This window comes from Nicotiana tabacum, chromosome 24 (assembly GCF_000715075.1).
Source record: "Nicotiana tabacum cultivar K326 chromosome 24, ASM71507v2, whole genome shotgun sequence".
Lineage (NCBI taxonomy): Eukaryota > Viridiplantae > Streptophyta > Magnoliopsida > Solanales > Solanaceae > Nicotiana > Nicotiana tabacum.
In genome coordinates this window covers 6,877,339-6,949,427 of record NC_134103.1, presented here as the reverse complement: position 1 = coordinate 6,949,427, position 72,089 = coordinate 6,877,339, and the positions used below count along the sequence as shown (strand labels likewise).

Below are 72,089 nucleotides of genomic sequence, written 5' to 3'. Positions count from 1 at the left end.
GAGAATGAGTTGAGGCGATGGATAGGACAATTATTTTATTTTATTCTTTTGTATCCACAAACTTTTGTTTTTCCTCCAAAAAGCAAAAAAAACTATGTGCTTGAGTGCTTCATTTTACCTTCTTCCACAAGGGCTTTGACACCGTTTTTTTCTTCTTTTTATTATCCTTTACTAACAGTATTAATTATGGGTCACATGTTAAGACTTTGGAGCAATTGTAAGTTATCTTCGTGTAATCTATAGTTCACGAGTCGTGAAAACAATCATTAATGCTTGCATTAGATTAAGTTGTTTACATTACATCTCTTGAGATGCGCCCTTTTTTCGGATCCTGTATGAAGGCGAAATGACTTGTGCACTGAGATTTTTTTTTTTTTATTTAAAAATATCATTAATTATTAAGTGTGTAACATGATTGATAGTTTTGGGCATTGTATTCTTTTTAAAAAAAAAAGTTATTTCTTTTATGGGTGCGCATAATTCTTTTGACCTAGAAAATGTGCTTACATGTCTGGAAAAGTGGGAATCCGGCATGATTCACAAGAATAAGGGCATTTAATTTGTTTATCTTTGGGTGGAATACGAAATATAAAAAAAGAAGTCAAAAACAAATCCGAAAGTGAAATAGTCCATTATTTCCTTTTGCTTTTTACTACGTGAAGCTACTGATTAGAAATTAATTTTGGCGCTCTTCTATAATGTACACTTTTAGTTAACTTCAAGCTGAAAAGAAAAAGATAACTTCAAGTTTAGTTGAGATCATCAAAATTTAAAAGATGTGATGTAACATATGTAAGTCATTTACGTTGATCTAAAGGTTTCGAATTCGAATTTTATAAATAAAAGAATTTCTGAGATACAACGTACGTTTTTAAGAAAATTGAATATCAAATACTGCATAATCATAAAACATAACAAAAAAAGTTCTAGATTAGCCGGCTAGAGGAGACAAATAAGTGTACTTTCTTGACAAAACTATTACCCCTCCAAGTTCCAACACGTGTAGTTAATCCTTTCCTATTTTCTAAGAGTCAAAACTTTTTAAAAAAAACTATAATTCTCAAATGTACTTCATTTTAATTTTTGTTAATGATTAAAATGAGAAAGAAAAAAAAAGGTGAGGGATGGTCGGCAATCAGTATAGTGATCTACAGCATCACTTGGGGCCACTCAAATAAAAGAGAGATTACTCAGATTTATGATTCCACATATCCTCAAATAGTAGGCCAATTGGCAAGGAAGAAGATAGAAAAAGGAAAAAGAAAAGAAACATGCATATACACATAAAAATAATATTTTATTATACGCAAGTCTTATCCTGTATTTTTGCAAGAGATTAATTTTACGGTTCGAACATATAATCTCCTGGTGATATAGCATCAACTGTATCAATTACGTCAAAACTCTCATTCTTAAAAGTTAAAATATAAATAAAACATTTTAGTTAATGCAAGCTCATTTCCTAACCTAAAAGCACATGAGAAAGTGAGAAACAAAGAGTCAAGGAGACAAAATAATTAAGAACAACTGCTTAAAAAAAAAGGCAACTCCTCAAATCTATCAGGTGAGTACAAGAAAGATCTCCATAGTCTTTTGACCATGACATAACTTACAAATATCTACACTACAATCTTTCAGATTTCAATTATAAATGATTGAACAGATATTTTTGTGGAGTGGAAAAAAGGAAATATAAATTGCACAATCATAAAATTAAATGGTTTGAATGCGAAAAAAGAACCTAATATATGGATTAAATATAGAATAAACTTTTGAGAATTCTAGTTTATGCTTGCCATGTTTTCTTCGCATGAAAATACAAAAAAGTTAAAAGGAAAAAAAGGAAAAAAAAAAATATATAAGAGGGAGGGAGGACAGGAAAAAAAGAAAGAAAGAAAAAGAGAAAAGCAAGAGGTAGAGATTATCCATTCTTAATTAGACGTATCGATTTTGAATTATATGATTCTAAGATAGAGAGAGTCCTACAAATTTTAATTTTTTTTGGCTTTTTGACATAGTTTTCAAGTTCTTCGAAATTGATGTGCTTTTCAGTCTCAAAATTCTGTCCCGTTATACTGTTTTAACCCATATTAACCCGTTATTTTGACGAATAATTTATGAGTTAAATTCTTATCTTAAGCCAACAAATAAATTATAACTTAAACCGTTTAATTCGTGAAATTCAAATATCGATACTTAAATTATAACTTAAACCGAAGCGAAAACATGGAACGTGGACCAGTGTGTCTAGTGGGTTCTGACTCAAATCCATGCACCGTGGTTCCTTCAAAATTAGAAAATTAATTTTAATGTTATTTTATGTCCAAACCGACACTCCAGAAAGCAATTTGTCGACTACCGTATGTATGGGGTGAAAAGTTCATCAACAAATACGACTTTATACTTGTGATTCGAACTCAACAATAACAACAATAACCCAGTAAAATTTCATAAGTGAGATTTGAATAGCATAATGTGTACGTAGACCTTAACTCTATCCGAGGGAGTAGAGATACTATTTTCGATAAACCTTCGGCTCAAGAAGACGAAAAGAAGACGCAAAGAGACAATATATAAATACTATCAACAAAAATCATAGAAATAAATGAAAAACAACAACAATAACCAGATAATATATGACTCGAACTCGAGACCTCTAATTAAAAATGAAAGTGTATAAGGTAAAATATGTTATGCTAAGTGGTTGCATAAGAGAGTGACACGTGGAGCTGAAGACGGAGGATAGTTAAAACTGAAGATAATTGTTCCATTTGTCACCGGAAAGAATGACGCTGATAAAGATGCAATAAATACCTGTCTCCCAATAGCATTTAATGAAAAATATTCCACAACATTTAGTACATTGTCTGTTACAAAGAATTTGTCATTTATGCTCACTGTTACACATTCTTCAATGACCCTCATAATTGACATTAAAGAATGGCATGATTCTAGGACTTTATTCTCTAGGTGCAACTATAAATAGTGAGCTTTATTATCATTGAAAATGACACGAATTTTCTCGCAAACTTATGTTATAATCGATTCAAAGCTTTATACAATTTTATCTTCTTATTCCTTGATTTCATTGTTGTTGTGCCCGGAAGCCCTGCTCCCCCAATTACTATTTCTGCTATTTTGTCTTCATTTCAAGGCTAAGCATCGCGTATTTCTTAAATTATTTTATTATTTCAGGATCGAATTGAATCACTTGTTTAGAACTGGTCCACGACAGGCGGTACCCGCGACATGTTCGGGAGGCGACTCTCGATGATGCTGAAGGGGAGAATGTTGTTGAAGCGGTAAGGGTCCTGCAAGATTAACAAACGGTCATTCTAGGCCATCTCACACGCTAGGATAAGGTTATGACGTAATTGAAGCAAGCGTTGTTGGGAGCTTCCAATAACGCAAATGGACGAGGTCTAGTTCCTCCCGGTGTTCCCGCAAATCAAACAACGCAAAGGGTCCGGCCCCAACAACGAGAACGGTCCCTTTAAGAGCGAACTCTTACGGTTTATGAGGGAAGTAAACGTCCTCATGGACCAAATCTCACGTGCGCCACCGCCCACCGGTGCTAAAAGGGCCGGACTCAAAGAAGTATACTAAGTTGTTGTACAAACTATGCGCGACCGAAATTAATCCTAAAGCGGTTTAAAATACCCAATGTGCCAAAGTATGATAGAACTTCAGACCCTCATGAGCATATTACTACCTATACAATGGTGATGAATGGGAATGATTTATCTCCCCACGAGATTGAATCTATTTTGCTGAAGAAACTCGGGGAGACCCTCACTAGGGGAGCCTTGACGTGGTATTCGCTGTTACCCAAGCATTCCATAGATTCCTTTGAGATGCTCGCTGACTCTTTTATTAAGATGCATCCCAAAGCTAGAAAAGTGCAGGCCCAAAAGGCTGACATGTGTAGAATTGTATAAGGAAAGTTTGAGTTGTTGTGGGGATTCGTCACCCGGTTCCAAAAAGATAGGATGTTTCTCCCGGCTGTTCCGGATAAATGAGCGGATGAAGCATTCACCAAGGATCTGAATCCAAGAAATTCTGACGCTTCCCGAAAATAGAAGGAAAGCTTGCTTGAGTTCCAAGCGACAACTTGGGTGGATGTCTACAACCGGTACGAGTCTAAGATAAGGATTAAATACAATCAGATTGGCTTCCCGTCGTCGGTGAAAGGACGAGAGAAGAATAAGGAAAAATCAAAAGAAGATTTCGACAAAGATAAATTGTCTTCGAGGGGCCGGTTTTGCCCTACGAACGGGCTGAAGGACGCGACAAAGGTTTTCGGTCGGCAGACAGGTTCGCTACAGACAAAAGAATTGATCGGGGTTGGAACAATAGGTCATTGCAAGACAAAGAAATGTCAGGTACACGAGATCCTTCTTACCAAGGCTATCAGAATACAACTTCAACGTTAATGTAGTAAAATTGGTGTCGGTTATGAGGAACATTTAAAAAAAACACAAATCCCGAAGCTGATGAGGTCCGATCCCAGCTAGAGGGATCTCAATTTGTAGTGCGAATACCATGGGACGAATGGCCATCGGACTGGGGACTTCCGACATCTGCGGGAAGAGGTGGCAACATTACTGAAAAATGGTCATCTAAGAGAGTTCTTAAGTGACCAGGACAAGAACAACTACGGTCGCAACCAAGATAACGCGGACTCGAAAGTAGGAGAAGATCCCCCGCGCTAGACGATCAACATGATCTTCGGGGAGAACGAGATCAACGGGGTCACATTCTAGGCAGCAAAAAAAGACGAAGATATTAATAACCCATAGCAAGAGACTCCTGGAAGTCGCTGAAGATGACATCACTTTTACGGAGGAGGACGCAGACGGACTGTTGCTACCGCACATTGACGACTGGCAATTTCTTTAAATGTAGTAGATTTCAAAATCAAACGTGTTCTGGTGGATCCAGGAAGTTCAGCCAACATCATACAATGAAGGGTAGTGGTACAAGCCAAACTCACGGGAAGTATCATTCCGTCCATAAAACTCCTCACCGAATTCAACCTCACTAGCGTGACAACCCGGGGAGAGATCCTGTTGCCTATGAATGCCGAAGAAGTGATGAAGACGACTCTATTTAAAGTGGTGGATGGTGATATGCGTTATAATATTATTTTGGGAAGATCGTGGTTGCACGAAATGAGAGTCGTACCCTCAATGAATCATTAGTTGCTGAATTTCCTAACACCGATGGAATCAAACAGATAAAAGGCGACCAACCGGCGGCAAGGGAGATGAATGCGATTTCAGTCTCCAGTAGCAAAGGGAAGGGTCATACGGCATAGCAATTACAGGAACCAGCGCCTGCTCTTGAATCGACTAAAGTTAGCCAGGATGGAGAGGCGTCAGAATCTTATTAGGTGTCGAGATATTTCCAGGTACGAGAAGAGACGATTGCGACAAAATCAACAATGGAAGAGCTCGAGCAAGTTGCATTGTTTGAAAAGTTTTTGGAGAGGAAATTCCACTTGGGGACAGGACTGTACCCCGAGCTCAGGTCTGACTTTATTGAATTAGAGGTCTTAAATATAACAACGGATATGACAGGTATCCCAACAGAAGTGGTCGTACACAAGCTAAGCTTGGATCCCAACATCTCTCCGGTAAGACAAAAGAAACGCCCTATTGCGTAGACCAGGAATAAATTCGTCAAAGAAGAGGTAACTCGCCTACTTGATATCGGTTCGATCCGAGAGGTAAAGTTTCCAAACTGGCTAGCTAATGTAGTAGTAGTTCCTAAGAAGAACAATAAATTTTTCATGTTTATAGATTATAAGGACTTGAATAAGACGTGCCCAAAAGACTCATTCCCACTGCCAAACATCGATCAAATAATTGATGCGACGTCCGGGTATGAGTTAATGAGTTTCTTCGATGCTTATTCCGGGTACAACCAAATTAATATAAACCAGGAGGATAAGGAAAAAACTTCATTCATAAAGAATTTCGGCACATATTGCTATAATGTGATGCCCTTCGGGCTAAAAAACGCTGGAGCCACTTACCATCGGTTCATAAACAAGATATTTGAAAAATAGATAGGGAAGACTATGGAAATTTATATAGATGATATGCTCGTTAAGTCTTTGAATATAAGTGATCATCTTAAGCATTTGCAAAAAATATTTGACATCCTAAGGAAGCATAACATGAACCTTAACCCCGAGAAGTGCCGCGTTCGGGGTCAACTCTAGCAAGTTCTTAGGATTTCTGGTATCATAAAGAAGGATTGAGGTAAACTCCGATAAGATCAAGGCCATCGAATACATCCCGCACTAGCCATTAAGCGTAAAAGAAGCTCACACAAAGATTGGTCATTTTGAGCAGGTTTATTTCCCGGTCATCAGAGAAAAGACATCGTTTCTTCGTGTTGCTCAAAGCGACCAATCTCCGTATGGACCCCGGAATGCCATCAGGCTTTGAGATATTTGAAAAGGTACTTGTCAAGTCCTCCGTTAGTATCAAAATCGAAGGAAGGTGAAACACTGTTAGTTTACCTCGCAGTCTCGGAGATAGCGTTAAGCGCTACCCGTATTTTAACGGGAGCAGAAACTCGCTACCTGCATTTGGAGAAGCTGACCTTAGCTCTCGTGGTCGTCGCTCGGAAGTTGAGGCCTTACTTCTAATGTCACCTGATAGCTATGATGACCACCTTTCCTCTGCGGAACATCCTCTATAGACCCGAAATCTCAGGTAGATTGGCCAAATGGGCCGTCAAAATGAGTGAATTCGACATAGAATATAAACCGAGGACTACAATTAAGTCATAAGTTTTGGCCGACTTTGTGGCCGATTTCAGTCCGGGATTGCTGCTTCTAGCGATCAAAGAAGTAGTGATGGTGTTAGAATCGACATCGAAAGTTTGTATCTTATTTACGGATAGAGCTTCCAACGTAAAGAGGTCCGGTCTTGGCATAGCATTTATCACGCCTTCGGGAGAAACCCTAAGGCAGGCCATCAGAATGATCCAATTGACTAACAATGAAGCAGAGTATGAGGCTTTGATTGCAGGACTCTAACTGGCCCATGGACTAGATTTCGAGGTCATATAAAGACAAATGCAACTCCCGACTAGTGGTAAATCAGGTCTACGAGATCTTCGAAACCAAGGAGGAACGCATGTAATAATACGTAGTGAAGGGTCCAGGCTTTACTGGCTCGATTTCGAGAGTGGTCGATTACTCACATCCAAAGGGAATAAAATGCAGAAGCAGATGCACTATCTAACCTCGGTTCATCAACGAAAATGAAGGGATCAGAATCCGGGACGGTAGTACAATTCATGTACTTTGTCCTGGATGCAGATAACTACTATGAGGTAAATACGGCTAATTTGGTCTTGGACTAGAGGAATGAGATCATCGATTATCTCGAGCACGGGAAGTTGCCCAAAGACTCCAAGGCGTCTTGGGCGTTGCGCGCCAAAGCAGCATGATATAGCTTCAAAGGAGGCCAATTATACAAGAAATCTTTCCAAGGCCCGTTGGCCCGATGCTTGGGAGCGTCCGAAGCTAATTATGTTATGCGAGAAGTCCACGAAGGGATATGTGGAAATCATCCGCGCGTAGATTCCTTAATGCTAAAACTGGTAAGGGCAGGATATTATTGGTCCCGAATGGAACAAGACGCCAAAGATTTTTGTGCAAACATGCGATAAGTGCCAACGCTATGCACCATTGGTACATCAAAAAATAGAACTATTACATTCACTTCTATCTTCGTGGTCGTTCATGAAGTGGGGAATGGATATCGTCGGACCACTGTCGCCGACCCTTGGTAAGGTAAGGTTTCTTTTAATTTTAACTGACCATTTTTTTAAGTGGATTGAAGCAGGTCCTTATCAGAAGATCGGCGAACGTGAAATTGTAGATTTCTTATTGGAGAACATAATGTACAGATTTGTAATACCAATAGAGATAGCATGCGATAACGAGCCACAATTTATAGGCGCAAAGATCACAATGTTCCTTAAAGATTTGAAAATCAAGAGAATCACATCTTCACCCTATCATCCAACCGCAAATGATCAAGAAGAATTAATGAACACAGTGATTATACAAAACCTCAAGAAATGGTTGGATGCGGCTAAAGGTATATGGCCCGAGGAACTACCTGGAGTGCTATGGGCATACCGAACAACGGCCAAATCTAGCACATGAGAAACTCCTTTTTCCCTTATGTGTGGAGTAGAAGCCTTAATCCCGATAGAAGTAGGAGAGCCTACCTTGAGATATTTCCATGCAAGCGAAGAAACGAACAACAAAGCGATGTTTTTCAACTTGGAGCTACTTGATGAGCGTAGGGACTTGGCACATATAAGAATGGCAGCCCAAAAGGAGAGAATGGAAAGATATTATAATCGAAGAACCAACCTTAGTTATTTTAAAGTGGGAGACTTGGTTCTTAGGAAAGTAACTCAAAACACCTGAAAACTCAATGCAGGGAAGCTAGGTCTAACCTGGGAAGGCCCCTACCGGGTTTAAGCTGTCACCGGGAAAGGCTCATACGAGTTGGAGAATCGGGATGGAGAAAAGTTGCCAACCAATTGGAATGTGGCACATCTCAAGAGATATTATTGATGACAAACATCACCTGTACTGAAAGTATGTGTTGCACTCTTTTTCCCTTCGTCCCGTTTTTTTTCTAATGGGTTTTTCTTGTAAGCTTTTTATCGAGGCAGCAACAGAAAGCATACTACAAAGAAATTTAAACAGTAGCAATAAGACCTTTAATAGCAAGGCACGCAAGCGAAAAATCACTCCTAGAAGATTAGATAATCTTCGGCTCGATAGCAAAATTCCCACCGGGAAAGTGAGTTTGCTATCAAACAAAGGTTACCCGACCATTCACAAGTGCAAACCACTAGAGGATTGTTAGATAGTATTTTCCTCGATAGCATAAATTCCTAAATGGAAGCGAACTTTGTTACCGATCTGAAGATTGTTTAGCAATTCATTAGTGGGGTCTTCGAAGGTGCAAGACTTCCAGTGTTCCAATTCGTATTCTTCGCATTTGAACATTGGGGAGGGGGGGAATGATACGAGGATATAATAACAATGATTGCCACGTCGACCGGAACACAAAAATTGGGAACATAGTTGTATCATCGGGACCGGGGACTGCGCGACTAGCCCTGTAAGAAACAAGTTGTATAAGTTAGCCGTAAGAAATGACAATTTCATTTTAGCATAACAAATGCATATGTATTTTTTGAAAAATGAAGGAATAATGTAAAGTCCTTTTATTTTCTATCTTGTTTCTTATTTGACCGATGAATTGTTTTTATCATTTGAAAGTTAAACAAGTACTTCAAATGCTAGTGTCGTAATGAACATGAGATGTCCTCTTCAAGATCACCGTAAACATAATGGGGCCCTCTCTTATAAAAATCCTCACGGTAAAGGGTTTATTTCGGAAGAACTTGCAACCAAAATCCAAATGCTTTCGGGGAAAAAAATACACACAAGGCCTTACATAATAAGACGCAAATAGTAAAATTTGCACAAAATACTTAAGCAAAAAAGAATGTAAAACTTGCATAAAAGTTTAAACGAAAGAAAGACTAATGCAATACTTGAGAAAAATGTCTTTATTCACAATAAACGTGCTGAAGCAGCACAGATACAAAAGTTGGAAAAGGAAAGGAAAAGCTAAACTGTTGCATCTCCGAAACCCGGAGGAAGAGAAATATCTGCGCCCCCAGGGGAAGTGGGTAGATCAGCCAATGGCTTAACGTCTTGGCCCTCATTAATTTGGCCTTCAACATCTTCGTCTTCCATTACCTCTTTAGTTCCAGAAGTTTCAGTACCGGAACTAGAAGAACCTGAAGCATCAGGCCCTGCCGGGAGACCCCTTTTAGCAGCTGACTCAAGCTCACGGGCCTTAGCGATTTCGGCATCAAAGTTAATGATACCCGCTTTAGCCTCTTCCAATACTTTTCTCCTCATGATGTACATAACATATGTTTTCTCAACAACGAGGGAAGTTGCTTGTCGCTTAAGTTCTTCTTTGAGTTGGGTAACCTCGGCAGATAGGTTTTCCCGGGCGGATCTAGTGGATTTGAGGCTAACATCGAGGTCACAGACAATTGAGCAAAAAATCCTATTATGCTCAATAGTTTTCCTATACTTCACCTCCAATTGGGCATGTTTCGCCCCCGCAGCAACAAGCTCTTCAGTTTTAGAATTCAAGGTTGCCTCTAAGTTGGTCAATCATTCAGCGGCCTCATGATCGGTTGCAGCAAGAACGATACTATGGACTTCAAGCCATTTGGCCTCATCAAATTGAACTCTTAGCGGACCAATCTCTTGGCTAATGGTTTCCATTTCTTACTCGCTTTGTTGCAAACGGGTCTCTAACACAACGACTTCAACACCTTTGGCTTCCAATTTTGAGAGTCGAGCAACAGTTTGCTCCCCCTCGGCCAAAAGTTGATCTCGTGCGGAGGTAAGTTCTTCATTTTTCCTAAATCAACCTCTGGAGGCCCTCGGAAGTAAGGAAATTGGCCTACAAAACAAGAAATACAAACTCAGGATATTTTCTGTCAAAGACAGAATAAACGACAAAAGAAGTGAAGAATGTATCGCTGCGACGTTGTGCTTGGCATTGTTCGGCAAGCACTCTCCCGGGAGAGCCTGTATATTTTGAGGATCCTCCGAGGGGGGAGCATAGTTTTGCCCTAAATTCCCATGAACTGAGGACTGGGGGAGAAAAATACCCTCTTCTCGGGCAAATGCGGCAGGTGGAGATGATTTAGCAGTTTCTAGTAGAAGAGTTGGTGAAGGTGGAGATGATGTAGCAGTTGCTGGTGTTGGTGAAGATGGAGATGAAGCTGATAGTGTTAAAGGGTGAGAAGCAGTTGCGACAAACGCAGTGCTGGTTGTTGGTTGCTCGTCAACCAAAGACGGAAGGGACCCTGTATTCAGCCCCAAAATACCGGGAACAACGACTGGGATCCGGAAGCGGGAGTTTCCATTTTCTACCATTTCATACTCCCCTAGAGCGTTGAGACATCGTCCTCGGTTGGTGTAACTAACTCAACAGATTGAGCAGTCTGATGAGTTGAGGAAGGTCGTCGTCTTCTATGTAGAGAATCTTCCTCCTCGCTAGCTTCTCCTTCATCGTGAATCATCACGGTATCTAGGGCCGACCCAATCGGATGGATCGTCACCACAACTTCCGGAGGCGACTCGGGGGGCAGCATTCTTCGCTCTCTTGTTCTTTCCCCGACCGAGAGGAACGTCTTCTTTTTGGTTGCTTGTTCTCCGTCCCGAGACTCCGAGAATAAGCACTTGCACCAGAAGCAGGCTCGAAGACGCCTGTTTGTGAAAAGGCTTTCTGCAACATCCTCACCACATTAGCAGGATCAACCAAAATTTCATCCTTGGGGACGACAACTGAGACATGGGGTATTGCTATATTCAATAGGAGTGGAAAATCGGAGATCTTTCTCATAAGAAAAGGTAAGGACATGATAAGTTAAACTTACCGTGATTTTTGGGCTTCCACCCATATTTCAGGGACAACTCTTTCCACGAGGAGGTTTCGGGCATAATAACGTCCAAAATTTTCTAAACTCTTTGGTCCAAGCCCTCAACCCTAGGGGGAATCCACCGAGTCGCTGAGGCAGGTAAAGGAAGAAAAGTTAACAATGACGAGAAAAGAATCTTTAACAAGAATAGAAGCAAATTGTATACGTACGTGTGCGATTCCACAATTCCGGGAAGGAAGGTGCCGAGGACGGGATGATGTCACTGGTGGCAATGGAAACAAATCGTTCTATCCACCCACGGTCGTTATCATCATCTATACTGGATAGCAACGCATGCTAGCCTCGCTTCGTGAAGTTGATCATCCCCCCACGGAAGATCTTAGGGGAACAAATGTTTATCACATGAGCTAAAGACAACTCCTCCCCTGTTTCCTGGCACAGCCGCCGAAGGCAGGCAATCGTCCTCCACACTGAGGGACTCACCTGTGCCAAGAACATTTGGTAGCGGAGGCAAAACTCCTCAATGATGGAGTCAAGCTCTCCACTCAGAGAAAATGTCCTCAAAGTGGAAGGATACGTATAGAAGTACGTAAAACCCTTATTGGGTAAGGTTACCTGCTCCGCCAGGTCAGGAGCGATAATGTCTAAATTCTGGCAATGATATTCTTCCTTCATATCAGGAATGCTGGAAGGATGGACGGAAGAAGAGTATCTACTAACGGCCCATGTACGAGGGCTAACAGAAGAAAACTTCTCTTCGAAATTCTTTGTTGTAACAAGACTTCTACGGATGATGGTGATCACCGTTAGAGGAGCGACGTCCTCGACTTTGTTTTTGTTCTTTGAGGAACTTGTATTTTTTGAAGAGGAAGCCATTTTATGTTACGGAAGAAGGAAAAGTTTTTCTCGTTTGATGAGAGTTAAAGAAAGGTTGAAGAAGAATGTACAAGTTGAATGTTGAGAGTTTGAGAGAGTTTGGAGAATTATGGAGTATGAATGAAGGAGGTTGATGCGTATATGAAAAGATTTAGGCGGCTAAATTCGTGGCCATGATTACCTCGATAACCGGCAAAATATTATGCTGAATTGTGGGATGACGCGTGTTCGGGGCATTAAATGCGGAGAGGCGTGCGTCTAATCAACCGTCATAAGCTTTTCAGAGGGGATCAGAGTAATTCCCGTCAAAAAGAATATTTCTACCAACTTTCAAGTGACACAAAGTTATGCCACCAGAAAGGAGGGGAACTATCTGTATAGGGTCAAATATGCTATGCTAAATGCTTGCATAAGAGAGTGACACGTGGAGCCGAAGGCGGAGGATAGTTTAAACCGAAGACAACTGTTCCATTTGTCACTGGAAAGAATGACGCTCATAAAGATGCAATAAATACCTGCTGCCCAGTAGCGTTTAATGCAGAATATTCCACAACATTTAATATACTGTCTTACAAAGAATTTGTCACTTATGCTCACCGTTACACATTCTTCAATGGCCCTCATAATTGACATTAAAGAAGGGCATGATCCTAGGACATTGTTCTCAAGGTGTAACTATAAATAGTGAGCTCTGTTATTATTGAAAAGGACACGAATTTGCTGGCAAACTTATCCTATAATCGATTCAAAGTTTTATACAATTTTATCTTCTTATTCCTTGATTTCATTGTTGTTGTGCTCTGAAGCCCTACTCATGGAATTACTATTTCTGTTATTTTATCTTCATTTCAAGGTTAAGTATTGCGTATTTCTTCAATTATTTTATTATTTCATGATAGAATTAATTCACTTATCTTGAAACTACGTATAAATTCAATTATACCGTTTTATGGTTAAACAGAAAGTGTATTTACTACTATCCTTCTAAAAGATATGGAGTGGTATAAATAAATTTTATAATAAATAAATAACTATTCAACCGAGTATTTAGAAATAATTCCAAAAAATATAATCTATTCTAGTAATATCACAAAGAATATATATATTTTTTAAACGCTAAAGGTCCAAATATGCCCTCATACTATAGGAAATTGAGTACATTTGTCCTTCGTTAATAGTTTAGCTCAAATATGCCCTTACTGTCACATAGTTGGTCCATATATGCCCTTAGAGTTACACAGTAAGCTCATATATGCTCTTTTCGAAACGGAATTCATCCAAGCTACTTAGCTCTTTCGTTAATTGTATTAAAGTGTATTACAAACACTATTTCCTTTTTATTAGTACTTTTTTTTCTTTACCTTTCTCTTTTCTTTCATTTTTTTCTTTTCTTCTCTTTTTTTTTTTCCTTTTTCTTTCTCTCTTATCGTATTTCCTCCATTACTGATGTCTTCTCCATTTTCATCACCAATTTCACTTAACAAATCTCATAAATTCCAATTACTAAGAAAATTCTCCCATAAGAATATTTTTATATATCATATGTTTTTTAATTTTTTAATTTTTACTGAACATATATTTAGTTCTTAAAAATTTAACAAAATAAGATTGAAATAATATTTATGTAACAAAAAATTCAAAAATCCAACAAAACCGTACAATCCAAACAGATATAATTAGTTTGTTTTGATTTTGATAAAAAATCGAACCAACCCATTCCATGTACACCCCTAATTTACATATATAGTTAATTAAAAAAATAAAAAATGTCCAGCTGAAAAAAGACTAACAACTCAAATTTATAACACTACAACTTGAACTCTAGGCTTTTAATCATTAAATTATCTTTCTAGAAATTATTTAAATATTTTGGTATTTTGAGTATTGTTAAAGGTTGAGATATTTTTTTAATATTTTCAATTTTAAACCATAATTTTTGAAATAATTTAATTTAATTTATTTAGAGGGCCAGTGAAATTGGAACTTGATTACCTTATGAGAGAATTTTCTTAGTAATTGGAATTTATGAGTTTTGTCAAGTGAAATTGATGATGAAAATGGAGAAGACATCAGTAATGGAGGAAATAGGATAAAGGAGAAAGAAAAAGGAAGAAAAAGAGAAGAAAAGAAAAAAGATGAAAGAAAAGAGAAAGGTAAAGAAAACAAGTAATAATAAAAAGGAAATAGTATTTGTAATACACTTTAATATAATTAAAGAAAGAGCTAATTAGTTTGGGTAAATTGCATTTCGAAAAGGGCATATATGGGCCAACTGTGTAACTCTAAGGAGATATATGGACCAACTATGTGACGGTAATGACATATTTGAGCTAAACTATTAACGAATGACAAATATGCTCAGTTTCATATAGCATAATGTAATATTTAAACCTTTGACCTTTTTTAAATAGGCATGAGTTCAATTCTTACGAAAAATTATAAAAAAGGTACGACTTTGTCATCACGCCAAACCTGGGCGGCAAAATAATTGCAGCCTACTTAAGCTTTTGAGGTAGATAATTGCTAAATTTAACTAGACAATTAAAGAAATAAGCAATCTACGATTTCGATAATTTGTTCAAGTCGCAGAAAGATCCAATTTTTACGGCAAAATAAACGCAAATGGACAATATAGTAAAGGAGATTCAATTTAAAAACAAGAAACCAGATGCAATCTAACTGTATATTTTAAGGAAAACTTAAAAACAAAGAAAAGCAGTCTGATTCATGTCGTATACAAACCAAACAAGGAAGAGTTAATTACTAAACAAATATCGTTGTTCAAGAACAAAGAGTGATGAGCTGGCTCTTAAATTAAAGGATTCTTAAGATTATAGGTAGATTTGAACAAGAGAACAAATTGAATTTGTCACGTTCTACGTAGAACATTACGGTCCACAACATGCCCAAATTAATTAATCTAAAATGTTACACCGAAGATGTGTTTGTTTTTATTAGGTTTCATTTCAAAGAAAGATATTGTAATATCCAGGCAGGAATATATAGTTTCTTTGAGACCGTGTACGGGCACTCTCCTTCTCAAACTATATATACATATCCTTAGTGTAAAACTATTTTTATATCACCATATCACTGAAATAATTTCTACAAGTAAAATGTGAGATTTTTAATCTAAAAAATAAAAAATATCTGATTTGAACCTTATGAATTTGGAGTTTTAGTTCTTTTAAGCTATTGAATTCTAAAATAATTGTTTTTATTAATTTAATAAAATTTTTAAACAGAAAATGATCAGAACTGTCCCTGAAGTATTGAAATTGGTACAAAATTACCCTTCGTCCACCTATTTGAATAAAAATGCCCCTATCGTTATTTTTTTGGCTCAACGTTACCCTTATTACTAACAGAAAATTCATAAAAAAAAAAAAAAATTTAAATAATATCCACATGTCACCGTCCCATTGGTCTAACATAAACCCCAAAACCGTAACCCGCCCAGATATTGACCCGCCCCAATTTTAAAACATAACTCTCTCTCTCTCTCTCTCTCTCTCTCTCTCTCTCTCTCTCTCTCTCTCTCTCTCCGCTATTTCATTTTAGTGAGTATTTACTTACGAGTGTATGTCTACTATTATTCATAAGGCAAACTCAAAATTGAGTTCTCTATTATAATTATTTTTATGCAAGATGAAAGGAATTGTCATATTCTTCTTAATGCAAAAAGTTTAGATTCTTTTTATTTATGCAATGGGTATTCTTTATTATATAATTTTTTCTTTATTTAAAATTTGATAACTTTTATACCAATTTCGATACTTGAGGGATAGTTTTGGCCCTTTTTCGTTTTTTAAAATAAATACATAATTTTGACCAAATCTATTGCGTTTTGTCAAACTCATAACCGCAAGGCTAGTTCCACCCATGATTACCTATTATAGCAAATAAAGACAACTTAATGGTATAAAAATTCCTAATACTAATGGAGTATAAGTATAAAACTTAACCTTATGTAGAGAGACACGTAAGTTGAATTCCCTAGGATATTTATACTACGTTTATATTAAGTTCACATTTTTTGTCTGGTAAAATATTGAGTACAAAGGTAGGATGCCCCTACTCAAAATTTTGAATCTATCTCGTGTGTATGTACAATGAATAAAAAATGTAGTTTTATACTACCTTTGTGTCTAGTCTTTTTGTGACTTTGTACATCCTTTAAGGAAAATATTAAATAATCTTAGTTATTAAATTTTTATTTAAGCTACTATTTATTTCTCTTAAACATCTCACGTAATTTGTAAAAACGATTACTTGTAGTATGAAAAAGTGTATAAACTCATATTTGTCTTGAAACAATGCTGAGTATAATAATGTTTGGACGCACCGGCTTATATTTTGGAACATGTCTCGTGTATAACTCCAATTTTGTCAAAAGTTCCCCAAGTTGTTTGTTCTAAGAGTTTCTACTAATATTTTGTCCTTACACTGTTGAAAAGGACGGTGCCTTTATGTGCTTGCACGCGTGTCAGTATTTGGACCTTATCGTGTTACTTGCTTGAGAAGATGCTAGGAGCACCCATATATGGGTTGTGGTGGGCAAAATAGAGCTAAGATTTTAATTTTATAATTAAGTTCTAGATTTAATATTTATATATATTTTATTAATTTAAAATATCAAATATATTATTTGAGTAAAAGTTATTGGGTTCGATCGAACTCGTATATTGACTAATTATGCCTCCACCCCTAGTGGCGGGATGGATATAATCCCTCCACCCTTAACTAGAGGTCTCGAATTCGAGTCCTGAGTATAAAAAATTAGGGATCGATGTCCATTTAAATGAGTCTTACACGACACAAATTCGAATATAATCGAAATTTAATACAAATACCGAACACCGAATGAGTAAACCCAACCTAAAACAAGAAGATAGTATAAGCATTTTTTTTTGACAAGGGAGGCTAGAAGCATATTACAAGAGGAACTTATTATCGGTCTTGGATCTTAGTTTCTCCCACGACTTTAAAAGCAAGTAGGTTCGAAATTTTGGTTTAATAGAATCAACTATCATTATAGCTTAAATTGATCAATAAATATTTTTGACATTATTAATGCTCAAAACTAAAGCTATTACGTTATGTACATTTATTTATTTTTCTTGCTTGTGATGACAGCCAAATCAAAACTTGTGGACCTCTTCTTATCTTTTTTTTCTTCTTTTAAATTTGCTATTTTTTTGTCTTAAATGATTAATTTATTGTTTAGAAAGTAAATTTTATTGTTAGTGTAAATATTTTATAAAATAAATTTAAAAGTCTCTCAATATGATTTCGCCTTAGGCCACAAGATCCGTTATGACGCCCCTCAGATTTAATATCTATACATATTTTATGAATTCAAAATACCAAATATATTGTTTGAGCAGATAACAATTGAATTTATACGTGATTTTAAAGATATGTGGATCAATTCAATACAACTGATCAATGACGTTAGATTAAGGAAATTAAAGACGTAATAAATGGCCAAACCAATGATAAGAGTGATTCCGTGCTCGGTTAATGGCTTAACGAGGAACCTGCCTTCGGTTCCGAGCTTGCACTTATGAAAAACTTAGAAAACTTTGAATAACTTTTAAAGAGAATAGAAGTAAATTGCCTTGATATGCATTTTACAATGTGTCTAATGAATAATAATCTTTCCATTTATATAGTGGGAGAATTTTACCCTACGTACAATCCTAGGAAAGGTAAAAATCTTCCGTTTTGCTAATCACTGATTTTCTGTCGATACGGGCCGAGATTCACGTCGTGATATCCACTTGGGCACGGACATCACAGTCCTTTGTTAGTCGTGTGCGTTTGTTTGGTAATGCTCTCCGAAATCCTGGGTTTTGAACCGGACTCAGAGGACGTGGTCCCGATGCCCCCGAGGGAAGGTGTTTTACTCGATCCCCGATATGAGGGGATCCTCGCTCTGGCTCTGATTTCTTACGGTCATGTCCCTACTCCGTTTGCCTCACCGAGAAACCGAAGTGCTTAGTGGGCTCGATTTTACCCGTATACAGATAGTCCCCTCATTTCTCAGAGAGTAGGCTTGCCGAATCGATGGGAAACGACGATTGACCCCGGTTCCGTCCTTCGTATGTCACGACGTGGGAGGCAAAACCGCCCATCAATCGCATTGTTCTAACTTCTTACACGTGTCGCTCATTGGCTGGTTGCACCCGAATGCGAGCGTCAGTTGTTTCCCTATAAAACTTCCTCCCTTTGTTCTTTTTCTATATTTCGACTAAATTATTACCTTCGAACTTTCTAGCCATCATCAAACCTTCATATCTTCATCCTTATTCTTCAATCTTCATAGCGATTACTAAATTTTTACCCAGATTTTCTTTAAATTTTCATACTCTGTTCTTCATCTTCAAAACCTGTTTTTCCAAAATTTTGAATTCTTTCTTCAAATTTTCAAAACCTCCCCGGATAACAATGGCCAAAACATCAAAATCTATTCCTGAACAAGTTGCCTCTTCATCTTTTCAACCGACTGCTGGTACTGAAGCAGTTGCCCCTTAAGTAGTCGCCCTGGAAACGACTTCCCGCATGTGGTTGCTAACGAACAGGCCCCCGAGCCTCCCTTGAAAGCGTTCATTCTTAGGGCTTACTTAATTGCAGACGACTTTAATGTCGAGAAGCCCTCGCCCAAACCGGACCGGGGCGAAGGAGTCTCGAGGTACATATGCTCCGTGACTGAAGACGTTCTTCCCATAGTTTGAAAGGACTGAAGTTGGGTGGGCAAGGACATAGTAGTCCTCGGTCCCGAGGACGCCGTTTCAACCCATGTGGAGGGGTACTAAAGTGTTTACACTTACCCCTTACACTGGGGCCGGTGGACCCGATCGTTCTGGACTTTTGCAAGAGGTACGGGGTGTGACTCGGACAAATCCATCTAACGTTGTGGAGGACCGTGATCCTCCTCCGCTACTTCATGAACAAGACTGAGTCTCGTCGGTTCATGATCGACCACCTGCTTCGATTATACAGTCCCTGAATGTTCCGAGGGGACTAATCAAGCTTACTCGCTGGGCCAACAAGACTCCCTTTTCGAGTATTGACTAAGACCGAGACCAGGGCTGGCAAGGACGCTTCATATGAGTGAAAACCGAGGAATTAATCCCCCCCAATACATGCCATTCCTTGAGAAGTGGAATGCGTCTCGTAAGTGCACTCTCACTTTAAACATCAAAATTCTTTTTCTTCAATTACTTTCTTCTCATTCATGCTTGTGGTTGTGCATCTGTCGTTGGGGTTCCGAATGCAGTTCCCTGGCTAAAGGAGTGGATCGAGGGCATCTGTACTCAGATGTCTTACTTTGAGCGCACATGGCGCATACTCTCGAAGGGCTGATGGAAGGCCCGTTCTTATGGTAAGGCTTCTTTCCGAATATCCAATACTACATTTCTATCTTTTATTATACTAACTCCTCTTTCTTTTTGTTATTTAGCAGGTTTGCCTAAGACTACCGAACTTAGGCCTTTGGAAGGGGACGAGGATGTGGTCTCGTCCGTTGATCCCTCCTTTACTGACACGGAGGGAAAGAAGAAAAGGAAGAGAAAACCCTCTGGCTCCAAGGGCTCCGAGGTGAAGAAGCCAAAGAAAAGGGTCGCCTGCAAGCCCAGGAGGGGCTCCAATTCCCGGGCGCCGAATTCTGACTCTCTTCTCCGGTTTAGGGACGTGCCGGAGGATGAACCTATTTTCATTACCCTACGGACGACTTATCCCAAGGAATCAGAGGCATCCGAGGGGGAGACTCGTGAGATCGACCCCTCTCCAACTCAAAAGGCCGACGTGGATACCCCGAGTGAAACTCCCCAGGATGCCGGCTCTGCTCCAAAGGAAGCGCCCGGTGTAATTAAGATCTCGGGGACGCCCTCCTACACTGATTCCATACTCGAGGAGGCCCAAGCGAGAAAGGAGAAGTCCAATGAGGGGGTCCATAGTGTAGACGATCCCTTTCACTCCTTTTTTGATGGTGTGGACTCGTATGCTTTCAAAGACTTCTCCGGGCTGGGCGACTTAGAAGTTCCAAAGAAGGACACATCCTCGGAAGGTGGCGGACCGAGCTCGAGCCCGAAATTGATCAATCAGTTCCCTACTCCGAGTGTGGACCCCGATCGCAAGAGATCGATTATACTGACTGTCCCGGAGGAGGCTCGGGTTTCATCTGCTCATGTGGGGGTAGATCTCTACCTCCGATGCCTGGTGACCGAGAAGGATCGGGAAAAAATGAATGAGGTGAACATGCCATGACTTTTCAATGAGGCGCAGCAGACACTGAACTGGGTAAGGCGTCGTTTCTTTCCATCGATCTATTGTTATCTATGTTTGTTGTTTCTCATGTTTTTTGCCCTTTTGCAGGCCTCGGTACTTCACCACGAGAGTTTCCTTCGGTACCGAGTTGAGGTCAATCAACTCGAGCTCGAGATAAAGGAGCTTGCCCAAAAAGGGACACGTACAAGCTTCTTAGCGAGCAATTAGAGGGGGTCGCGATGAACCTCCAGGCCGAGCTGGATGCAACTCAGAAAGAAGCATTAGCCTTAAGGTAGGAGCACGCCGACTTAGTGGAAAAGGTAACGATGTTTGAAGTTAGAAATGAGGGTCCAGTCACAGAGGCTAACAATAATACTTCGCAGGTCGAGCAAAAGATCGACCAGATCGAACAACTCTGCAAGGAGATGGACGAGATCCAAGTATTGGCCGACCTATGGAAAAGAGGGGGTCGCCATGAACCTCTAGACCGAGCTGTATGCAACTCAGAAAGAAGCATTAGACTTAAGGCAGGAGCACGCCGACTTGGTGGAAAAGGTAAAGGTTTTAGAAGTTAGAAACGAGGGTCCGGTCATAGAGGCTAACAACAATACTTCGCATGTCGAGCAAAATATCGACCAGATCGAACAACTCTGTAAGGAGATGGACGAGATCGAAGTATTGGCCGACCTGTGGAAAAGCAAGATGGACCTGCTGGCCTCGGAGAAGAAGACCACCCAGGCCAAGCTTTCTTCGGTGGAAGTTTCGCTTTGGGTGGAAAAAGGGAAGGCTGATACACGAGCTTAGAAAAATGAGGATCTTCAAGCATAACTGGGTTCGGCCATCGCTGAACGGGATGCCCTTGGCAAGGAGCTCGAAATAACGAGGTCAAGGTTGGAGATAACCTCGGCTGATGCTGACGAGATGATGGCTAAATACAAGGCCGATGTTGAAGCAGTCGAGGCCCGCCTGATGACTACTTCTGAGTACGTGAGGCGGCTATCCTGAAGGGAGACCCTCGAAGAAATCCACGCCCGAGGCTTCAACCTATATACCGAGATCGAGGAGGCAAAAAGACTTGAGGTCGAGGCCAAGAAGCTAGTTGAATCCCAAGTTGAAGAGGGCTCCGAGGGCTCTAAAAAATCTGAAGGCCCCGACGGTTCTGGTGACGAGTCGGGCTCTGGTGAATATCAAGCGTAAATGCCTTAGGATTTTTTTGTTTTTGTATCCTGTACATATTTTTTGGTTAAGCCATTTTTGTTGGGCATTTGTAAAGATATTCCGGAATATATAAAATTTTCCCTTTTTGGCAATTTTCAAGTCTATTATCTTAGCATCTTTTTACAATTGCAAATATTTCTAAGGACTTAGCACATAATCAAACGTAGTAATAAGTCATTTTTCGGAGGTCCGAACAAAACTTGTCCTCGACGTAATGTTTGCTCGAAAATTGTGAAAACTCGAAGTGACCAGAAATTTCCCAAAGATGCTTGCTTAAATATTTTTAGACTATGCCTTTGACGAGGGTAACCTTTTAACAAATTTAGAATTTTATTGAAGGCCTTATGTTTTGATTACGGGTTTCGGACGTCTCCGAACCGTTTTTAGGGTGGCCGTTGCCTTTTAGGTTTAGGCACTAACTATTAGGTTTTGCGCCTTCGGGTTTCGATAACCCGAGCCGCCCGAATTTATTTCGGATGACAGTCCCCGAGTGAGGGTAGACCGTTGGGCTCGGATAGGGGTGGACCTTGGGCTTGATAGTCCCCATGTAGGAATAGCCCTTAGGCTTGATACTTTTAAGAAGCAAAAGCGTGTATTAGCAAGGTTGAAACTTTCATCATTTCTATGTGCAACGTACAAGATTGTAAGTATGTAAAAGCTCGTATTATGGCTAAGGTAGCCTACGGGTGTACGGTTCACTTGACCGTTTGGCCCTTACAGTAAATCCCAACCACCGAGCCTAGACTGTTCAAGCATAAAGTATCCATCCTTCCTTGCTAAAAACTTGACCCGAGAGTGATGGCCCCCAATATTCGAGGACGATCTCGAGAGGGCTTGAATACTGTTGATGCGATCATTGACTTTGATTTAAAACTGGTCTTCGATTCTAAGTTAGCATAATTTACTATTGTCTCGTTAAAAACCTTGCCGGAAAACCCATTTGGGACAAAACCTGTTCAAGGGTAAAAGTGTGAAACACGTGCTTTCAGACCTAACAACCACATTCTCCTTTGGTTGTTGCCTGCAAGTGTTAGTCCGATTCGTAATATTAAAAAAAGGTGAATGATATCGTACCTTAGCAGTAGTACCATTTTAATTGCATCACGTTCCAGTTGTTCAGTAGCTGTGCATCGTTTCCTGAATCAAGTTTGTATAAACGTTTACCGGTAATCCCGATGACTCAATATAGTCCTTCCCAATTTGGTCCGAGCTTCCCTTCGTTCCGGTTCCGGGTGTGCAGTGTTATTTTTCTTAACACTAAGTCCCCGATATTGAAGTGTCACAGGTCAGATCTTCGGTTGTAATATCTTTCTATCCATTGTTTCTAGGCGGCCAACCAGACTAGGGCGGCCTCGCGCCTCTCATCCAATAGCTCCAAGCTCGTGCTTATGGCCTCACCGTTTGATTCTTCGGTCGCATATCGGAACCTGAGACTCGGTTCTCCCACCTTGACCGGTATTACTGCTTCGGCACCGTAGGCCAACGAAAATGGAGTGGCCCCGGTACTACATTTTGAGGTCGTATGCTATGCCCACAAGACTTCAAGCAGAATTTTCTTCCATTTCCTTTTAGCATCGGTCAACCTTTTCTTAAGGTTTTGAAGTATGGTCTTGTTCTTCGACTCCGCCCGTTGATAAGTGAGAATTTTGACTACTTATTAGCATCTTTTTGCTTTTATTTTAGTCCGAAAGTATTAATTTTTGTTTCCAAAACTAATAAAATTGTGCAAATTGCAGGAATGTTGCAAGTTTGATCTCTCATGATGAAATCCGACTCAAAAAGGAGTGTTTCGAATCACAAGGCAATAAAGGGCGCAAAAGCAAAGAAGTGCGGTCCATAGAAGAAAGTGCAGACTGCAAAATTCCATTTGTGGCCGCAAATCAAGTAAAAGCATCTAACAGAACTTTGGCCAATGTGTGGACCGCACATGAATTGTGCGGCTGCAGAACAGAGTATTTACTAACAAATGATTCCAAGTTCAGAGAGTGTGCAAAAGACCAAGTCCTGACACCTTGCTGAAGTGCGGATCGCACAAGAATTGTACATCTGCAGATGCTGCTTCGCAGCCGCAATACAGAAATGTGTGGCTGGAGATTCCCAGCTCTTGTCAACTGAAGAAATCTGCGGACCGCACATGGAATTGTGTGGCTGCAGCACCTTCCGAGAGGCATTTTTGTCAACGAATTTTGGCCCACTATAAATAGACGAGTTTCATATTTTTAGGTCAAGCTTCGAAGTTTGAGTTGATGTAGCCGTTATATTTTGTCATTTTAGGATGTTTTTTGATTATTTTAGTGTTTAAACATTATGTTTTATCATTTTAATCTTTGATTATGGGTTTAATTAGCATTTCTTCTTTATTTTCTTCATGAGTAGCTAGATTTTTACTAGGGCTGTGACCCAGCCCTAGTGTGTAAATAGGGGGCACCTCGTTGCTGGGCAGTACATTGTTGTTCTCGCCATGGTGGCCAGACTCAGCATCAACGTTCAAGTGAGTAGATTGAGAGTTTGACATTTTTAATTTGACCTGAAATTTAAATTTCAAAGAACAAGTGTAAAACAAAGCGCGTTATCGAAATTTGTATCAAATTATCACTATTATCCCTAGTCCCACGGTGGGCGCCAAACTGTTTACCCATAAAAACGGATAACAATTGAATTTATACACGATTTTAAAGATATGTGGATCAATTCAATACAAGTGATCAATAACGTTAGATTAAGCAAATGAAAGACGTAATAAATGGCCAAACCAATGATAAGAGTAATTTCGAGCTCGGTTAATAACTTAACGAGGAACCTGCTTTCGGTTCCGAGCTTGCACTTATGAAAAAGTAAGAACTTTTAATAACTTTTAGAGAGAATAGAAGTAAATTGCCTTGATATGCGCATTACAATGTGTCTAATGAATAATAAGCTTCCCCTTTATATAGTGGGGAGTTCTACCCTAAGTACAATCTTAGAAAATATAAAAAGCTGCCGTTTTGCTAATCACTGATTTTCTGCCGATACGGGCCGAGATTCATGCTGTGATATCTGCTTGGGCACGGACATCATTTTCCTTTGTTAGTCGTGTGCGGTTGTTTGGTAATGCTCTCCGAAGTCCTGAGGTTCGAACCGAATACGGAGGATGCGGTCCCGATTCCCCCTGAGGACAGGCATTTTGTTCGAGCCCCGATACGAGGGACTCCTCGCTCTGGCACCGATTCCTTACGATCACGTCCGTGCTCCGTTTGTCACCGCTGTGCTTAGTCGGCTCGGTTTTACCCGTATACAAACCCAACACAAAAAAAAAAAAAAAAAAAAAAAGATGCTATAAGCATATTTTTGATAAGGGAGTCTAGAAGCATATTCCAAGAGGAACTTGTTAGCTGTCTTGGATCTTGGTTTCCCTCACGACTTTAAAAGCAAGTAGCGTCGAAATTTTGGCTTAACGGTAGGACGCCTGTTGTATGGGCGACCTACTGCAATTTTTATTATATTTTTAAAAAATAGTCATATATCCCTTTCGTGTAATTTTATGTGATTAACTAACTTTTCTTTAGCTAGACATATAATTAAAGAATCATACAATTCAAGTATTTAGAATCAATCCCGTGTAATTTTATGTGATTATATTCCATCAAGTTCTTTAACCTTTTATTGATTTATGGATGAAAGTAAAAAGCAAGGGATAAGAGAATTTTTCAACTATTTAATTGTGGATCTTATCAACTACAGCTAATAAAAGGTACTTATATTTAGCTGATTAAGATTAATCAAGCAACAACTTTATCTGACAGCAACATAAAGATAAATAAAACCTAACACTACCAAAAAACTTTATTGGTAAAAATAAATTAATAAATGCTTGAACGACACTTTTTTATCATCAAGGAATATGGTAGGATTTTTGATCAAAAAATATAGATCTTGGTTCAACTAATTAAATTTATATAAATGAGGGTTAATCCTAATTAATAATAATATTCCCAAAGATGAAGATATTAGAAGTGCAATAAATACTACATGGATAGCAGTGACGATAACCAAACAATATTTAAGAAGTCAAAGAAAATACAACAACAACAACCTAGTGAAATTCCACTAATGGGGTCTAGGGAGGGTAGTGTGTACGCAGACCATACCCCTACCCCGAAGGAGTAGAGAGGCTATTTCCGAAAGACCCTCGGCTCAAGAAAACAAAAAACCAAAAGGACAAAAAGGAGACAATATTAGTATCATTACAGCAATCATAGGAAAAATAAGAACATCATGAAATCCAGAAGAAAGATAAAAAGCAAAGGGAGACAATATTAGTATCACCGCAACAATCATAAAAAAATAGAAACACCATGAAATCTAGAAGAAAGATGCAAAGCAAAAGCGATAGCTAGTAAATAGGACCGACACTAAAAGGCAAAATAGTAAAACACAACATTGTCACTAGCTATTTTAGACAAAACTCATACATGGTTAGTCCCACAATGGTACGAAGTACGGCACAACTCAACTACCTCCTAACCTACAACTATAATACTCGACCTCCACATCTTCATATCAAGTGTCATGTCCTCGAAAATCTGGAGCCTCGCCATATCCTGCCTGATCACCTCTCCCCAATACTTCTTAGGCCGCCCTCTACCTCTTCTCGTGCCCTCCACAACTAGCCACTCACACCTCCGTACCGAAACATCTGGGCTTCTCCTCTGAACATGTCCGAACCATCTAAGCCCCGCTTCCTGCATTTTGTCATTAATGGGAGCCACATGCACCTTCTCCCGAATATCATCATTCCTAATCTTATCTATCCTAGTCTGCCCGCACATCCACCGTAACATCCTCATTTCTGCTAATTTCATTTTTTGGATATGTGAGCTCTTAACGGGCCAACACTCAGCCCCATACATCATGGCCGGTCTAACCACCGCTCTATAGAACTTACCTTTGAGTATTGGTGGTACTCTCTTTTCACACAGGACTCCAGATGCTAACCTCCACTTCATCCATCCTACCCCAATACAGTGTGTCATATCCTCGTCGATCTCCCCTCCCCCTGGATAACCGAATCAAGGTACTTGAAGTTGCCTCTACTCGGGATGACCTGCGAATCAAGCCTCACATCCACGCCCATTTCTCCTGGCTCAGCGCTGAACTTACACTCCAGGTATTCCGTCTTCGTCCTGCTCAACTTGAAACCCTTAGACTCAATAGCCTGTCTCCAAACCTCCAGCCTCTCGTTAACACCAGCTCACGGCTCATCTATTAGAACTATGTCATTGGCGAATAGCATGCACCATGGCACATCCCCTTGAATATGGTGTATTAACGTGTCCATCACCAGGGCGAATAAGAACGGACTGAGCGCATAACCTTGGTGTAACTCCATTACAACCGAAAAATGCTCAGAGTCGCCTCCTACCGTCCTAACCCGAGTCTTAGCCCCATCATACATGTCTTTAATCGCCATAATGTAGGGAACCGACACACCTTTTGCCTCCAGACATCTCCAGAGAACTTCTTTAGGAACCTTGTCATACGCTTTCTCTAGGTCAATAAACACCATGTGCAAATCCTTCTTCCTCTCTCTGTACAGTTCCATCAACCTTCTAACAAGGTGTATAGCTTCTGTAGTCGAACGACCCGGCATGAACCCTAACTGGTTGTCGGATACAGACAAGTCAAAGAAAATAATATAGCATTAAATATTGATGAATAACAATAAATATCATTTAAGTAAATAGAATGAATGAGTCACCCAAGAAAGGATGGAATCAGTGAATATTCTTTCTGACAATGATGAGTGATGGACAATCCTTTGAATATCTAAGTTATTCTCGGATCATGTGAAAAAGTGTAGACAAGAATCTTAGTAAAAAAATTATGTTTATATCCATCCTTGCAATAAGATCCATTTCTCTCCTTCAAAGTCGAACTGTATTTTACAAATGAATATCACATGTCCCCGATCATTGAGTCTCTTTCTATTTACAGGGAACATATTCCTAAAACCCTAACAGTACAAGTGCAGCGATATCCACTAGAATATTCTCTTTTATGTCCTATTTTGAAACTAGTCGTTATAACTCCGTCAAGGGTGCTCGACCTCGACCTCGGCCCTTGACGACTCTTCGGCTTCAGCCCTTGCTGACTCTTCGGCTTCAGTCCTTGTTGAATCTTCGACCACGACCTTCATTATTGATTAGATCGCCTCGACCCTTGACGACCTGGAAATGCTTTACTGACATCGTTTTGACTTATATTCTAGAGATAGATTTTGACCCATACAAAGATTGAATTAAATGCCTCCACTTTTAATAGGGTTCGCGTCCTTTAAATGGAGAATTTGAATTTCATGGTAAGATACATATTCTGTTTAAGTGGATCTATAATACAAATTTGAATTAATCGACCAACAAATTTTGAATATTAAATTATTAAAAAAAGAGAGACAATCTTACCAGAAAGTATAGACAGATTTCTCAATCACGCATCTAGTCCATAATAATCCATTAAAAAAAGACATTCTTAACGTTCTCATTAGAATACTAGTGGCCGCTATTTGACGTAAGTCGTTAGGTTCACCACAAATGTACTTTTAGTACTAACCTAAAAAGGAAACAAAAAACAATTAAAAGCTAACGAGAGAGGCCGTGATTGACTATGTCTTGTGAGTCCCACCCCGGACTCCAAATCTGAAAATCAAAACTAGTTAACCACATAATATAATTCTCAAATTCACACCTCTTTAGAAAAACCAGTAAATAATTACTAAAATCTTTGCACCTTAAATCAAGTGGGTGTTTGAACATAAGAATTGTAAAATTTCGAAAATAATAATTTTTTTCAAAGTGAAAATGATATTTGAAAATTAGAGTTGTGTTTGAACATGAATATAATTTTGGGTTGTTTTTAAATTTTTATGAGTGAAATGAAGTGAAAATTTTGAAAAATAACTTTTTGAAGTTTTTAAAATTTTGAAAAATTTCGAAATTTATCTTCAAGTGAAATTGAAATTTTTATAGCCAAACACTGATTTCGAAAAAAAAAATTGAAAAAAAGTGAATTTATTTTTATGGCAAACGGGCCCTAAATGTCTTGAATTCCAATTTTAAGGAGGAAGAACTCTCAACATATCCTCCTTATTAGCTTATCTAATGTCACCAAAAAAATAGTCAAGCTAATAAATTTTGATTACAATACTTACAGTAGAAGGAGAGGAAAAAGCAAGACATGGACTCATTAAACAAAACAAAAAAACGTAAAAAATACTCCAAAATATGAAGGAAAAAGCCAGGATGTTTGTATAATTTTTTTTTTACTGATTACTATGGAATAATTTTCCATAGTAACAAGGTCCAATACTTCTATAAAAAGATAATTATTATTAATGTTTTGAATCCTCTTGCTAAAATCCTGCCTCCACCACTGAATATCACTATGTTTCATAACAACATCCTCGTATTAAAAAGGCAGTTCGATACATAAAATATTTTGTAATCACACACGATTGGAAAAAATCACATTTCAAGGGGTATGTCATATACAATATATCATAATGTAAACAATAGTGATTGCTGTCACGCTCGAATCCTATAGATCATACCAAGATAATTTTATTATTGTTCCAAAATTATTTGACTTCTCTCGTTAAATATTTTAATTCTCAAATCTATGCTACTTTAAAAAAATTCAGAAACAAATCATGGACACGTTTAAGAAATAAAAAAGAAGAAACAATTTTAAAAATAAATTAAAAAAAGGTCAAGACGCCCATGTCTAAGTGGACCCCACGTGCCAACATCATCATCATTACTTACTCTCCCCACCTTTGTCCCTCACATTATATAAATCTTCTCCATTTCTCTTCCCTCTCCTCATCCAACTTAATTTCTGTCTTCTAAATTTCTATAATAACAATAATAATCCTTACACCAAAATTCTCTTAAATTCATTTTTCCCATTTTCTATATTTTTTAAAAATGGATCAACTGAGTTCAAAAAAACGAGCTCGCGATAACTCGGCCGAGTTAGAGATCAACTTGCCGGAGGTAAAGCGACTCAGAGAAGATCTATTAGACGATTTATATGATCCCTCCGAGTTTTGCAGTTCGAGTCATGATCTCGACTCGTTCATGAAAAGCTTCGAAGATGAAATCACAACTTCGCCGGAGCCGGCGACGGCCGGTGTTTCGTTGGAGTCCGGGGAGTCTCAGCCGGAGTTAGGATATCTTCTGGAAGCTTCAGATGATGAGCTTGGGCTACCTCCGGCGACTGAGTCGGAAACTGAGTTGACCCGAGTTAGTACTGAGTCGGCGGAAATCAGTAACGAGTTGCTGGGATTTGATGGGGACATTCCGGGTTATGACCCGTTTGATTTGGGAATTGTTGAATCGGAGCAATATAGTGCTAATGTTATTGGGGAATATGTGGGGTTAGATGGGTTGTTTGATCATTCGGATCTGGGTTTTGGGTCGGGTGATTTTCTATGGAGACCCGAGACTTTACCCGCTCAATAGCAGAAAGCTCTAGTGAAAGATATTGTAAAGGTTTTATTTTTTTCATTTTATATCCTATTATTATTTGATTAAATTGAAAGGGTGAAAGAATTATGAAACTCGGATGATAAATTAACAGTTAGTGGACTCAACAATGTATTTAAGCAAATTTCTGAATTGGTGATAAAGTAATGAGTTATGAAATTTAATTAGTAGGAATATAATTTACAATAATATACCCAATATAGTAGAAATATAATTTGTTTCAAAAAATTAGTTAAATAATTAAACTATTCAGGATACATTTGAACTTCCAACATGAAATTCAAAGTAATATGGCTCAATAGATTTGATGGCTTAAAAGTAAAAACTTCTAAGATGCCATAAAATTCAATGTGTAATTGTATGTTTTGAATTAAAAATATATAAAAAAAGAAAAAAAACAGCCTTGTTATAAATAGTATTTTATTTAGGATAAATCTCTATATTTTAGAGATATTTTAGGATTTTTAATTAGTGGCTAAGTCATTTTTCCCCCTATAAATAGAGGATTATATTCCATTATAATTTATCTCAAATTAATAAGAATTCTTTCTCTACTTTTTTTCTGTAATGCTCTTTTTTTTCTTTTTATTATTTTATAACAAGCCTGATATACTAAGTTTTTACTGCACGGGGTCTAGGGAAGGCCATATATTAATCGTTCTAAGAATTAATGTTTTTTAAATATTTTTTTTCATGATCAAATAGAAATAGTTAATTAAGAAAAGTCGAGTTAAATTTGAAAGTTAAAATGTGATAAAATGAATATTAAAGAGAATGAATGCACGCAAAAAAGAAAAAGTCAGAACCAACAAGATAGTTAAATGTACTAACTAATGATAGATAGAAATTTAAATTAATTTATTCGCTCAGTTGAACAACTTATTTAAATTAATTATTCGCTCAGTTGAACAATTTAAATGACAGTCCGGTGCATTAAACTTTGCTATGTTCGTATCCGGAGAAGAGTCGAACTACAATGATTTTTATTTTATACAGCTTACCCTGCATTTGTGCAAGAGATTGTTTTGACTACTCGTACGTGTAATCTTCTGATCACATATCAACAACTTTACAACTTATGCGCAACTTCGATCTAATTTTAAAAAAATTAATTCATGATAACAATTATATATTATCTATACTATTATGTAAAGCACAATCCTTCAACACAAAATATTGATTGATTTTATGTTTTTCACAAGTATATTGTATGTTGAATAAAATATTAATTTCAACTAATGGCAAGTCTCTTTTAATTTCTTTCATAGAGATTGTAATGAATTGCAATTCTATGGGCCATATGGCTTATGCACAATAATGGGCTTCTGTGTATATTGGGACTAAATGTTGGGTTAGTCACACCTCACAAGCCTGTTCCATCTAGTTGCTTGCCCTTGACAATCACTGAGTGAGCCTGCATTAAAAGGCTTTAGATAATCTTTTGGTTTTCTCGGTTAAGTCGGTTATTATTTTGGGGGCGACTATAAATATATATTTCTCAAGAAAATTACTATGTATGAAATTATCGGCTATTATTATTGGAGCCGACAATTTGAGGAATGAAATTTTCGGCTATTACTGAAATTTGATAATGAAATTTGGTAGCGGTTCAATCGATTTTGTAGATTTTTTCGGGGCATTTGCATATATACCAATTTTTGGGTCCACCATTGAATTTATACCTGTATTGCGCAAAACTTTACAAAGTGTACATGTTCGGATGTGAATTAGTTCAATCTCTTTTTTGTGCAACTTCAAAAATCAAATCTGAAATTCTCCTTTCTTTCAGTTGCAACTTTAGAAATTTGAATCTTAAGTAGTTTAATTTTTCAGTACAATTTCAGACAACTTCAGATTCAAAATCTAAAATCTTAAGTAGTTTAATTTTTTAATACCACTTTAGACAACTTCAGATTTGAAATCTGAAGTTCTGAAACATAAACATATTTTTCGAATTTCAACAATTCAACACACGCGATTCAACACCCAAATCTATTCTAAATAAGCTCAAATTTAGAATATAACTTTCAAATATCATGAAGAACAAATCTCAATCATCAAATTGTTAAAACAATAACAAATTTAACAAACTCATTTTGCTACTAATAAAAAGAAGAAACCCTAAACACAAAGAATAAGAAAGCAACAATGAAGAAGAAGAGAAAGACGTATATATCTAAAGTTACTAAATAATTAGGTATTAATTAAATATTTTTTAAAAATAGATACAAATTCAATCGGTGGCGCAAAACTGGGCGCCACATAAAAAGTTTCAATTTTTTCAGTTACTATATAATCCAATTGTACCGGCCCCGTTTATCATCAATATTTCATTCATTATCTACTGAGAAATCATTTGGCCCTTATGAGCTTAAAGTTTTGGGCTCCTTGTAGATTTGTCCATAGTTATGACTGGACCATATATAGTTGGAGAATAGTGGTAGGTTTAGGTTTAGGTATGGATTACAAGTTAGGATAAGGCACATAATACAATTGAGTGGTTCATATTTGTTAAACTGGGGACGATGATTGACATCAACCAAGCCGTATTGCCTATGTTCCTTAACTCCAACATTCTTAGTCGGATCAAACCATTCGCACTTGAATAATACAGTTTGCTTCAAAGGTAATTCACGGTATTCCAATTCTACAATATTTAGTATCTGTCCATAGTAGTAACCAGTGGCGGAGCCACCTTACAGGAAGGGGTGTCAAATGACACCCCTTTGCGGGAACAATACACTGTGTAGTTAGGTAAAAATAAATTATATGTATATATATAGTATATATTGACTCCCCTTAGTTTCCTAGTATGTTTACTTTTATATATTTTGACACTCCTTAACGAAAATTCTAGCTCTGCCACTGGTAGTCACCAACATTAGAAGCTGTGATACAAACTCCACTGTTCATTATTGATCTTGTCCTACCATGACATTCCGTGTGAAATTTGTATCCTTTAACAAAATACATTGGATAACACTTCACTTTTCTTAATGGTCCATGTGCAAGACTATGCAAGAATTCATTCTCAATATGGTTGTATCGGGCCTGTTTCAAGAAATATGAGACTTGGTAAGTTAAAGTTAATAAGTTAAAATGCATTATTGTTAAAAAATAATAATTATTGGAGGCTTACATGTTCCTTGAACCATGTAGAGAAGAAATTTTCAAGGTTCTCATCTATCTGATCATGAGTTAGATGCGGGGATTGCTCTTTCAATGATTGCACGTACATGCTTCATTTAGATATATGCGGGTGCGGTGCGGTGCGGGCGAGTTCGAAATAATTTTTTTTACATTTTGTGCGGGTGCGGGTTATGGTTTAATTTTTTAAATAAAATTACAAACTTTTCAGTGATATCTTAAAATCTTGCCTCTATGATAATAATATGAACAATGGATATACCGATTCCATTTCAAAGCATATAATCAAGTTTTAAGATATCTAAACTTGAAGAAAGATGTTGCGTTTTAAAATAAAAATAATGGTAATAAGAATAAGCGAAATATATATTTTTGGCGTAGCGGCTTAGATGCCCGAGTAGGATGCAAAAAGTATAAAGAATATACTTCTCCTCCTTTATGATTAGTAATGTATTACTTAGTTGATTTGTACTTTGAAATGATTTACAACAACAATTTAAAGATCAACAAAATATCAACAATACGTACTGTTTTAGATCCAATTTCTCTTCATACCTGTGAGAATTTAATGTCTAAAGATCTCTGTCATTATTTTTAGACTTTATGCAATTTTAATCCAATACAATATATTAGAAAATTTAAATAAAGCAGGTGCACCCATCCTTAAATCCTAAACTGACATCGAAAATTTCAGTCACACGTTTTTTTTTTTTTTTAATTTTATTTTAAAAAACTAACAAGTTCAACAGAAAGAGAGAAAAAGCTCAAGTGGGGCGGGTGGACGCGGGTGGATATGCGGGGCAGGTGGATGCGGGTGGAAATGCTATGCGGGACGGGTTGAAATTTTATGGATTTATACAAAACCCGCACCGCACCCACATCGCACCGCATCGCTTGCCATCCCTAAATATTGATAAATCCCTTTAATATTTTTCAAAAACACCACCGTCATCATTACGAGGCACATTCCGGTTACATGTCATGACATGAGGTTCAAAATAATGAGAAAACAATTACGCCGACCCTGCCATTAAGTATGCTCCGCAAATGAAACCCTCAACACTAGCTTTATTTCCAATCATCTTTTTCAATGTCCGAAGGTACCTATATTGACAATTGGAAAGTATTTTAAATTAAAACAAGTCATGTGTGACATACTCATGATAATCAAAACTTAAAAGATTGCTAATCTTACTTCTCAAATGGATACATCCATCGATATTGTACCGGTCCAGCAATCCTTGCTTCATATGGTAGGTGCACTGGCAAATGCTCCATTGAGTCAAAGAATCCAGAGGGAAATATACATTCTAACTTACAAATAATCTGCCTCTAATCTCTCCATGTCCTCCACTCGGAGAACAACTGATGTAAGATACCTAAAAAATAAGCTCAGTTCTGTAAGTGCCGGCCACACATTAATAGGTAATAGCTCACGAAGGGCAATTGACATTAATCGTTGCATGAACACATGACAATAATGGCTTTTCATGCCAAATAAGTTGTAATTGTTTGTGTTGCAGTTTCCATATATGAAAATTAGCCTAACTTTGAAGTGCTATTTGGGTATTCTTTCGGTCATCGTCAATAATCTAAAGCTGACTTTTTATGTTATTACCCATAAAAATGAACACCAAGTAAACACTTTTAGACCAAAGAGCTTGATTAATTCAATAAACCGTAACTTAACTATAAGATTTAAGGTAATAATATGGTAATCACGCCAGGTGCTTACGACAATTCAAAATTTAATTGAGGAGTAGCGCAATTACGGGATTTTTTTGTGAAATAATCCGTAATTAACTGAATGCACTTTCAAATTGTGGGTTTTTCTTCTAAATTGTATGAAAAGGACACCTATGATAGCTATATTAATGGAATGCACTTCCAAATTATCTCATCATCACTTATTTAATCATTTGAAGTTATGGGCATTTTATAGTTCAATCCATTTTTATTGCATAAATCTATCACGGCAAAAAGATAATTTCTAGTAATGTATATGTTCAAATGCAGGTAAACTAGGAACATATATAAATGTTACTACAATTTTGAAGGGAATTTACTGCAACGATAAGAGTGTCATCATATCAGCAAGAGATATATAGGTTCAATATCTGAAAACAATCTCTTGCAACAAAATCTACTAACGTAAAATTGCATATAATAGACTCAATTAGTCTGATTACCTCACCTTTATCAAAGAAAAATAAAATAAATACTCGTATATTCTATTTTCAGAAGAAAAAAGAAAAGACAAAAGTTCTTCTACATAAAACCAACACTATAGTAGAATTATATTAAAGTTCCCAACTAATTGTGTTGCAAATACAACAGTCAACAACGCTTCGTTTGGAGGTTCCTTGATGAAACTCAATGAATTTTTTCGCAATGCAACTCTTTTCAGTTGGCCTATAATTTGATTTAATTTCTAAAAGATAATCAATGTCCACATCAGAATTGCAATAATCACAACGAAAGTAGCAAACTTCTTCTTCACCCTCACTGGAATAAGGAGGCAATTAAGGAGTTAGGAGTATGATCATATGACAAGATTAAAGGATTTGTCACCGGTGGCGAAACCAGAAATTTCCTCAAGAGTATTCAAACTTAAAATAAGTATAAAAAAATTCCGACAAAATTGATACTTCTGTTTGTTTGAATTCACTACCCAAAAAGATCATTATCATGGCGATCAAATACAATGCTCCAAGTATCATTGAAATAAAAATCAATATGAATTCATTAAGTATGGGACTCCAAATTATCATTTAAAAAAGTAAACATTAAAAAGACAAGGATTAACTAATTCATACCAAACCCTTTCTATACAAGGCTTCTGGATTCTCACACTCTCTGCACTTCTCTTGTAAACTATCTAGCTTTTGCCAATAATGTGTAGGCCGCCAATAATATTTGGCAAACAGTTCAAGTGATAGATTCTTAAGAACTTGTCGGCCCTCTGATATTTCATTCAAAAATCTTGCAACTAAAAAAATAAAATATTTAGAAAATTTTCTTCTCATATATGTGGGACCAATCAAAATAAAAAAAATCAAATTTCGTGTTTAAAATAAAGAGTGTTACTTCGTCCGTGAGAAAATAGAGTGGGAGTAATATTATGGTGAGATATTTAAAATAAAGAGTGTTATTTCTTTTGAGTCGTAGTAGTCTTTTGACACTATACAACTGTAATATTATAGTGGTATTATATTGCTCCTCTCGGATATTGTATTTTACCCCATTAAAAGATTTGACGTTATTGTTACTCTATTGTGTTATTATTATTTGCCGTGAATATTATTCTTGGGCGGGATATATTTATTTTCCCAACAATGTGGTATCAGAGCCATGGCGAATAATGGTCCGCTATCTTATGAGATAATTATGAGAAATGATGTCTATATATGAAAACAATTCTTGGCTCTCAGGATGTATGAGAAATCGTAGACAGAGGGTATGCAAAACCCGATAATGAGGAAAGTTTGCCTCAAAATAAGAAAGAGGTCTTGGCAAAGACGAGTAAGAAGGATAAACAAGCCCTCGCGCTCATCCACCAATATTTGGATGATGTCATATTTGAGAAGGTGGTAGATGCTACCATCTCAAAGGAAGCTTGAGAGATTTTACAAAATTTTCTCCAAGGAGTTGACAAGGTGAGGAAGGTAAAACTTCAAACTCTAAGGGCTGATTTTGAAGTTTTAAAAATAAAAGAATTCGAATGCATTTCAAATTATTATTCAAAAGTGAAGGCGGTTGTGAATCAATTAAGAAGATACGAGGAGGACATAGAAGGTGTCCGTGTGGTAGAAAAGATCCTTCGCACTTTAACACCTAAATTTGATTTTGTGGTGTGTGCTATTGAGAAGTCTAAAGATTTAGAATCTATGACGGTGGATCAATTGGAAGGTTCTTTACATGCCCATGAAAAAAGATCTAGAGGAGACAAGAAGTGCCATTGGAGCAACTTCTTAAAACTGAGGCATCCTTTAAGAATTATAAAGGTGAAAAAATCTATCGAGGAAATGGATGAGGATGAGGCCGTGGCGATCATGGAAGAGGAAGAAGTAACGGTAACAACTTCAACAACGAAGTTAAAATCTACCAAACATTCAGAGGTCGTGGCCGTGGACAAAGAGGAGTAAGAGGACGTGGCTACTACTACGAAAATAATGGACAAAGGTATGACAAATCAAAAATTGAGTGTTATAATTTTCATAAATTTGGCCATTACTCTTGGGAATGTCATAGCAATGTTGAAGAAAATCTGGCCATTACAACTAGAATATCTAAATCAACATGATTCACAGAATTTACAATAATTTATTTAACCAACAGAAATAATCAAATTCCTTCAAATGCAACAATTCTCAATATATTAATTAAATTCCTTCAATTCAAATAATTTTCAATTTATAAATTAATCTCATTTATAGGAATAATAATTAATTTCTTAACAAGCAGGCATAATAATTCATTAAATTCCAAGGATTCTCCAATTTATCAATTAGCTTCGCAAGCTGAAATAAGCTATTAAGGTATCGTGTGATTATTATTATTAAGCACGATTTTTACTGAGGACGTACGGCCCGATCCAGAGTGCCATGTACACTGCAGAGGGACGTGCGGCACGATCCATAGATGCATCTATCATGCCGAGGTGTTCGGCCCGCTCCACAAAAAGGAGGACATTTTCTTATGTACCTCAAGAATGAGAGTATATTTATTATAAGATAAATTCAGGAGGAAGAACAATTTTTCTTAACAATTAATTAACTTAAACAAAAAATCAAGTATATGAGATTTCTATCCTTTAATATTTTTATCTAACAATTCACAATATATATATATATATATATATATATATATATATATATATATATATATATATATATATATATATATATATACACACACACACACACACACACACACACACACACACACCAAATAATATTAATTAAACAAAGAATACAATTTACACAAGTAATTCATGCTTCGAGTCCTAAACTACCCGGACTTTAACATTAATAGTAGCTACGCACGGACTCTCGTCACCTCGTGCGTACGTAGCCCCCACAATTAGCAACAATTATTTAATTTTTAATCACCTATGAGAAAATTTTCCCTTCACAAGATTAGACAAGAAACTTACCTCGTCTTGCTCCAATTTAATCCACTAGAAGGCCTTTTCCACGATTATCCAATTCTGTCTGGCTCGAATCTAACCAAAATAATTTGATACAATTACTAAAAATTATTGGAATCAATTCTATAAGAAAATACTACATTTTCAATAAAAATTTCAAAATTAATTAAAAATTTGTCCGTGGGGCCCACGTCTCAGAATCCGGCGAAAGTTACGAAATATAATGCCCGCTCAACCACGAGTCTACCCATACTGAAACCACTAAATTCCGATAAAAATTCGGCCCTCAAATCCTCAAATCTATCCAAGAGTGTTTTCAAACTTTTTCAACCCAATTTACCAATTAAATGATAAAAATAGTGATGGATTCGGGTAATTTAACCAGTATTGAGTTAAGAACACTTACCCCATTATTTTCTCTGAAAATCTCCCAAAAACCGCCTAAATTCGAGCTCCAAATCGTTAAAAATAGAAAACTCTCTGCCTAGTGATTTCTCCTACGCAATCGCGAACTTCCTCGCGCGATCGCGTAACACAAATTTTTTCTGCCCAAACATTAACCCTACGCGATCGCGATGCACCAGGTTCCGACTCTACGCAATCGCATCCCTCTTCACGTGATTGCGTAGCACAACACGTGGCCCAGCTTACTCTCAAATTTCCTCTACGCGATCGCAAACAATGACACGCGATCGCGATACACACACTGGCCAATCCTATGCGATCGCGGACGTGTCCACGTGATTGCAGTGAACAAATTCCCAGCTGCCCAAATTAACCCTACGCGATCGCAACCCCATTCACGCGATCGCGTAGAACAAATTCACCTCTGCCTAAATACTCTACGCGATCACAGACCAACTTACATGATCGCGTATAAGGAAATCAGAAGAAAATACCAGTAGTTATCAGCAGTGTTTCAAAGGCCAAAAGTGATCCGTTAGTCGTCCGAAACTCACCCGAGCCCCTCGGGACCTCGACTAATTATACCAAAAAGTCCCAAAACATCATACGAATTTAGTCAAACCCTCAAATCACACCAAACAACGCTGACTTTTTATGTTATTACCCATAAAAATGAACATTCTAAGTCCAAGTAAACACTTTTAGACCAAGGAGCTTGACTAATTCAATAAACCATAATTTAACTATAAGATTTAAGGTAATAATATGGTAATCACGCCAGGTGTTTACGACAATTCAAAATTTAACTGAGTAGCGCAATTACGGTTTTTTTTTGGGTGAAATAATCCGTAATTAACTGAATGCACTTCCAAATTGTGGGGTTTCTTCTAAATTGTATGAAAAGGACACATATGATAGCTATATTAATGGAATGCACTTCCAAATTATCTCATCATCACTTATTTAATCATTTGAAGTTATGGGCATTTTATAGTTCGATCCATTTTTATTGCATAAATCTATCACGGCAAAAAGATAATTTCTAGTAATGTATATGTTCAAATGCACGTGAACTAGGAACATATATAAATGTTACTACAATTTTGAAGGGAATTTACTGCAACGATAAGAGTGATAAGAGTGTCATCATATCAGCAAGAGATATATAAGTTCAATATCTGAAAACAATCTCTTGCAAGAAAATCTACTAACGTAAAATTGCATATAATAGACTCAATTAGTCTGATTACCTCACCTTTATCAAAGAAAAATAAAATAAATACTCGTATATTCTATTTTCAGAAGAAAAAAGAAAAGACAAAAGTTCTTCTACATAAAACCAACACTATAGTAGAATTATATTAAAGTTCCCAACTAATTGTGTTGCAAATACAACAGTCAACAACGCTTCGTTTGGAGGTTCCTTGATGAAACTCAATGATTTTTTCGCAATGCAACTCTTTTCAGTTGGCCTATAATTTGATTTAATTTCTAAAAGATAATCAATGTCCACATCAGAATTGCAATAATCACAACGAAAGTAGCAAACTTCTTCTTCACCCTCACTGGAATAAGGAGGCAATTAAGGAGTTAGGAGTATGATCATATGACAAGATTAAAGGATTTGTCACCGGTGGCGAAACCAGAAATTTCCTCAAGAGTATTCAAACTTAAAATAAGTATAAAAAAATTCCGACAAAACGTGTTTAATATGAGTTATGTACCTCTAAAACCTCTAATATTTTACCTATATACACAATATAATTTTCCTACAAAGGATGGTCAATTGACCACCTTAATCAAAGTGTGGCTTCGTCCATGCTTGTCACCTACATTGTACTCATGTATGATATTAATTTCCTTGTAGTATCTCTTAGTTCCCTACTTCTTTTCATTTTGGAATAATTGATACTCCTGTTTGTTTGAATTCACTACCCAATAATATTAATTAAACAAAGAATATAATTTACACAAGTAATTCATGCTTCGAGTCCTAAACTACCCGGACTTTAACATTAATAGTAGCTACGCACGGACTCTCGTCACCTCGTGCGTACGTAGCCCCCACAATTAGCAACAATTATTTAATTTTTAATCACCTATGAGGAAATTTTCCCCTCACAAGATTAGACAAGAGACTTACCTCGTCTTGCTCCAATTTAATCCACTAGAAGGCCTTTTTCACGATTATCCAACTCCGTCTGGCTTGAATCTAGCCAAAATAATTCGATACAATCACTAAAAATTATTGAAATCAATTCTATAAGAAAATACTATATTTTCAATAAAAATTCCGAAATTAATAAAAATTCGTCCGTGGGGTCCACGTTTCGGAATCTGGTAAAAGTTACGAAATATGAATGCCCGCTCAACCACGAGTCTGCCCATACCAAAACCACTAAATTTCGATGACAATTCGGCCCTCAAATCCTCAAATCTATCCAAGAGTGTTTTCAAACTTTTCCAACCCAATTTACTAATTAAATGATAAAAATAGTGATGGATTCGGGTAATTTAATCAATATTGAGTTAAGAACACTTACCCCGTTGTTTTCTCTGAAAATCGCCCAAATATCGCCTAAATCCGAGCTCCAAATCGTTAAAAATGGAAGTCCCATTTTCAGAACTTAAACTCTCTGCCCAGTGATTTCTTCTACGCGATCGCGTAGCACAAATGTTTTCTGCCCAAACATTAACCCTACGCGATCGCATCAAGTTCCACGCAATCGCGATGCACCAGGTTCCGACTCTACGCGATTGCATCCCTCTTCACGCGATCGCATAGCACAACACGTGGCCCAGCTTCCTCTCAAATTTCCCTTACGCGATCGCAAACAATGACACGCGATCGCGATACACACACTGGCCAATCATACGCGATCACGGACGTGTCCACACGATCGCATAGAACAAATTCACCTCTGCCTAAATACTCTACGCGATTGCAGACCAACTTACACGATCGCGTATAAGGAAATCAGAAGAAAATACCAGCAGTGTTCCAAAGGCCAAAAGTGATCCGTTAGTCATCCGAAACTCACCCGAGCCCCTCGGGACCTCGACCAATTATACCAATAAGTTTCAAAACATCACACGAACTTAGTCGAACCCTCAAATCACACCAAACAACGCAAAAATCACGAATCATCCCCCAATTCAAGCTTAATGAAACTTAAGATTCCCAACTTCTACATTATGTACCGAAAACCTACCAATACAAGTTCGATTGACCTCAAATTTTGCACACAAGTCATAAATGATATAACAGAGCTATGTAAATTTTTGAAACTGGATTCCGACCCCGATATCAAAAAGTCAACTCCCCGGTCAAACTTCCGAACTTAAATTCCTATTTTAGCCATTTCAAGCCTAATTTAACTACAGACTTCCAAATAAAATTCTGAACATGCTCCTAAGTCTAAAATCATCATACGGAGCTGTTGGAATCGTCAAAATTCTATTCAGGGGTCATTTTCTCAAAAATATTGACCGAAGTCAAACTTAACCTCTTAAAGACAACTTAAGGAACCAAGTGTTCCGTTTTCAACCCAAACACTTCCAAATCCCGAACCAACCATCTCCGCAAGTCATAAATCATTAAAAGCACATATAGAAAGCTTTATTTTAGGGAACGAGGTTCTAAAAGTTAAAATGACCGGTCGAGTCATTACATTCTCCACCTCTTAAACAAACATTCGTCCTCGAATGAGTTTAGAATTGTACCTGGAGTGCTGAATAAGTGTGGATATCTACTCCGCATGTCTTCCTCGGCCTCCCAAGTCGCTTCCTCGACTGGTTGTCCCCTCTACTGGACTTTTACTGTAGAAATCCTCTTGGACCTCAACTGGCAAACCTGATTATCAACAATGACAACTGGTTCTTCTTCATAGCCCAAACTATTATTTAGCTGAACTGTGTTAAAGTCCAACACATGTGACAGGTCAGCATGATACTTCCGGAGCATAGATACATGGAAAATCGGATGAACTCCCGATAGACTGGGAGGCAATGCAAGCTTATAAGCAACTTCCCCAACTCGTCTCAACACCTCAAACGGGCCTATAAACCTTGGGCTCAACTTGCCCTTCTTCCTGAATCTCATAATTTCCTTCATCGGCGAAATCTTCAAGAGAACTTTTTCACCTACCATAAATGATAAATCACGCACTTTCTGATCCGTATAACTCTTAGGTCTGGACTGTGCTGTACGAAGTCGCTCCTGAATCAACTCTACCTTTTCCAAGGCATCCTTTACCAAATCAGTACCATATAACTTAGCCTCACCGAGCTCAAACCATCCGATAGGTGAACGGCATCGGCGGCCATATAAAGCCTCAAATGGAGCCATCTCGATGCTGGATTGGTAACTGTTATTATAAGCAAACTCGACCAAAGGCAGGAAACGATCCCACTGACCTCCAAAGTCAATCACACATTCCCTGAGCATATCCTCCAAAATCTGAATTGTTCGCTCTGACTGTCCGTTAGTCTGCGGATGAAAGGCTGTGTTGAGCTCTACACGGGTCCCCAACTCACTCTGTACTGCTCTCCAGAAATGTGAAGTAAACTGAGGGCCTCTATCTGATATGATGGAAATTGGCATGCCGTGCAACCGAACTATCTTCTGAATATAAATCTGGGCCAACATCTCTGAAGTATACGTAGTCACAACCGGAATAAAATGTGCCGACTTGGTCAACCTGTCAACAATGACCCAAATTGCATCAAACTTTCGCAAGGTTCGTGACAACCCAACTACAAAGTCCATAGTGATACTTTCCCATTTCCATTCTGGTATAGTCATCTGCTGAAGTAGGCCGCCTGGCCTCTGGTGCTCATATTTAACTTGCTGGAAATTTAGACACCTAGCTACATACTCAACTATGTCCTTTTTCATTCGTCTCCACCAGTAATGTTGCCTCAAATCACGATACATCTTCGTAGCACCTGGATGAATAGAATACCGAGAACTGTGTGCCTCCTCTAGGATCTTTTTCCTTAGTCCATCCACATTAGGAACACATAGACAATCCTGGAGTCGCAAAACACCATTCGCTCCAATAGTAACTTCCTTGGCACCACCTCGTAGTACCGTTTCTCGAAGAACCATCAAGTGTGGATCATCATACTGACGAGCCTTGATCTGTTCAAATAGTGAAGACTGAGCTACAACACATGCAAGAACTCGGCTGGGCTCTGAAATATCTAGCCGCACAAGTCTGTTGGCCAAGGACCAGATATCCAAAGCTAATGGCCTCTCTTCTGCTGAAATGAAAGCCAAACTACCCATACTCTTAGCCTTTCTACTCAAGGCATCTGCAACTATATTTGCTTTACCCGGATGATATAGGATAGTAATATCATAATCTTTCAGTAATTCCAGCCATCTGCGCTACCTCAAATTTAGGCCCCGCTGCTTGAACAAATGCTGCAAACTGCGATGATCAGTATAAACTTCACAGGACACCCCATAAAGATAATGCCTCCAAATCTTAAGAGCGTGAACAATCACAGCTAACTCCAAATCATGTACCGGATAATTCCTTTCGTGGGGCTTCAGCTGACGTGAAGCATAAGCAATGACTTGCCCTTCCTGTATTAATACACAACCCAAACCAACACGTGAAGCGTCATAATACACCGTATACATCCCCGAGCCGGAAGGCAACACTAACACTGGTGCTATAGTCAATGCTGTCTTGAGCTTCTAAAAGCTCACCTCACAATCATCGGACCATCGGAACGGATCACCCTTCTGGGTTAATATTTGTCAAAGGCGCTGCAATAGATGAAAAACCCTCCACGAATCGACGATAATAACCTGCTAAACCCAGAAAACTCCCGATCTCAGTCGCCGAAGTGGGATGATGCCAATTCTGAACTACCTCAATCTTTTTGGGATCAACCTTAATACCATCACCCGATACAATATGCCCCCAAAATGCTACAGACTCTAGCCAGAACTCACATTTTGAGAACTTAGCATATAGCTTTTGTTCCCGCAATGTCTGAAGCACTACTCTCATATGCTGCTCGTGCTCCTCCTTACTGCGCAAGTAGATCAAAATGTCATCAATGAAGACAATGATAAATGAATCAATATATGGAATGAATACCCTGTTCATCAAATCCATAAACACTGCTGGGGCATTAGTTAAACCGAAAGACATTACTAGAAACTCATAATGACTATATCTAAGTACGGAAAGCAGTTTTTGGAACATCCGAATCTCGAATCTTCAACTTATGATACCCTGACCTCAAGTCGATCTTAGAGAACACCCTAGCACCCTGCAACTGGTCAAATAAGTCATCGATACGCGGCAATAGGTACTTATTCTTAATAGTAACTTTGTTCAATTGGTGATAATCAATACACATTCGCATTGTGCCATCCTTCTTCTTCACAAATAATACCGATGCACCCAAGGCGATACACTCGGTCTGACGAACCCTTTGGCTAGTAACTTCTCAAGCTTTTCTTTCAACTCTTTCAATTCTTTCGGAGCTATGCGATACAGTGAAATAGATATAGGCTGAGTATTTGGAGCCAAGTCAATACATAAATCAATATCACGATCAGGTGGCATACCTGGAAGATCTGAAGGAAATACATCGGAGAACTCTCAAACTACAGGCACTGAATCAATAGCCGGAGTCTCTGCGGTGGTATCCCGAACATAAGTTAGTTAAGCTAAACAACCCTTCTCAACCATGTGTTGAGCCTTTATAAAAGAAATAACCCGATTAAATGAACTAACCGACGAACCCTTCCACTCCAGCCTAGGCAAATATAGAATAGCCAAGGTAACCGTTTTGGCATGACAATCTAGAATAGCATGATATGGAGATAACCAGTCCATACCTAGAATAATTTCAAAATCGGTCATCTCGAGTAATAAGAGATATGCTCTAGTTTCATAACCACATACTGTAATAATACAAGACCGGTAGATCCGGTTCACAATAACAGAATCGCGTACAAGAATGGACACATAAACAAGAGTACTCAAGGACTCACGAGAAACACCCAGGAATGGAGCAAATAGAGATAACACATATGAATACGTGGATCTTGGATCAAATAATACTGAGGCATCCTTGCCGCAAACAGAAATAATACCTGTAATCATAGCATCTGAGGCCTCTGCATCTGGTCTAGCCGGAAAAGCATAGAACTGAGCTGGAGCGCCAACTGGCTGGCCTCCGCTTGGCTAACCTCCACCTCTAGGATGACCCTGGAGCAACTTGTCCGGTAAGCATAGGCTGCTGACCCTGCCGTACTGGTCTACCCCGGAGCCTGGAGCAAAACCTCCATATGTGACTGGGATCCCCGCACTCGTAACAACTCTTCGGTGCGATGGGTTGCTGACTAAGTGTCTGGCCCTGGGGAACTGAATACCCACTGGGAGGACCCTGAATCGCTGGTGGGAGGTAAGAACTCTCTGCTACAGCACTGGGGTAAGGTTGCACTGGAGCACCTCAAGGAGGTGGTGGTGCTGGATATAGGGGCTTGCTGGACTGCCCTCTCACGAACTGACCTCTGCCCTCAGACGGAGCACCTTTGAACTCTCTAGAGTACTGTGAGCACCTAATTTTTTACCGTACTTGAATATTTCCCGCTCACATCTTCTCACGCGTGTCCCCACTCCACTTTTCCTTGTCCCCCACGCGTGTCCCTCATGCTTGTCCCCCCACACTTTGTCCCTCACTCACAAAACCAGCCCCTATTTTCTGCTCAAAGGAGGAAGCAAAAATGGCCCTCAAAATCGACCAAAAAATCAGCCAAAACACAACTAAAAATTGCTTCATAAAACCAGCTCAAATCCCACCCCAAACGGGTAGTAAAAAGAGGTGCGAATAGCTACAAATCTTGACCTCTAGAACCGAAAAACGGAATTGAAAATAGCCATGAGAATCTCCACCACCTCCAGCTCGTTTCAGCCATGAAAAGCTGTCACTTTCAGCTCTAAAAATGAGCAACCAAAAAGCTTTAAAGACAGTCCATAAATCTCCCTTAAACCACCTGAAAACCGGGATGAAAAATAGCCAAACTCGCCTCAAAGTTGTTGCAAAATAACCTTTCAAACCACCTGAAAACCGTCCTTGTCTTCACCGTAAACAACCATCCATTCCGGCGAAAACCAGTCGAGCAACCAAACTCCGTCGAAGATCCGGTGAGGCTTCTATGTCGAGGTTCCGGTTCGTAGCTTCAGCGTTCTAATCCTACGGTTGTTGCTCTGTTTGTTCAGATTAAATTATAAATTTTCAGCTTTGCTCATCAATATAAAGGTCAATCTCTAACCTTTCTTTTAATTAATATTGGTTATTATCGTTTTGGGCTTGAATAAATGTTAAGCATGTATGGATGTTGTTTAATCTTTTTCCGGTTCATTAGATTTCGTTGTGGAAGTTGCTTCTGTCTTTTATATTAATGTTATAATAATTGTAAATGTTGGAGCAGTAGATTGCATTTGCTTTCCATGTTTGCTGGATGTTTAACCTTTTTGTGGAAAAGGGAATCTTGTGAATAGTAGAAAAATAAAAATGTTAATTTTAAATTTGGAAAAGTATACAAGGTCTTTATGAAATGTGTTTTAATTTAGTTTGAAGTAGATTATATTGCTCATTCTTGGCCTCACGGTAATTTCAAACTTAGGGAAAAGAAACAAATCATGAATGCGTTAGAATGCTTTAGGTGCGCTCCTAATTAATCAAATCATCGTGATTATGTATACGTTCGCATGATATAATTGCGATTTTCAAAATTAAAACTGAAGTATGTGTTCGCGCAACTTTGTCCAAAATAATCTTAATATAATAAAATGCTATTAATTGTGTACACGTACGCGTGACATGGTTTTGGCACAATAAAAAATGGATTCATACATGTGATTCGTTTCAAAGATAATTCTATTTTTTTTAATAATTAAAAGCGGATAGATAAAATGTGAAAATAAATAAATCACAGTTTATCCAAAATTAACTTAAGCCAAGTTGTAGTCAATAAAGCGACCGTGCTAGAACCACGGGACTCGGGGAATGCCTTACACCTTCTCCCCGGTCAACAGAATTCCTTATCCGAACTTTATTTTTGCAGACCAATAATAAAGGAGTCAAACCTTTCTTTGACTAGGGATTCAAATAAAAGGTGACTTGGAACACCGGCAAAAAATCAATTCCAAGTGGCGACTCTATAAATAAAATAATCCATATTTCAAAAATTATCACTTTAATTGGAAAAACTCTTTAACCCACAATCAATAACACATTTTATCATTTTGGGGGTAGAAAAGGGGTGTGACAGCTCCGGCGACCCTGCTGGGGAACTTTCAAGAATTCGAGCTTGTACATTGACTTTATTTGGCTTTATTAATTTTTGTATATATTGTGATTTATTTGAGCCTAATGTGTTACTTGTCGAGTTTTTACCGTTTTGATATTGTTGAACTGTACATATAAATTGTATCTTTCCTCGCATCCCTATGAGTCTTCTGATAATTAGTTATGTTGTGTTTGCCTACCAGCATCACAAAATTTCTGTCTTAAGATAAAGCCAATTAGCCTACCAGCTTCTGGTGAAGGATTTAGTCACACATGTTTAGGCGGGAGAGCCGTTAGCTAGCCGGTGCTGTTCTACTACTGGTAATGCTTGACGCTCCTCGGTTCGGGTTGTCCGCCCGGGTAAGCCAGGTCTAGATACCATCTCCTTTAGGATTTACAAACTTAGAAGAACAAGCCACAAGCAATAAATATCCCTAGTAGGTTATGCTTTATTTGCATCATGTCCATTTGACTTAGCAGCTTTCGACGCAAGGGTCGAGTTCTATTTTAGGACAAGTACCTTGTTGAGACCATTATGTCATGTTATGTGCTACTTGTCACATTATTTAGGAGGCTGGCATGTCGACCGACTTTAGCATAAATCAGTTGAACAAATATAGAAAAAATGATGTGGTCTAGTGCATACGGTTTTTAAATATTAATTTTTCAAAAAAAAATAAAAAAGAAATAGTCGGTTCTAACCGAACTACGCGGGTCTGATTCTCACCGGATGTGAGATACGTAGGCAAACCTCATCGGTTCCGGTCCCAATTTTCAAAAAAAAAAATCAAAAATATTTTCCTTTTCCTTAAATTCCCTGTTTACAATTCTTTCCTTAGAAAATCCAAAAAAAAAATAAAAAAAATACTAAATCCAAAAATATTTTTTATAGTCCCACAGTTGAGTTATTTATTTATTTATTTATATTCTTTTATGGAGTCAAAACCCGAGAAATCAGAATTTTTGTGTATCTATAATATGTTTGATCAAGACCTAACCCCGTGTCTGGTTAGACAGGTATACCATGAGTGGGAAAAGAGGTAGGTCTGAAAAGAGGCCCAGATCAGAAGGGATACCAGATTTTCTGATTGTCGATCAGATACCACAGTTGTTGTGGGATTGGTGGAGAGATTTTAAGGAATATGAGCGGAACGAGATAAAGAAACACTTGGGACATTTGGTTCACATGATTACGATAAAGCCCAGGAGGGATGTGATTGAAGCTTTGATTCCGCATTGGGATCCTGAAAATAATGTGTTCCGTTTTACCGACTGTGAAATGACTCCGACCTTGGAGGAAATCTCCCATTTCCAGGGGTGGGGCCGCAATCTTCGCCGCCAAAGACCCATAGTACCAAAAAATATGAATGAGGGTAGGTTTCTGAAGCTTTTGAACATAAATTACGGACAATATGAAGGTCTAGGAGGCAAAATGGGTTAAGTTGGGCCTTTTGTTTCAGTTGTATGGCCTAGAATGCAATTTCAAAAGGAATGTGGGAAAATTGAAATCAAAGGAAGATAAGGAAACATGGAAGATACATAGAAGGTTTGCATTTATGGTCACTTTTTTGGGGCGTGTAGTTTTCCCGGAAAGAGAGGGACGCATTGACATCCGCTTGGCAGGTGTAGTTGAGGCTCTGACCTCAGAAGGGAGTGATTATACTTTGGTTCCTATGATTCTTTCTTGCATTTTTCGTGCTTTAACTAGATGTAAAATGGGCGCGCGAAACTTCGATGGTTGCAACATTTTGTTACAAATATGGTTTTTGGAGCATTTCTATCGTCATCCTACGATCACTAATTTTAGTGAGCTATGGCCCAATCATACTTATGATCACCAGAAAAGAATTGATAAATGTGACTTACCAGAGGGGATTGGCGCCCGGAAAGAACTACTTCTTACTCTGTCTGCCAAACGGATCACTTGGAACTACGATTGGTTCTCCTCCAAAGAGGTCATTTGTGAGTCTGCATACCACTCTTATTTGGTACTCATAGGATTGGATGGTGTTCAGTTTTATGCTCCACTTCGGGTAATGCGCCAATTTGCACGACTACAGGAGGTGCCACCAACACGAGATATGAGCAAGTTCTGTTATGATTTTGGTAAAGATCAACCTCATGACGAAGAAGAAATTATGAAAATTTGGTTTGCAAGTAAAGTATCGGAGTTAAATGATATGGTAGAAGACCGAGATCATGGAAAGGTGATCCCTGAATATATTACCTAGTTTCATGACCCTTCGTTGCTTAAAGATATGCCTGAAGGATCCAACAGGAGGAGAAATGATCAAAGAGCTATAGAAAAGTTAAAAGAGGAATTGGAGCGTTCCCGGATGACCATAGCTAAACAACAGGCTCAACTGCAAGCCGGAGTCGCTCAGATTCGTTTAAATATTGAGAAAGATTATCAATCAGCCTTACGGGGTATGGATAAAGATCTAAGGCATGCTAAAAATGAGGCGGCCTGCTTAGAAGAAGAATTGGCAAGCACTATTGGTTTAGTTAGAAGAGTTGAGGCAAATAACAATGTTGAAATGCACAAGCTGCAAGAAGACTTGAGTATCATTGAAGAGGATGCGCACCAGCAACAATTGGAGTTTGATCAGCAGAGAGAGCAGTTTGATAGAGAAAGGGCCCATTGGATACGCTCAAAGGGTCAGTTTCTTTCACAATTGGAAGAAATAAAAAGGCATAATGGAGGTCATCAACATGCAGATTTTGAGGTAGAGCGGCGTCAGTGGATGATTGAGAGAGCTATGCTAAACCGCTGTATTGAAGAATACGAGGGACGCGAGACTGAGATGGGTAACACCCTCAATACTACCCAGATATGGTTGCAGAATTGTCACGTGAATATGGGGCTTGCTAGAGAGCAAGTACTTCAATTAGCAGAGAAAACAGCATAAACAATGAGAAAGTTGGTCAACAGGCACGTGCCCTCTTTCCACAATTGCCGGGAGTGTTTCAGAATTTGTACGAGATGTTGGGGGGAGAGTGGAGGCCAAGGGATGCAGACCATTGATGATTTCAGTTTAAGAAAGAATGCCATTGAAGATTAAAGTTTTAGTGCAGTCAATTAGTTTTTAGTTTCATTTTGCATTTGTCGTATTTTTAATTTTATATTTGTCGCATTTTCAGTCATATTTATGTCTTTAGAGTCAATTTGAAAGAAAATAAAAAAATAAAAAATTGTTATTATTTCCCCCTGAACTACGTAATGATCTGATTGATGCGGCGACATGATACGTAGGCAACCCACAAAAGGTTCGATCAAAATATTTTTCAATGATTCTAAGATGAGGGATCAAAATGAGGCGTGAGTAAAAAAAATGAGAAGAAAATAAGAGCGTCAATAAGAAGCAACCTCATGAGCCGGAATGAAACATGAAGCCTCCAAAAAGCATGTTAGAAATAGTGACAATAATAGGAGCATGGCACATTATGTGTGATTCATATCTATAAAATGCTTAACCCTAACACGTTTGCTGTCTCTTGTAAAGTAAGCTTAAGGTGGTTAGTTTGTGGTGAAACTGGCAACACACCATTACTTCACTAGATCTAAGGGAGCGGTAGTAATGGCCAATGATGATGAGATCTAGTTGATCAGTGACGACCCCCAGGGTCAATCAATTGAACAGGAGTCGGAGGAAATAAGAAAATTGAGACAACAAGTGTCTGATGTGTATCAAGCTTGGGTGTCTGGTCAGCCTCCACCCCGTGGTCCCTCAGAGGGAACTTCCACCGTACCCCTGGCTACTCAACCACCGCCCCATGCAATGAGCGACCATATCCTACCACCAGAGTATGTGCCAAACTACAGCCTCTACATTACTCCTGGTACCTCTAATGTGCGACCTCCAATCGCACCGGTCAGGAACACTCCTCTAGTCGTGTCTGGCGCGCCGGCATACACAATCCCGCCTCCACATCCTGTGACGAGGCCAATCAACGAGCCACTATTTCATGCTTATGATGGCCAATACTACTCTCCAAACATGGCTTTCGGGGTCTCGGCTCCATATAATCAGACTCCTCAATACGAGCCACCAGTGGAAAATAAAAAGCCTACCAAGACGGTTGAGTCGAATGAGATGGCCAGGAAAATGAAAAGTCTTGAACAGAACATAAAGAACATACAAGGATTAGGGGGTCACAAAAGTGTTTCATTCAGTGATTTATGCATGTTCCCTCACATCCATTTGCCACCAGGGTTCAAGACCCCAAAATTCGAGAAATATGATGGACACGGCGACCCTATCGCCCATTTGAAAAGGTACTGCAACCAACTGAGGGGTGCAGGTGGAAAAGAAGAATTGCTGATGGCTTATTTTGGAGAAAGTCTTGTAGGGGTAGCCTCTGAATGGTTCATTGACCAAGATATCTCTCACTGGCATGTCTGGGACGACATGGCCCAAGCCTTCGTCAAACAATTTCAATACAACATAGATATTGCGCCGGATCGCAATTCCCTGTCCAATATGAAGAAAAAGCCGACTGAAAGCTTTAGGGAGTATGCAATCAAGTGGAGGGAGCAAGCAGCTAGAGTTAAGCCACCCATGGATAACCACGAGTTGATCACTGTTTTTCTGGAGGCCCAAGAGCCTGATTACTTTCAGAACATGATGTCCGCAATGGGTAGACCTTTTGCAGAAGCGATCAAAATAGGAGAAATGGTCGAAAATGGCCTCAAGACTGGCAGAATTGTAAGTCAAGCTGCTCTCAAAGCCACCACCCAAGCTATCCAAAATGGGTCGGGAAGTTTGGCAAATAGGAAGAAGAGAGATGAAGGGTCCATGATGACTTCGGGATCAAGGGAAGTTCAAAGAGGGGCATCGCATCCTTATGTGCAAATTCAACAGGGGCAATCCAGTTACCCTCAACATTACTATACCCCGCCAATTCCTCAGTACTCTGTGGGACCGCCACAATATACAGTGTTTAATGCTCAATCATATGCTTATCCTCCCAATCAACAGGTACGGGCACCAGCTCTAAGATTACCCCAACCTCAGCAGCAAAATTTTCGGGCACCCTACAATGCTCGTCCTAGGCAGGATTATGGTCGAGAGCAGAGGCCAGTGGAAAAATTTACTCCATTGGCGGAATCATACTCTAGTCTGTTCCAGAAGTTGAAGCAGATAGGCATGATTGGACCCATCGCTCCCCACCATATGCATCCCGATTCACATGGATTTCAAGCAAACGCTAGATGTGAATATCATTCAGGTGCTCCGGGGCATAGCACTGATGATTGTTGGACCTTGAAAAGAGCCGTAGAAAGACTCATTGTTGAAAAATTGATTGTAGTCATGAATGGCGAGGACCCTCCTAATGTGACCAATAACCCGTTACCAGTACACAATGATGTTCATTTTGTGGGAATGATTGGCCGAGATCATGAATACAAGCCGGTTGGTCGAGCAGAAATGACAGTGGTAACGATTCAAGAGGGAACCAAACTGGAAGTAAATCCAAGCCTAGATGCACCGTTGATTGTGAAAGGTTCCCAGAGCTCAGAAGGGGCAATTTTATTTGTTCCAAAAATCTCGAGGTTGGAGGTTCGCTCCAATGCTCCAAGCCCAAAGTTATACGTCCTTGGAGGTCACCCCATCACAAAGGAGAATCAGGGCGGTACGACGGGTATAATAGAGCCGATCATAATCAAGCCTGCCATACAACCCCTTATAACAAATACGAAAACCATCCCTTAGAACTACAACAAAACTGTAGTAACCTACAAAGGTAAGGAAATCATAGAAGAAGTGGGGGAAACTGGAGGTTTGACTCGATCAAGAAGGTGTTACTCTCCAGAAGAGTTGAGGAAGGCTAAGCAAATCAGAGAAGGCCAAATGCCAATAAAGAAACCGGTCACTGAAGAAGAGGCGGAGGAGTTTTTGAAAAAGATAAAAGTTCAGGATTACTCAATCATTGACCAGCTGAGAAAGACTCCTACCCAAATCTCTCTGTTATCTCTGCTTATACACTCAGGAGAACATGCCCGTGTACTAATCAAAATCCTGAACGAGGCACATGTCTCAGAGAATACCACTGTGAATCAATTAGAGAAGATGGCCAATAGATTTTTTGAGGTGAACAGAATTTCCTTTACTGATGATGAACTTCCTGAGGAGGGAGCCGGTCACAATAGGGCTTTGCACTTGACTGTCAAATGCGAGGGGCATTATATGAAGCGAGTCATGGTTGATGGAGGCTCGAGTGTAGATGTATGCCCTCTCTCTACCTTGAAAAGCATGAAGATCAATACAGACAGGATCAGACCCAGCAATGTTCTCATCCGGGCTTTTGATGGCTCAGCGAGGGATACCATTGGAGAGATCGACCTCACCATGACGATTGGGCCTGTTGATTTTGAAATTGTCTTCCAAGTATTGGACATGAAAACTTCTTATAACTTTCTTCTTGGAAGGCCATGGATCCATACGGCCCGAGCTGTGCCATCCACCTTGCATCAGATGCTCAAATTCGAGCACAACAGGCAAGAAATTATTATTCATGGAGAAGACGAGCCATCTATTTTTAAAGACCCGTTAATCCCATGTATTGAGGCCAAGGAAGGATGTGAGTCCATTGTCTATCAGGCTTTCGAAGTGGTTGTTGTGGACCATGTTGAGGAAGGAAAACCCATTCTACATCCGCGTCTCTCTGCCACATCTGTAATGGTGGCTGCACTTATGATGAGACAAGGTTATGAGCCAGGAAAAGGTTTGGGGGCATCATTGCAAGGAATTTCAGAACCCATTTCTTCGTCCAGTAACAGGGGTACCTTTGGTTTAGGCTTCAGGCCAACACAAGCAGACAAAGACAAAGCCAAGCACTGCAAAAAGCACGGGTGAGTCTTGCAGCAACCTATCCCTCACATTTTCTACACTTTTGTCAAGCCACGATTCAAATATGGTCAAAATTCCGCGGCGCATGCAAACATTGATGAAATTTGCCATGACCTCAGGCAGATGTTTTCTGAAGTGAACATGATCCAGGCGGGTGAAGGCACTAGTCGTGCCGATATGCAACTAATTGGCCTAGAAACCACGCTCAATAACTGGGAAGCAACTCCTCTCCCCACAAGGAAGGAGTTTTGGTAGTTGACTTTTGCAGCTTCTTTCTTTTGTACTTTGGGTTACTTTCAGGGTTGTAATCCGAACATCTTAGTATGATTGTTTTATTTTGACGTTAACCCTTCTATCCTTTCAAATTCAATGAAATGCAGTTCAGTTTTGTATTAAATTTTGTATATTTTCCTTTTCCTAATTCCTGCCATTTTATTTCCATTTCAGTTTTGTTAATGCCGGCTTTAATAACATGACATGCATGCGGAATTCACGCCCAGATCTCAAAAGGCTGTCTAATTTCGAAATAATGCATCAAGAGGTCGAATGTGATGAAGATAATGTTTTTGATGAAATAAAAAGAGAGTTGGAACAATTTGAAAACAAGCCTAGGCCCAACCTCAATGAAACTGAGCCAATTAATATCGGAGGTCATGAAGAAGTCAGAGAAACAAAGATAAGCATTCATACTGAACAAAAAACCAGAGATGCCTTGATTCAACTTTTATTTGAGTATAAAGATGTGTTTGCCTGGTCTTATGATGATATGCCTGGTTTAAGCGTCGATTTAGTGGTTCATAAACTTCCCACGTATCCTAATTTTCCACCAGTCCAACAGAAGCAGCGAAAATTTAAAACGGACATGAGTGATAAAATCAAAGAGGAAATAATGAAGCAATTGAGCGCCAATGTTGTCAGAGCTGTACGATACACCACCTGGGTGTGTTAACTAGAGTCTGTGTTGACTACAGAGACCTGAACAAAGCAAGTCCGAAGGATAATTTTCCTTTGCCGAACATCCATATTCTTGTAGATAATTGCGCAAAGCATGAGATACAGTCGTTCGTGGATTGCTATGCTGGGTACCACCAGATTCTAATGGATGAGGGTGATGCAGAAAAGACCGCTTTCACCACTCCATGGGGTACCTATTGTTACAGGGTCATGCCATTCGGTTTAAAGAATGCAGGGGCAACTTACATGAGGGCCATGATCACCATTTTTTATGACATGATGCACAAAGAGATTGAAGTATATGTTGATGATGCCATCATAAAATCAAAGACACAGGCTGACCACGTGAATGATTTGAAAAAGTTCTTCAAACGGCTTTGAAGGTATGGCCTTAAGCTCAATCCAGCCAAATGTGCGTTTGGGGTTTCATCTGGGAAACTCCTCGGTTTTATAGTCAGTCGGAGAGGCATCGAATTGGATCCATCTAAGATAAAGTCCATTCGAGATCCCCGAAGAATAAAAAGGAGGTCATGAGTTTGCTCGGAAGGTTGAACAACATCAGTAGGTTCATTGCTCAGCTCACAACCACGTGCGAGCCCATCTTTAAGTTGCTGAAAAAGGATGCTGCAATCAAGTGGACAGACGATTGCCAAAATGCTTTTGACAGGATCAAAGATTATCTATCAAAACCCCATGTACTGGTCCCACCTGAACCTGGTAGGCCTTTGTTTTTATATCTATCGGTGATGGATAATTCTTTTGGATGCGTTCTGGGGCAACATGATGCGACAGGCAAAAAGGAACAAGCAATATATTATTTGAGCAAGAAGTTCACAAATTATGAGGTTAAGTACACCCTTTTAGAAAGGACATATTGTGCTTTGACTTGGGTCGCTCAGAAGTTGAGACATTATCTTTTGGCCTATACTACTTACCTCATATCCAGAATGGATCCTCTGAAGTATATTTTCCAAAAGCCAATGCCCACCGGCAGGCTCGCAAAATGGCAAATCGTGCTCACAGAGTTCGACATCGTCTATGTCACTCGCACTGCGATGAAAGCACAGGCTTTGGCCGATCATTTGGCAGAGAATCCAATTGATGATGAGTACAAGCCACTTACCACATACTTCCCAAACGAAGAGGTCAACTCAATAGAGGAAGTAGTTCCAGATGACAACCCTCTATGGAAAATGTATTTTGATGGAGCTGTCAATATCAAATGAGTTAGGATTGGGGCAATCCTCATCTCACCTATTGGACAGTATTACCCTGCAACAGCCCGACTTCGTTTCTTCTGTACCAATAATACGGCAGAATACGAAGCATGTATCATGGGTTTGAAAATGGCCCTCGATCTGGATGTGCATGAACTACTGATTATGGGAGATTCTGACTTGCTTATCAGGCAAGCCCAAGGTGAATGGGAGACTCGAGACATCAAGCTTATTCCATACAGACAATGTGTACAAGATTTGAGCAAAAGATTCAAATCCATCGAGTTCAGGTACATTCCCAGGTTTCACAACGAGCTAGCCGATGCTTTGGCTACTTTAGCCTCGATGCTCCCTTATCCGGGAAACACCCATATCGATCCACTAGAAATCCAAGTTCGGAATCAACACGGTTACTGCAATACAATTGAGATAGAACCAGATGGTGAACCATGGTATCATGACATAAAACGATTCCTGAAAATGAGAGAATACCCAGAGCACGCCAAGGGAGATCAAAAAAGAACTATAAGGAGGCTCGCCAGCGGTTTCTTCCTGAGTGGGGAAATTTTGTACAAAAGGACCCCAGATTTGAACTTGTTGAGATGCGTAGATGCAACAGAAGCTGAGCGGATCATGAGTGAAGTGCATTCGGGGGTATGCGGACCTCACATGAATGGATATGTTTTGGCGAAGAAGATTCTGCGGGCAGGGTATTATTGGCTTACAATGGAGCGAGATTGCTTCAGTTTTGTTCGCAAGTGTCACCAATGCCAGATTCATGGTGACCTGATTCACTCGCCACCTTCAGAGTTGCATCCCGTGTCCTCTCCTTGGCCTTTCCTTGCTTGGGGAATGGATGTTATTGGGCCAATTGAGCCAACGGCTTCAAATGGGCATAGATTTATTTTGGTTGCAATTGATTACTTCACCAAGTGGGTGGAAGCCGCCACTTTCAAAGCAGTCACGAAGAAAGCAGTGGTAGACTTTGTTCATTCTAACATCATCTACCGCTTTGGTATCCCAAATACCATTATCACTGACAATGCAGCCAATCTCAATAGTCATTTGATGAAGGAGGTATGCGAGCAATTTAAAATTATGCATCGCCATTCTACCCCTTACCGGCCAAAAGCCAATGGAGCCGTTGAAGCGGCGAACAAGAACATCAAGAAGATTCTTAGGTAAATGATCCAAGGCTCGAGGCAATGGCATAAAAAGTTGCCTTTTGCTCTTCTGGGATACCGCACGACTGCTCGCACATCGGTTGGTGCAACTCCTTATCTGTTGGTATATGGGACAGAAGCTGTAATACCGGCTGAAGTCGAAATTCCCTCTCTTCGGATCATTATGGAGTCGGAGATTGAAGATGCAGAATGGGTAAAGACCCGATTAGAATAACTAATGTTGATTGATGAGAAACGGCTAGCAGCAGTGTTCTTTGGCCAGTTATACCAGCAAAGAATGGCACGTGCTTACAACAAGAAAGTGCGTCCAAGGTACTTCGAGGTAGGCCAACTCTTTCTGAAACGCATTCTTCCACACCAAGTAGAAGCTAAAGGAAAGTTCGCCCCAAACTGGAAAGGACCCTACATCATCAAGAAAGTGTTACCAAAAGGGGCCTTGCACTTGGTAGATGAAGAAGGACGGGTACCAGACATGACTATTAATGCAGATGCAGTCAAAAGATATTATGTCTGATATATACCCACTGTGGAACTTTCGCGCATGATTTTCTTAGATCGAGATGACGAAGGCTACCATTGCTCGCTATTCCAAGAAAGTGTCACCCTTTTGTTACCCCTTTTAAGTTGTATTTTTCTTCTTCCTTTGTTTTCCACTTTTTGGAACATGTGTAAAAAAAAAAATAAAAAAAAAATGAGTCATTGAGCAAATTTTCTGAGTCATTGAACTACGTCTGACCTGATTCCGAAAGGATACGTAGGCAGCCTTACCCTGGGTTCGGTCCCATTGCAACAAAAATCCATATTCCCAATATTCCAAAACTGGGGCAGAAGTTTGTTTTTATCTTACAGTTTTTTCCCCCTGTAGAAACAGTTCCAAAGGTTGTAATTCAGTTCAAGGTTCCTTTCAAAGAACTTCTGATCGATCTTTGAGAATACTTGAAGTCCCCATGCCAGAGGCATCAGCCAACCTTCTCGCGTGTCGTATCTTAGTAAAAAAAAAAAAAAAAAAGAAGAAGAAGAAATGAGAGAGTCTTATCGGTGAAAACCCGTATGGGCACTGTAAGGCGCCAGTGATTAGAGAAATGAGAGAGGTCAGTTAGTGAAAACCCGCAAAGGGCGCTACTAACCGAATGAGGGTCTTCCATGCTCCGACATGAGCACAACTAAGACAGTTTCAAGATGAACATTTGTGATGTATTTTGAGAATTAGACAGCTCAGATAGATCAGGCGTCCAGTCCAAAATACATGTCATGATTCATTGAAGTCGGCACATATCTCCAGATAAGTCTCCTTATTTCTCTCCCCGAAAGGGACACCTTTTATTTAGACACAATTCCTTTTTCATTTCCAATTGCTCTTCTATTCTTTTCCATAATTTTTCCTAGATTCCCTTCCGGTCTAATCTTGCATCAAAAGCAAAGCAAAAGTGGCTGCAAAAATGGCTACAGTTTTCCCGTAATACCGAGCATAATTTGGAGCATATACGGCATTGACAAAGGCAGGAATCCATATGTGATCTCTTTAGATAAGGCGGACAAAGTATCTCAAAGAAACTGAAAAGGCCGCCTAAGCAAGACTCGCTTCATGGGAAAAGTTGATAAGCACTACAGACAGAAATTGGTTCTAGGTGAAAGACAACTAAGTTTGATTTTAAAGGAAAATTGCCTTGCCTTAGGGACAAGGATTAGCGGTAGCATGGACATCCGGGTATGAAATAGCCAGGGGCAACGTCAGAAAGACAATGTCTCTAGAAAGTGATACAGAGCATTCGGGAACCTCGGTATCACATTGACAAAATCAGTTCTTCGACAGCGGAGGGTTGAATTCAAACTACTAAGGGCATCAAGGCCACAAACCGACCACCACTTTAAAAACTCACGAATCTTTCGTTGTTTGAAGCATGATCAAAGCAGTGCAGAATGGCGATTCTTAAAGGACGAATGTCACCAAAGGTAGGTTTCGTCAAAATCTCCACTTTCCTTTATTTGCAGCATGCATCACTACTGTTCATACCTCCCATTTTTGTAGTTTAACCCAGGTAGAACCTTTTTCGCCTAGAGGGATCCAGCTTATAGTTCCGGGTAGAAGTACTCTTCGCTCAGGATGTTTTACGTAGTTTAACTCGGGTAGAACCATTTTGCCTAGGGGGATCCAGCTCATAGTTTCAGGTATAAGTACTCTTCGCTCAGGATGTTTTACGTAGCTTAACTCAGGTAGAACCGTTTCGCCTAGAGGGATCCAGTTCATAGTTCCGGGTAGAAGTACTCTTCGCTCAGGTTGCTTTTCGTAGTTTAACCCAGGTAGAACCTTTTTCGCCTAGGGGGATCCAGCTTATAGTTCCAGGTAGAAGTACTCTTCGCTCAGGTTACTTTTCGTAGCTTAACCAGGTAGAACCTTTTCGCCTAGGGGGATCCAGTTCATAGTTCCGGGTAAAAGTACTATTCGGTCAGAATGTTTTACGTAGCTTAACTCAGGTAGAATTGTTTCGCCTAGGGGGATCCAGCTCATATTTTCGGGTGGAAGTACTCTTTGTCTAGTTTTGTTTTTCATAGTTTAACCCAGGTAGAACTTTTTCACCAAGGGGATTCAACATTCTTTTCCCCAGTAATACAGGGCACCAACCTCTGGTTACATTTCCTTTTCAGTAATACATGGCACCAACCCCTGGTTATATTTCCTTTTCAGTATAGGGTACACCAATCCCCGATCTCCTTACCAGTATAGGTTACACCAATCCCTAGCTGTGTTCTCCAATATAGGATACTTCATTCCCTAGTTGATTTGAGCTTAAATGCAGGGTACACCATTCCTGTTCTTTTATTTCTTTCAATAAAGAAGTAGTTTAGAATTTTTGTTACAATAACTCACGAAATTTTCCTAGTGAAAACTGGGGCAGAAAAATTTCATTCGTTTGTTTGTTGTGATGTCTGAGTAGGTTTTACCACGAGGCACAATGTTGGAGATGAACAAAAGAAAAAGTCTCAATCCAGAATAAAGAAAAGAAAAGGAAAAGAAGTGAATCCAAATGCAGAAGCAGATGGAAAAGATATGGACTACTCAAGACATGACTGAAGTTACGAGCTTCACATTTCCCGTTTTGCTCAAAAGAAGCCCTAGAAGAATGAACTAGCACTTACAGCTAGCAAGTATCAAGGTTCAGATCAGAGCTTGCATGAACAACCAGTCAAGATTCAAGATCAAGCTTCAACAGACTTATAGATAGGAATCTTGTAACTCATAGTTGATAGGCTTGTTTAGTTTCTTTCAATTTTGATGCAATAGCAAGACCACAGACCGGAGCCTCGACGGAACCTCACTCGACTCTCCAACTCATCATTCCATCACTTTCCTTAAACTACACTCGACCTGATTCCCTTATAACCCGGGATATGTAGGCAGTCCAAAACCAGGACTCGGTTGCACCTTTTCCTTTTATTTTCTTCCTCTTTTGAGTAACGATATGGTCAAAACTTAGTCACACGGCTCACTTTATCTTTGCCTGAAAACTTTTAATGTTTCCAAGCAAAGAGGGGCATGCTGTGAGCACCTAATTTTTTTACCGTACTTGAATATTTCCCACTCCCATCTTCCCAGGCGTGTCCCCACTTCACTTTTATTTATCCCCCCATGCTTCCCCACTCCACTTTTCCTTGTCCCCCATGCTTGTCCCCCACACTTTGTCCCCCACACTTTGTCCCTCACTCACAAAACCAGCCCCTATTTTCTGCTCAAAGGAGGAAGCAAAAACGGCCCTCAAAATCGACCAAAAAATCAGCCAAAACACAACTAAATATTGCTTCCTAAAACCAGCTCAAATCCCACCCCAAACGGGCAGTAAAAAGAGGTGCGAACAACTATAAATCTTGACCTCTAGAACCCAAAAACGGAACTGAAAATAGCCATGAGAATCTCCACCACCTCCAGCTCGTTTCAGCCATGAAAAGCTGTCACTTTCAGCTCTAAAAATTAGCAACCAAAAAGCTTTAAAGACAGTCCATAAATCTCCCTTAAACCACCTGAAAACCGGGCTGAAAAATAGCCAAACTCGCCTCAAAGTTGTTGCAAAATAACCCTTCAAACCACCTGAAAACCGTCCTTGTCTTCACCGTAAACAACCATCCATTCCGGCGAAAACCAGTCGAGCAACCAAACTCCATCGAAGATCCGGTGAGGCTTCTATGTCGAGGTTCCGGTTCGTAGCTTCAGCGTTCTAATCCTACGGTTGTTGCTCTGTTTGTTCAGATTAAATTATAAATTTTCAGCTTTGCTCATCAATATAAAGGTCAATCTCTAACCTTTCTTTTAATTAATATTGGTTATTATCGTTTTGGGCTTGAATAAATGTTAAGCATGTATGGATGTTGTTTAATCTTTTTCCGGTTCATTAGATTTCATTGTGGAAGATGCTTCTGTCTTTTATATTAATGTTATAATAATTGTAAATATTGGAGCAGTAGATTGCATTTGCTTTCCATGTTTGCTGGATGTTTAACCTTTTTGTGGAAAAGGGAATCTTGTGAATAGTAGAAAAATAAAAATGTTAATTTTAAATTTGGAAAAGTATACAAGGTCTTTATGAAATGTGTTTTAATTTAGTTTGAAGTAGATTATATTGCTCATTCTTGGCCTCACGGTAATTTCAAACTTAGGGAAAAGAAACAAATCATGAATGCGTTAGAATGCTTTAGGTGCGCTCCTAATTAATCAAATCATCGTGATTATGTATACGTTCGCATGACATAATTGCGATTTCCAAAATTAAAACTGAAGTATGTGTTCGCGCAACTTTATCCAAAATAATCTTAATATAATAAAATGCTATTAATTGTGTACACGTACGCGTGACATGGTTTTGGCACAATAAAAAATGGATTCATACATGTGATTCGTTTCAAAGATATTTCTATTTTTTTTAATAATTAAAAGCGGATAGATAAAACGTGGAAATAAATAAATCACAGTTTATCCAAAATTAACTTAAGCCAAGTTGTAGTCAATAAAGCGACCGTGCTAGAACCACGGGACTCGGGGAATGCCTTACATCTTCTCCCCGGTCAACAGAATTCCTTATCCGAACTTTGTTTTTGCAGACCAATAATAAAGGAGTCAAACCTTTCTTTGACTAGGGATTCAAATAAAAGGTGACTTTGAACACCGACAAAAAATCAATTCCAAGTGGCGACTCTATAAATAAAATAATCCATATTTCAAAAATTGTCACTTTAATTGGAAAAACTCTTTAACCCACAATCAATAACACATTTTATCATTTTGGGGGTAGAAAAGGGGTGTGACAAGTACCTGAACCTTTTATCTCTCATAATATGCTCCCGGCTCCGCTGGCGTACACCATCAATCCTGCGGGCTATCTCTACAACTAGCTCATAAGAAGTACCCATCTCAACCTCTCGAGCCATAGTGGCCTGAATGCCAGTATGTAAACCCGCAACAAACCTCCACACTCTCTCCGCCTCAGTAGGGAGTATCATAAGTGCATGGCGAGATAATTCAGAGAACCTCGCCTCATAATCGGTCACTGATATCTGACCCTGCTGGAGCTGCTCAAACTGAAATCGCAACTCTTCCCTCTGGGAGGGTGGAATATACCTGTCCAGGAGGATACAGGTGAACCTATCCCAAGTCATGGGAGGAGAATCTGCTGGTCTGCTAAGAACATAAGACTGCCACCATCTACGGACCCTGCCCTCTAGCTGAAAAGTAGCGAAGTCAACTCCATGAGATTCCAATATCCTCATGTTGTGCAGTCTGTCCCTGCAACAATAAGTGAAGTCCTGTGGATCCTCATGTCGTTCACCCCCTAAGACAGGAGGATATAGTCTAGTCCATCGGTCCAATAGTTTCTGAGGATTGGCGGCTACAACTGGCCTGGGCTCAGGTGTAGCTGCTGCCACTGGCTGGGCTCCACCCATGAGTAGTGCACCCTGGGTCTAATATACAACAACTGCCTGTCCATGAGCCTACGCGGTAGGGGTCTGTGCTCCCCCGCCCGCCTGAGATGTGGCTGGGTCTGCCGTAAATAAACTAGCCTGAGTCATATTGTCCATGAACCGCAGCATACGACCCATGATATCCTAAAATCCCGGTGCAGATGTGAAATCCACCGGAGCTGGCTCAGCCACAGACACCTCATCCTGTTCCTCAACAATGGGGTTCTCTGCTGGACCCACTGGCGGCATAACTGGAACAGTCCTGGGACGTCCTCGCCCTCTACCACGGGCTAGAGCCCTCCCTCGGCCTCTAGAAATCGGGGGAGTAACTCTTCCCTGGTCTAGAACATCATTCGAGCGCGTTCTCATCATCTGTGAGAGAAAAAGAGAAGGATATTTATTACTACATTAATTGAACGATGAAATATGAAGAAAGGTAGTTTCCTAACACCTTATAGCCTCTCTAAGATAAGTACAGACGTCTCCGTATCGATTCGCAAGACTCTATTAGGCCTGCTCATAACTTGTGAGACCTACGTGAACCTAGTGCTCTGATACCATATTGTCACGACCCAATTCCACCTATAGGTCGTGATGGCACCCAACACTATAGCTAGGCAAGCCAACTAGTAAATTAAACATATATCGATAAAATTTAAATCCAAGAAAAATATAAATACCAAATTCTACCAATGTGTGTGCCAAGACCAGGTGTCACAAGTGTATGAGCATCTAGTAGATTATACAAAACTTCTAATACTGTCTGAAATAAAAATAGATAGAATGAAAAATACAAGGAGAGACACTAGTAGCTGCAGAACGGCTCAGAAAGGCAGCTCACCACTATGCCCCTGGATAACGTGGGTGTAAGACGATAGGTCCCCCCCACTAGTACTTGCCTCAGGTCCTGCACAAAAAGTGCAACAAGTGTAGTATGAGTACGTAAGCAATGTGTACCCAGTAAGTATCAAGCCTAATCTCGAAGTGGTAGAGACGAGATGGCCGACTTTGACACTCACTATGGGTCAATAATAATAATTAAAATACAACTAGAATATCTAAATCAGCATGATTCACAGAATTTACAATAATTTATTTAACCAGTAGAGATAATCAAATTTCTTCAAATGCAACAATTCTCAATATATTAATTAAATTCCTTCAATTCAAATAATTTTTAATTTATCAATTAATCTCATTTACAGGAATAACAATTAATTCCTTAACAAGCACGCATAATAATTCATTAAATTCCAAGGATTCTCCAATTTATCAATTAGCTTCGCAAGCTGAAATAAGCTATTAAGCTATCGTGTGATTAATATTATTAAGCACGATTTCTGCCGAGGGCGTATGACCCGATCCAGAGTGTCGTGTACACTGCCGAGGGACGTGCGGCACGATCCATAGATGCATCTATCCTGCCGAGGCGTTCGACCCGCTCCACAAGAAAGGATGACATTTTCTTATGTACCTCCGGAATGAGAGTATATTTATTATAAGATAAATTCAGGAGAAAGAATAATTTTTCTTAACAATTAATTAACTTAAATAGAAAATTAAGTATATGAGATTTACCTCCAAAATGAGAGTATATTTATTATAAGATAAATTCAGGAGAAAGAACAATTTCTCTTAACAATTAATTAACTTAAACAGAAAATCAAGTATATGAATATACCAAATAATATTAATTAAATAAAGAATACAATTTACACAAGTAATTCATGCTTCGAGTCCTAAACTACCCGGACTTTAGCATTAATACTAGCTACGCACGGACTCTCGTCACCTCGTGCGTACGTAGCCCCCATAATTAGCAACAATTATTTAAATTTATATCACCTACGAGGAAATTTCCCCCTCACAAGATTAAACAAGAGACTTACCTCGTCTTGCTCCAATTTAATCCACTAGAAGGCCTTTTCTACGATTATCCAACTCTGTCTGGCTTGAATCTAGCCAAAATAATTCGATACAATCACTAAAAATTATTGGAATCAATTCTATAAGAACATACTACATTTTCAATAAAAATTTTGAAATTAATTAAAAATTCATCCGTGGGGCCCACATCTCGGAATCCAGCAAAATTTACGAAATATGAACGCCCGCTAAACTACGAGTATACCCATACCAAAATCACTAAATTCCGATAATAATTCGGCCCATCAAATCCTCAAATCTATCAAAGAGCGTTTTCAAACTTTTCCAACTCAATTCACCAATTAAATGATAAAAATAGTGATGGATTCGGGTAATTTAACCAATATTGAATTAAGAACACTTACCCCGTTATTTTTTCTGAATATTTCCCAAAAATCGCCTAAATCTGAGCTCCAAATAGTTAAAAATGGAAAATAGGACGAAGTCCCATTTTCAAAACTTAAACTCTCTGCCCAGTGATTTCTTCTACGCGATCACGAACTTCCTCACGCGATCGCGTAGCACAAATTTATTTTTGCCCAAACATTAACCCTACGCGATCGCATCAAGTTCCACACGATCACGATGCACCAGGTTCCGACTCTACGCGATCGCATCCCTGTTCACGCGATCGCGTAGCACAACGCGTGGCCCAGCTTCCTCTCAAATTTTCCCTACGTGATCGCAAACAATGACACGCAATCACGATACACACACTGTCCAATTCTATGCGATCGCGGATGTGTCCACGCGATTGCAGTGAACAAAGTCCAAGCTGCCCAAATTAACCCTACGCGATGGCAACCCCATTCACGCGATCGTGTAGAACAAATCCACCTCTGCCTAAATACTCTACGCGATCGCAGACCAACTTACACGATCGTGTATAAGGAAATCAGAAGAAAATACCAGCAGTTATCAGCAGTGTTCCAAAGGCCAAAAGTGATACGTTAGTCGTCCGAAACTCACCCGGGCCCTTCGGAACCTCGACCAATTATACCAACAAGTCCCAAAACATCATACGAACTTAGTTGAAACCTCAAATCACACCAAACAACGCTAAAATCATGAATCATCCCCCAATTCAAGCTTAATGAAACTTAAGATTTCCAACTTCTACATTATGTACCGAAACCTATCAATTCAAGTCCGATTGACCTCAAATTTTGCACACAAGTCATAAATGACATAACAGAGCTATGTAAATTTTCGGAACTGGATTCCGACCCTGATATCAAAAAGTCAACTCCCCGGTCAAACTTCCAAACTTAAATTCCTATTTTAGCCATTTCAAGCCTAATTTAACTACGGACTTTTAAATAAAATTCTGAACACGCTCCTAAGTCCAAAATTACCATACGGAGCTGATGAAATCATCAAAATTCTATTCAGGGGTCGTTTTCTCAAATATATTGACCGAAGTCAAACTTGGCCTCTAAAAGCCAACTTAAGGAACCAAGTGTTCTTATTTCAACCCAAACACTTCCAAATCCCGAACCAACTATCCCCGCAAGTCATAAATCATTAAAAGCACATACGAGAAGTTTTATTTTAGGGAATGTGGTTCTAAAATTTAAAATGACCGGTTGGGTCATTACAATATGTGTGGATGCAAAAAGAAGTTTGTGGAGATCAATAAAACGGTGAGAGGTAATGTGTCCTTTGGAGATACCTCAAAGATTCAAATTGAAGGGATATGTACGATTCTGATCTCCTGTAAAGATGGTAGTCACAAGCTAATTCAAGATGTTTATCATGTGCCAAAATTAAAAAGTAATATTTTGAGTTTGGGATAACCTTTTGAAAAGGAATATGACATCCACATGAAAAATATGCATCCTTGGCTTAGAGATTCAAGTGAAATTCTAATTGCTAAAGTGCATATGGCAAAGAATAGATTATTTTCTCTGAATCTTAAAACATGTGATGCAAAATGTTTGAAGGCTAATGTGCAAGATGAATCATGGTGTTGGCATATGCGATTTGGGCATTTGAATTTTGAAGCGCTCAAAATAATGGGAGAAAAGAACATGGTGCATGAGATACCATCAATCAACCATCCCAATCAATCATGTGAAGCTTGTATTCTTGGAAAACATGCAAGGAGGAGTTTTCCAAAAGAGGCCATGGCAAGATCAACCAAACCGCTTCAGCTTGTTCACACTGATGTGTGTGGACCAATCAATCCACCTTTCTTTGGTAAAAGTAAATACTTTCTGCTTTTCATTGATGACTTTAGTAGAAAGACTTGGGTTTATTTCTTGAACCAAAAATCTGAAGCTTTTACTGCTTTTAAAATTTTTAAAGTACCTGTGGAAAAATAAAATGGCTATGAAATAAAAGCTTTAAGGTCCGATAGAGGAGGCGAATTCACTTCAAAAGAATTTAATGACTTCTGTCAGTCTCACGGAATTCGTCGCTGTCACGACCCAATTTCTCCTCCGTATCATGATGGCACCTAGTCTTAGGGACTAGGCAAGCCTAACATTTACTAAATAACAACAATAATAAATAACATCTAACAACTTTTGAAATAGAAACCTCTATAAAATTTACAATTCCCAAAACCGGTAGTGCAAGTCATAAGCTCTACATAGTTTACTACAATTTACTAAATATAAATGTTTGAAATAAAGTAAACAGTGTGAATACAAATCAGAAGATGACTTCAAAGCCTGCGAATGCAACAACAAGTTTACCTTGAGTCTCCACAGCAACAATCCGCACAACTAGCTAATGATCAACGGACTTCGAAATATATGGAACTGTACAAAAATGTGCAGAAGTGTAGTATGAGTACACCAAGGCGGTACCTAGAAAGTATCAAGATTAACCTCAGTGGAGTAATCACGAGGAACAGTCAAGACACCTACTGGACTAAATAACTTGAACAAAGTATAAGTATAGAAACAACAAAGTATAATATCTACATAAAGACTACGCGATATGACTAACACTATAGTAATTGCAATAGGAAAGGACAACAACAAGTATCAGCGAAATACCATAATAATGACACAAAAGGATGAATGTAAACACAACCTAAATCCGAAATCACAGATTACAACAAGGACAATTAATAACTCAGCCACAACGACCGCTTTCACATAAGGTTTTAGTCAATAAACTCCACAAGGTACCGAACCTCGGACAAATCACAACTCACGGGTCTCAATACCCGAACCTTAACACTAGGCATCCTGTGCCCTTATTACACCTCATAACTGCACTGACGACTCGCGTTCCAAATAGAGCCATTCTCATATAGAAGGCAAATAAACAAAGGTGTACATCTGTCCCAAAAGTAAATATGCAAGACATGGGGATATCCCGAGGCACCGCCTCGTAGTCCCAAAGTAAATATGCTAGACATGGGGATCTCCGAGGTACCGCCTCGTAGTCCCAAAGTAAATATGCAAGAACAACAAGTACAACAACAATAATAACACTAATACAAGGTTACGACAAATAAATCAACTTAGAAATTCCAAAACTCAAAGGAACGGAGGAATTAGTTCACGATGAGTAGCCACAATAGAGAATGCTAGTCATAATAGGAACAACTCAACAAGTGAGAAAATAATATGTAACAACGGTCCCACAAAGTACAGTTCAATAACGAGGTAGATATCACGAGTCATTATTTCCAATAAGGATAAGTCAACTAAGATATAGGATATCTAAACTTCTTTTAAGGTTGGGCATGTACGAAAGAGACACAACAACTCCAATTAAGGATAAGCAGTATAAATAAAATCATATCCTTAGTTAAGGATGAATAATTATAGAAAAAATAATTACAACTTCAAATGAAGATAAGCAGTTAGGGAAAAGACAACATGGCGATAGAAGAGATAACAATTTCAGTTAGGGCACATATGACTCAAATAAGAAACGAGGGCGGATCATGAAGCAATTAATTCTAATTAAAGCAGGTAGAAGTGAAACTAGTAATTAAGAAACGTAATCATAACGAGAACAACTGCATACTCAGCGAATACAAGGACCTAAGAACCCTAAAAGGCCAACTTTCCACAAATAAGTCTGAGCATGTACTCGTCACCCCGCTTACACGAACTACAATTAACATAGAAGACTCAAATCCTAAGGGGTAGTTGATGACGTCCAAATCCACTACTAAAAATTAAATGGACACGGTCGCATGCAATATAATTTACCCAACTATGAGTCGGGGTCGAATCCTACATAGAACAATATATAGGCGATTAGGAATGTAAAAGAATTATCACTTATTATGCAATGCCAAACACTTAGAATGGTTGTTGAGAAAATATTATAGCTAAATGCGAAAACGTAAACTAACCTAGAAAGCAAGTAAAATGATCAATGGCTACAAGCATGGGTGCATAGGGATTTACACTCAAGTAACGATCCAATATATTTTACAATTTTATAAATATGAACGAGTTTATTATTTATTAGCCTCAGATAATAATTCTATATTATCTTCTCTCAAAGACTAACAAGACTTCCTAATTGAATTATCCCTAAAATAATTAAGAGATTAAGCACACCCGAATATGTCTACAAGTAGTTCATTCCTATCCCTAGGTAGAATATATAAAGTGAGGGTTAACGCCTCAAGTTCTTGTTAATTAATCTTTTCCAACCCCGAGTTATTTTTTTCAAAATTAATTCGTAGTGAATGGGCGAGTTCTAGGGTTAGCTAATCCCTTTGGAAACATTTAAGAACAAGAATAATTAAAGAAATAACAACTCGCTTCATAATAAATAAAAATCGTTCAATACATAAGAACAACAAGGTATTTAATCCACACTTTAAATATGAATATTTCCATAAACAAGATTCAAGTGTTGGAAATAAATATTACACACTTAGATATACAATACAAACCAAGGAAATGATGAAATGAGCATAAAGGAGTAAGAAATTCTCAACCAAAAGCTTCAAATCTTCAAGACCCAAGTTTGTCTGCAAGAACCCTAGCTTCCAAAACTTGTTCTCTTTAGTATATGGACTGAAAATAAGCCAAAGATTCTTCCAAGATATGATTGTCCGTGTATTTGTGGGTTTGGAGTTGAGAAAATGTGAAATGTCAATACTGCCCAGGTCAGAAACCCGTTGACCGCACCTGCGGAAAGATCCTCGCAGGTGCGGCTCCACAAATGCAGGCCTTCAATCGCAGATGCGTGAACTCAGGGGATTTTGGCTACTCCGCAGATGCGGACATTGTGGCGCAAGTGCAACTCTGCAGATGCGGATAATCCATCGCAGGTGCGAGCCCATGTAGAATTCCTTTTCTCCGCAGATGCGGACAAAATAGTCGCACCAGCGACTCTGTAGGTGCGGAGTTTTGCCGCAGATGCGGTCCCAGTGAAGCTTAACTCCGCAGATGCGAGGTCGCATATGCGGACAATGTTCTGCAGATGCGGAATCACTGAAGGATTTTGTACTTTTGTACTCTTTTTTGCTCAATTCCACTTTACTTGAATTCAAGTTTCTTCGTGGCATTATTTAACTGAAAATCTGGCAATACACACCATAAACAACCTCATATTATAATTAAAGGATGCAAAAACTAAAGAAAAGA

At 38.9% G+C, this 72,089-nt stretch overlaps 1 protein-coding gene across 1 annotated transcript; it reads left to right on the top strand.

Moving 5' to 3' along the window:
* Positions 1–29,849: 29,849 nt before the first annotated feature.
* On the top strand, positions 29,850–37,177 carry LOC107796865 (uncharacterized). The gene is made up of 2 exons (XM_016619694.2): positions 29,850–30,333; positions 37,008–37,177. Exons 1-2 carry the CDS (start codon positions 29,850–29,852, stop codon positions 37,175–37,177), a joined length of 654 nt encoding a protein of 217 aa, XP_016475180.2.
* The last annotated feature ends 34,912 nt before the right edge of the window (positions 37,178–72,089 follow it).

Bases quoted from the DNA above. Each gene is read 5' to 3' on its own strand.
- LOC107796865 (XM_016619694.2), top strand. From the start codon at position 29,850: ATGGATCAACTGAGTTCAAAAAAACGAGCTCGCGATAACTCGGCCGAG. The intron at 30,334-37,007 runs GTTTTGGGTCGG...GAGAAATCGTAG, and splicing joins GTTTGATCATTCGGATCTGG to ACAGAGGGTATGCAAAACCC.